Source organism: Pagrus pagrus (genome assembly GCF_965226575.1).
Source record: "Pagrus pagrus genome assembly, chromosome: 19".
NCBI classification, from domain to species: domain Eukaryota; kingdom Metazoa; phylum Chordata; class Actinopteri; order Spariformes; family Sparidae; genus Pagrus; species Pagrus pagrus.
Window position 1 is genome coordinate 10477726 of NC_140203.1, and position 61243 is coordinate 10538968.

At 40.8% G+C, this 61243-nt stretch overlaps 3 protein-coding genes across 8 annotated transcripts in view; 2 read left to right on the forward strand and 1 right to left on the reverse strand.

The window, feature by feature from the left end:
• Positions 1-8706, reverse strand: part of lhx3 (LIM homeobox 3) — a 12322-nt gene extending 3616 nt beyond the window's left edge. The window contains exons 1-4 of one of the 4 annotated variants that reach the window (XM_084383160.1): positions 8404-8706; positions 2889-3060; positions 2563-2765; positions 221-372 (exon numbers count right to left, since the gene is read on the reverse strand). In XM_084383160.1, coding sequence (XP_084239286.1) covers positions 221-372; positions 2563-2765; positions 2889-3060; positions 8404-8473 — 597 coding nt within the window. In that variant the 5' untranslated portion in view covers positions 8474-8706. Of the gene's footprint in view, positions 1-220; positions 373-2562; positions 2766-2888; positions 3061-5370; positions 5594-8403 lie in introns of those variants that run through there. The other 3 variants (XM_084383159.1, XM_084383158.1, XM_084383161.1) reach the window with 3 other exon arrangements.
• A 17358-nt stretch (positions 8707-26064) lies between these two features.
• gpsm1b (G protein signaling modulator 1b) lies at positions 26065-52991 on the forward strand. Of its 2 annotated transcripts, none has more exons than XM_084383218.1 (14): positions 26065-26324; positions 37315-37536; positions 38923-39058; positions 39672-39814; positions 40378-40501; positions 41538-41653; positions 41768-41923; positions 42013-42121; positions 42232-42346; positions 44561-44631; positions 44756-44926; positions 50169-50331; positions 50794-50999; positions 51150-52991. In XM_084383218.1, exons 1-14 carry the CDS (start codon positions 26263-26265, stop codon positions 51348-51350), a joined length of 1995 nt encoding a protein of 664 aa, XP_084239344.1. In that variant the 5' UTR covers positions 26065-26262; the 3' UTR covers positions 51351-52991. The 2 variants fall into 2 exon arrangements, with proteins under 2 accessions (XP_084239344.1, XP_084239345.1); XM_084383219.1 differs by having other exon boundaries at positions 50172-50331.
• An 830-nt stretch (positions 52992-53821) lies between these two features.
• ak1 (adenylate kinase 1) lies at positions 53822-59752 on the forward strand. Of its 2 annotated transcripts, XM_084339715.1 has the most exons (7): positions 53822-53935; positions 57572-57609; positions 58324-58359; positions 58699-58862; positions 59186-59302; positions 59389-59580; positions 59669-59752. In XM_084339715.1, exons 2-7 carry the CDS (start codon positions 57603-57605, stop codon positions 59735-59737), a joined length of 585 nt encoding a protein of 194 aa, XP_084195841.1. In that variant the 5' UTR covers positions 53822-53935; positions 57572-57602; the 3' UTR covers positions 59738-59752. The 2 variants fall into 2 exon arrangements, with proteins under 2 accessions (XP_084195841.1, XP_084195840.1); XM_084339714.1 differs by lacking the exons at positions 53822-53935; positions 57572-57609 and adding an exon at positions 58073-58209.
• The last annotated feature ends 1491 nt before the right edge of the window (positions 59753-61243 follow it).

Consider the following 61243-nt stretch of genomic DNA (forward strand, 5'->3'; position numbering starts at 1 on the left):
CGAGGGGCCCTCTTAGCATTGTTAACGAGCCTGCACTTAAACCGTGCTGACTTTCATGTGGACTTCATTTTACTCCATCTAGCCGTAAATTCCCCCCCAACACACACGCGCGCATGCACTTAGTAGTACAGTAGGCTTGTGCCAGTTCGCCCACAATTGTCCCCTGATAATAATGCAGTCAGGACACTAATGGAATAGCCCTTAATGGATAATAATATACCTGCACAACCCGCATATCCAGGCCCGTCTCCGACGATAGCTGCTCCCGGACGTGACGGGCAGGTTTGGGAGAGTTATTGTAGGCGTTCTTCAGCGTTTCCAGCTGTTTAGCGGTGATGGTTGTTCGTGGTCTTTTTGCAGTCGAGTCTGCTTCTGAAAAAAATGAATGGACAACACACTCTATGAGCCAATGCTGCACCTCAACATTGTTAATTTTTTATGTTTTCAGGCCGGAGATCTCAAGAAGAATGGTTCAATTTTGCAATAATTTAATCAACAAGAAATAAAGTAATTTAGATAATGAACATAGTGATATTCACTATCTAATTGTGGTTGGTATTATACGTCAGTGTACAGTGTTTCAATGCGTTGCTGTCTCTAAGAACATAATACAAAAAATACGTATGATAATTACAATAATCATAAGAGATCTTCCCATATAGAGCCACATAACCTAAAGATTATGGTCTGATATTTAAAAATCTGTGATAGGAACACATATTCAGAGCAACTGATAGCACAAACCAGCCTGCATAATATACAACTTTCTAATTTAACATGGATGGATAAATTCCCCCTCTGCCTATAAACCAAAATCTGGCATCCTGTGCATAATTGCATCATGTCTGCACATCTGTTGGCCAGCACAGCAAAATACAAAAACCATCATCCAAATGGATGCTGCCCAAGTAATTGCGCCCTCTCATTAGTAAAATAAACGTGTGTGTTTTTAGTGAAAACTTGCGTTAACTCGCTGCATAAATCCACACTTGGTGTCGGGCAGTAAATTCAAACAAACAGATGGGGAGATAAAACTTAAGCGTGGCCAGTCTGCCCTATGAGGAACACAGTCTGCTGGGGTTTTGCAGTGAAAGTGAATGTGGCGCCGGTTAATGTAATCATCGTATCTAATGAAATTGTTTTGGGGCATATAAACAGTGTTTTAAATATTTCCTGACAACACATTTGAAAGTGTATTGATTAAATTGATTATTTTAAAGCAATTCAGCTTAAATTGTGTATTATAATAATAATGGTCTAGTTTTAAAATATTTTGTCATTGAGCAAAAACTTACCATTACTATACTGTGGGAAGGTAGGCAGGTCCATGAATTATATGTTTTTGGTGTCGATATGTTGTTTTTCTTAAAATATGGCTAAATTCAACTTTTTACAACCTGTTTGTTAACAACTTAAAATATTTGTGTAATGTCTGTTTAAGAAAATGTCTTCCGATTTGCACGTTCTGCACACTTTGAACATTTATTGCAGATTGTAACATGCGTTTTTCTATTTAGCATGCATTTCCATTGGTTTGACTTGTTTCTTTCTCTCATTATTGGACTTTTATCATGTGTCTGACTTCTCCATCTCCCTTTAAGCCTTCTCTCTCAAAGCAAAACCTTTTTTAAAATTACACTAATGCAAATTTAAGGACAACTAATTAAACTACCTAATATGCATGAATCAAAGTGGTAAGGTGCAGAGAGACTGGGCCGCTGAAGGGATTATTTGACACTTTTGGAAATACGCTTGGCCTGTTTTCCTTCTTGCCGAGAGTTGGATGTAACAAAGCCCAGACACGTTAAACACGTTTTTAACTAAAGATCTTCAGAGGTGCTGGTTGTTTCCATATTTTTCTTGTAAATGGGGTTTTTATCATGTGTCGGTCTTGTGTGTCTCTCCTTTCTCAAAGCGGTTTAAATTGTAAAAATGAAAAAAAAAAATCAACTTTTTCATGAAAATCCTGTTTATGTTTAGACTTAATTTGCTGCTGCCTAAAAAGTGGGAAACTGCTGCTTGTAAAAAAGAATTAAAAAAACATTACAACTGTGTGTCATTTAATTTAATTCCAGATTGCAACACATTTAGATATTTGAACCGGTTCTTGCATGTATAAAAGTATTAAAAATAAGGCCTAATAGATGCTTTTGTCCATGTTATGAATTAAGCGACCACTGCATATGATGCCACAGAGATTCTAACACATGAACATTCATCCTGTCTCTCTCCTCTCCCTCTGTGTCTCTACTCAGGAATAATAATAAGAGTTATTGAGAGCTGATTCCTTCCAACGCCACCAGAGTGCAAGTGTAAGCCTCCCAGGCCTCCGGCTTTACGCAGCTATCCATCGATTGATCCGCGGGCAACGACGCAATTAGCACAGGTGGGTCAACATTTTATGGGTGACCTCATTGTCACGTCAGAACCACAGACAACGCTTACCATCACATAAACCTAGAGATTAAGGTCTGCAAATGACGCAAAAACACTGCATCGTGCCGCAATCATCCAACTAATAACAATCACTTTGATTGGTGTCCAGGTGCACCCCCTCCTCACCTCTCTGCTTGGCGGTCTCGTAGTCGGCCTTGCACACCAGCCTGCTGTCCTCCATCAGGTAGTACTCGTCCCCTGTGGCCAGCTGCCTCTTGCACACGATGCAGGCAAAGCAGTGCAGGTGATAGACGAAGTCCTGCGCTCTCCTCACCACCTGTGTGGGCGGGATGCCCTGCTGACAGGCCGCGCATTTGGTCCCGAATCTCCTTTTTGGAAATTAGACGATTACAATCAATTCATATAAAAAAAACAAAACACGTTTTAATCGCGAGAATTTTAAAGCAGATAAAAACAAGTAAATGAGGCAAAATGTTTCAAAAGCTACTCACTTGAAGAAATCCTCTTTGCAGTAGACGCTGTCGCCCCTGCTGAAGCACTTCTCCGCCAGCTGCGCCTGGCAGTCGCTGCACTTCAGGCACTTGCTGTGCCAGTGGCGGTCCAGCACTTTGAGGATGAAGCGGTCCACGATGTGTTGATTGCAGCCCGCGCACACTGGGATTTCTGCGGGAGGAGACACGATGGGATCACTTCAGTCAGTGTGGTCCATTCACGATACATCGATATAATAGATGGCGTGGGGGGTAAAGACTGTCAGGGACGCGCATGGCAAGTGAACCTGCGTAGTGTGCGTAATATGCGCACAGTTACCATTTAGGACAACACGCTGCTAACTCCAGCTGATGAGACTTTTGTTTATAGGCCTATACTGCTTCTTCTTCTTTTTTTAAACCATGAGCTTGTATTGTGCTTCTGTCTGTAATTTATTCTACAGAATGTCCCGTATTTTATCTGGAGCGGATTCACTTTGTTCCATATTTGTTCCTCTTTCTTTGCATTTTAGTTTACTATTCAATTTATCTTCCATTTATGGATGAATAAAACAGTCTAAAATGCAAAAAAACAAAACAAAAACAAACAACAACAAAAAAATCGTACCCCTTTTCTACGTTTGCCATAATCACTACATCGTCATCACTCTTTTCCTTTCACTTAGAATTAACTCACTATATGAATGTCATTTACACACAATTATTTCAATTCATTCATTATTTTTACCCCGGTGTAGTCAAACAATCGCTAAATCGCTGCTAAATCCACAGATCTTTGATGAAATCGGGAAAGTGAATGAAGCACGAAGGCTTCATATATTATCCGCTTTACAGCAGCAGGCCGGAGCTAAATGCCACTAAAGCAGATAAAAATAAGTACATAGCGTAATATAAACACACAGACAAGCACAAATCAGAATGAAGATGGATGTATGGAAGCGTGCACTTATCCCGTGTTTTCCATGATTTTCAATCATATCCATGCAGCTTAAGATAATTAGTACAGTAAATCCATTCCCAGTTAAATAAAAACATGAGCAGGTTTTCCAAACTCACATTTTCACCATTGAAGAGTGGACGAGTAAATAATTCACATTTTTTAAAAGGTGATGAATTTATAAGCAGATGTTACAGAATTATAAGAATATAATAAATGTGGATATCGGTGCAATAAACAGACAATAAATTACTTTTTCAAACATTCATGATAAAAATGGGCATTCGTCCACTTATTTCTGCTTTTGTATTATACTGATATATACACGGAGGCCATTCTGAGCATAAAAGCAAAAATATTGCAGCAAGATTCTTTAAAAAACATAATTATGGGAGGTATTTCAAATCACTAAACAGGGTATAAATTAAAGCATCAATATGTCATTAATCGAACATTGCTCGGCTGGTTATTGTTTTGTCACATGCAAATATCTTTAAGAGGAAGCAGCCACGTTTACACAATTTCAAGCAGATCCAGCGTGTTACAGCACAAACCCCCATCTGAGGAGGGCCTTCTTTACGCAGCAACGACGTGTTAAGAACAGCAGCTTTATCAGATATTTTGATATTAAAAAAAACAACAACAAAAAAAAAAACACAACACACACACAACAAAGTTAAAAATAAGGACAACCATAATGTCACGAGGGACGTTATCAGGCCTGGTTATTACTAATTGAAGGAGGCTCAACCACTTCATATTCCATCCGTGCAAGGAATCGCGTTGCTATTGTTCTGCTGTGGACAATTCATGCAACATTAACGAAGCGGTTCCTCTGGAGCGCTGCACAAGTGCGCCTGGAGCCGCGGCGAGAACAGGTGTATGCAGCTCATCATTAATTCAGCGCGCTCTGTAAAACTAGAAAGCTGCGGCCCTGCGCTCTCACGACTGTACGAGCAGACGAGGTGTCCGAGCAATTTGCTCACACTGTGGGTGTATTAATAATATGAGTAGATGCATTCAAATCCCAATCCAAAGTCTCCTTTTTTCTAAATCAAACTTTGGAGCTCAGTCCAAATGGAAATTAAAACTGTAGGAGACAGTAGGCATGCAGCCACTTCACAAAAATCCATCTAGAAATCCTTCAGTTTACTGTCCACGCTTGAAACTGTGTTCCTCAACCTGTAAACCCCTCTGAATGGTCATAACAAAAGTGTGACGCCTGATTCACCCTCAGAAACAGTGCGTAAAACATACAATAAAATATATAAAAAATGTGAACGAGCATTCGGGATGAACCAAAGGTTAGAGCCTTGTGCGTAAAAGTTGCATTGTCGAGATTTGGAGCAACCGAAATGGCACTTTGTCCCTCGTGTCAACAGCTGTAAAAACTCCCAGCACAGTCTGGCCGAGTTAAAACGACAGCACATCCGCAGCATCCATCATCCTCACAGTTGTGACAGCCTACATTCACTGTACACAAACAATCTCACGACACAAACACCGCAAAAAAACGAATAAACGATCACTTTGTGTTGCGGTTACCTTTCCGCAGCTCCTCGCTGTGAGACAGCAGAGCGAGAAGCATCTCCGCGTTACTCGCCGCCTCTTTTGGAGACTCACCACTTCCATCCATTGCTCATGATTTACGCTCACATCAACGCAAATCGTGTGTCATCTGTCCCCGTTCATGCGCTAAAAAAGCAGCCAAATGTGCGTATAGGCCCAATGCGGAACACAGGCGTGCGGTGGAGTTTTGGCTGGTAACGCTTCGCTGTGTTGGAGCCTGTGCAGGATTACAGCTGCGCCGTCTCCCGGGCGACAGGGAGATAGATTAACATCACCTACTGAGTGAGCACCTTTACCCGGAAGGAGAAGGAGCAGGAGGCGAGGGGGGGACGAGCCAATGGAGTTTTACTGATGGGTGGTAACGTTAGTCAGAGGAGATGTTCCTGCTACATTACTAACATGAAGAAGAAAACATCCTCTTTCACTTTACTTTATATTGAATGGATTTTATGTGAGAGCCATTTTTGGTTTTGTTTGTTTTTGTTTTGACTGAGTTTCTGCTCAAAATCTACACAAAAAGCTAAGATGAGGTGTACAGTCAAATATTCTGCAACTAATCCTGATAACAGTTTTAATATTTCTCCATCGAGTTAAGGCCAAATATCCTCTCCGCTGTTTTCAGCTAGAATTACCTGAAATGTTAATGATCTCTGCGTGCAAAGCCACAGCGTCAATAAAACACAGAGAAAACAACAGAAAAAAATAGAAGTGGGCAAGAAAAACGAGAACAGTTGACACAGTAATGTTGATGTTTTTTATGTAAATGACCAAAATAGATTCTCGCGAGAATTGGCCATGTCAATCAATTTTTATTTCAGATTCACGTAGTGGCAGGCGTAAAGGAAGAAAAAAAGGCAGGGTGCTCAGGGACACTACAATCTTGTGGCTACTTTTCTTTATTTCTTTTGTAGTTTTGGAGAAGATATTCTAACTCTTTGTTTATTTACAACATTAATGAGGCAATAATTCAAACTCAGAAATATATTTTTTTCCCATAACTGAATAAACAAGCTGTTCTCAGAGGCTAGAAAGGTGGCAGGGTCCGCCAAATATTTAAGTAAAACAGTATGAAGCTGTGTTGTCCTTTAAGGTCAGTTTGTTTATTCAGTTATGAAAACAAATAGAGTTTGTTTATTTAGTTTGTTTAGGCTTAAAAAAAATAAAATAAAATCAGGAACATTGATTTAAATTTCTTCCCCAAAACTACAGAGTGCACCTTTAATTCATATTTTTTTGTGGCAGACAGAACATTGCTTCCTTAGACAAAATAAAAGCAGCACCGGCTCAGCTATTACTTTTTCATAAATAATTAAATAACCGCTGAACAGGTGCGAGCGCTGTCACACTTTGTTGCTATAACTACCAATACCCCGCCACATCCTTATCATTATTATTGGGCAAAAGGGGCATTTCAAATGGATTTAATGCACTTGCTCGTGGAGCCATGTGTGCCATAAGCTTTGCATCAATTGTCAAGTGTTTTTAAACGTCCTTCACACACACAAACACACGCGCGCGCACACTCTTCATCTCGCGTGTTGAGTGCTCAAAGACAAGTGTTTATTTAGGGGAGAGATTGGCTGTTCAATAACATGTTGATCGGGCCAACACCCCAATGAATTTTATTGACACTGATCTTTGGCACAAAAGAGCGCCTGGGGAAATCACGGGTAGTGCCACCGGGCGCGCGGGCCGCTGATGAATCTAAAATCAATGTCCCATTTGCCTGTATTTCTGGAGTATATGAAAGGCCTTTTGGAGAAAGGTGCAGGGGGCTCGTGGGTGCCCCTCTTACTTTTCAGCTTTGTAATAATTTTGATGTCGTATTGATCGCTCACTTTTTTTGAGGGGGGGTTGCGGCCCGACAGTAATGTGACAACAAAGCGATAAAATGACCATCAGAGTAATGGTCAGTGAGTTAGAGAAAAGTCGGGGGGATGATGGGATGAAATTGCGTTTTTGGTTTCATTTTTCTTTTTTTCTTGGTGAAATCAATTAGATTACCTGGTTTGTATGTTCTGCTCTCTCTCTCTCTCTCTCTCTCTCTCTCTCTCTCTCTCTCTCACACACACACACACCTTCCATCCATTCCTGCCACTAAAAAACAAAAACCTTTCTCCCTCTATCCACCAATAATTCAGCTTTGAACCCGACCACTGTTCTCTCCACTCGCGCCCTCAGGTGTCCCACCTGTCGGGGCCGGAATGTGACACCTGTTGAGCATTTTTTTTTTTTTTTTTTGCGTCGTGATGGAGAGCAGCAGCTCCGCGCCTGCTGCCTGTCGCCACCGGCGGCCTCTCTCCCTCTCCCTCCGTGTATCCGCTCCCTCCTGCGCCCTCCATGCGCTCCCGTTACCACCGCAGGCGGCGGTGTGCCATGACAGCACGCGCGTAACATCTGTTGGTGTGATTCTCCCAACAATGAGGGGCTCATTACAGATTCATAACGTCTCCCGCACGCAAACGCACAACGAAGCGCCTCTAAACAGTCAGGAGTCGGTGGATAATAGACGGGGTTTCTGCAACTGTTGCGTCTTTGCGTCGCTCCGCAACGTCTGCGTCCTGTTTGGGCCGCAAATTCTCAACCTTGAAATACATCTGAAGCTGCTATTTGTAAGGAAAAGTTGATTTTTGAGTCTCATTCCCAACTCGTCAAATATTGACGCACTGGGATTGACGGACAGCATCCCCCAAAGCGTCACATTTTGACGAGCTCGGAGACACAAAGCATCATTTTTTGACGAGATGGGAACTTCACCGAAGTCTGTGTCCTTCTACAGAAGCGTGGTTGCTTTCCACGATGAATTAAAACACTTCCCAGGCGCAATTTCACGCTTGTCAGAGTTAAATAAGCCAAAACAGGTCCCGCTGTGCTGATCGGCTGTCTCCTCCGCCATCTCACGTCTAATTATACCTCATTAACGGACCCCAGGACACCAATTAAAACTCAGCACTGCCTTAGAAAAAAAAAGCAAATTCACAGTGACATTATGGTAAATTAGACTCTTACCTTGACCCGAGCTGTACCGGGAGAAATTTCCGGCGTTCTGACAACTTGACCCCGGGTGTTCAAGCAACATTTTTGAAGATGTCCCGACGATCCGAGCAGCGAGGAAAGACGCACGCCTGCGACTTTTCTTTAAAAAAACAAAAAAACAAAACAAAAAAAAAACAGATGCGTAACAAGCTACAGGAGATTTATCCTCTGGAGGGAGACTTGAGCTCTGCTCGACTGCAGCTCGATTCCTGCAAAACCGTCGATCTCTCTTCTCCTGTCGTCAGCCGCCGAAGAGCGGAAACTTTGAATATTCATCAAGTTGCTCTTTGATTCCGAGCTGGAGGTGAGGTGGAGACGGTGTGTGTGTGTGTGAGCGTCAGAGTGTGTGTGAGCGTCAGAGTGTGTGTGAGCCCGGCAGACTTCACTTCAGCTAGAAAAAGTAAAGCGGCTGCCTCTGTCCAGGGTGCTGAAAGGGGAGTTTCTCTAAACAGGCGGCTGGAGGCGTGTGCGCCGCTCCTATATCCCCCCCTCCTCCTCCTCCTCCCGTGGTTATCTTTAAGCGTACACACACACACACACACACACACACACACACACACACACACACACTTGCCCTCCCCTCTTTCCTCCTGATCTGGTGTTGTGGTGCACGTGTCCGTCTTTCAAGGCGCACAATGGGGCAAGTGGGCATTTCTGCGGGGCATTGTTGTCGTGCGTTTTTTCCATCGCTGCGTCTCTCTTTTGTTCAGATAGAAATAGACACAAGTGGAGTGAGCGTCCGGGCCGTTATGTCAGCTCATAGTTTCCTCCAAACACGTCCTCACTGCTGGGCCTAGTTTACAATCAATGACGCGTAAAAGTTTGGAACAGGAAAAGGAGGAAAACTGATTTTTCTGTTGCTAAATTGAGACATATGACCACATATGTAGAAAACATCTGATTAATAGTCATTATTAAAGACATTTTTGCTTGAATTTGACTTTAAAGCAGCTCTTCCTTTATAAAAAAACGTTTCTAATTTATGCTTTCCTGTAAAAATTGTCGAGCCAAGCCGCGCGCCTGCGCAGAGGTGGCCGTGCGGCTGGCTGTTTGGCTGAGTGCCATGCCTCCTGCCTTTGACGCCGCGCCAATTAACCACCACAGCAGCACACAGCTCCTCTGACGTAGTCCTACAGCTTTGATTCAATTTTGGTCTCCCAGCACGCCAGCTCACAAGTGCTGTAAGCCAATTAGACCTACGCTCTTCATTAGTCCACTCAGGGCAATTAGCCTCCCAAACTTGGACAGGAACCCACCAATTTTATCTCTCCTCTCATTCTACTAGTCTCGCTGACTTCACACCCTCTTCTCCCTCCACCCAGGAAGTCACATAATGTCCTTCACATGATGTCATGATTTTAAAAAATAAAGTAAAGTAAATAACCAGAGGATGTTTGTTTTCCTGGAAGAGAAGCGAATACAATTTTTTGTTTTTTCATGGGCCAGTATAATCTCTGGTGTGGATCTTCTGCAGATTAAGGGAGAACTGTTTGTAAATCTGGAAGATGTAGACAGTAACCTAAAGCCAATGCAGCGTCAAAAGGAGCTTAGACTATGAGCACAACAACAGGGCCGCTTTTCCTTTTCCTCTCGTGCACTGCGAGAAGAGTCTCTGCAGATGCATTGTGAAGTCATGAGGAGACTTGTGCATGTTTAAGATCTCTCAAGTAATAATCTATGAAGCATCGTGATCCTCTAATTTATCGTTTTGATACACTATAACAAAATGAATGTGTGTTTTATAAGGAATCTGAGTCAATCCAGAAATAAAAGAGACCTTTTCCTCCACAAACATTTCTAGTGTCCTCGGCTCCCTCCCATGAATATTTACCATAATGAGCCAGCCCCCTCAAACATGCCAAGGCTTTTATCCTGTTTTGTTTGTCCCCTGTGAAACCTAGAGCATCATCACAGGAAATTGGTAAAGTGTTAACACACCTGGGCCCCACTCGAGGAAGCAGCTGCAATCAGCCGCTAATGGTCCTCCATAAAGACTCGGCCTTTTGCACATATTAGAACTTGATTTTTGACCTTGAATATGAGCCGGTTCAACAGGCTCACAAGTGCCCTGCGGATCAGAATAGATGAGACTTCAAAAGAACAAACGGCGCGTTGCATGCGAAACCTCCATTTCCCATCGAGTGAGGGCACTTTACCTGAAAGCAGAATGGAACAGTTTTGTGAATGCAAATCTTTGTTCAGATCTGTTGTGTTTCATGTATAATAGAAAAGCTTAGATTTGTGTTTTTGCTTGATTAGTGATTGAAAGGAAATTAATTGCACAATTTAGATAACTGAATGATTGTTTTAGTCATTTTTCAAGCAGAATGTTAAACGTTTGCTGGTTCCAGCTTCTTGAATGTAAGGATTTGTTGTTTTTATTCTTTATTTATGATAATATATGAAGAGCCTTTGGGGTTTTTCGGCTGTTGGTTGGAGATAAGAAGCAATTTGAAGGTGCCACTTCGGCCTCTGAGCATTTTTCACCATTTTTTGAAATTTTTACAGACTAAACAGTTAATCAATTTAGTGTGAAAGTAGTTGGCAGATTAATCGATAATAAAAACAATCATCAGTTGCAGCCCTGACAGACGATTCCCATCCACCCAAACAACCAACCATCCATTTTTTCTTGCAGGTGTCAACAAAAACAAAACATGCAAGTGATTTGGTCTGAGCCAAGCTATATTCTAAGAGAAAGGAAAAAGAAAAATCCCTTAAAACACAATTTAACTTAATTGCATATTTTTGTCTATAACATTCTATAAATAATACTTAGCCAAATTGTTAAGACAGCCATGTGTAATGTAGTTAAAGAGCACTGTTTGGCCTTTTCCATCTTGTGAAGGGCTCACTGCATCAATGAAATAAAGGCTTGATAAAAAAATAAAAATAAAATGCAAATCTCCTGCTGACAATAATCCTGATGAAGACCTAAAGATGCACAATGTTGTTTTTGAGAAGCAATTTCAATCAGAGGAGAAAAACTGTCGTTGAGTGATTTTCATGCTTAAACAAACTAAATAAACAAACTTTCTTTGTTTTCATGATTGAATAAACTGAATAGACAAACTGACCTTAAAGGACAACTTCATTTCATACTGTTTTACTTTGTTTATATTTGGCGGACCCTGCCACCTTTCTAGCCTCAAACAGCGTTCTGGGAACCTTATTTTCCTCTGAGAACAGCTCCATATGTATGAGTTTGTATTATTACCTTATCAATATTGTAAATATTCAGGATCGATCAGGATGGGAAAAGGCCTCGCCTGAAGTCTACTGCTCGTCTCTCAAGGGAGATTTTACACATGCACACATTGGAGCACATAGTCTTGCTTTGCCATTATACATGCCTGCGTGTGTCCACGAGTGCCTCTGTGTTCTGCGCTGTCCCGCATTGTGTACGTGTTTGCGCATACGTGACGTGTGTGTGTCTAACTGCTTAAGCACAGCTGAGTTGGGTGACTGAGTGTTACCGCGGGGGGTCCATGTGCACCCATGGCACCCCTCTGACACCAGGCTGCCATTGTGCCCCTGTCATGATCAATCATGTCCTCCAAAGACTGGCCTTGTTCGGGAGGGAGGGGACCAATCACACGCCTCATTACCCAGGCTTGGTAACTCCTAAGCGGAGTAGTCCCAGGACACCTCAGCCTGTTGCTGTCTGGAGGGACGGAGGCAGAGGCAGATAGAGATGGAGAAATAGTAAGTGAGAGGATGGGGAAGTTAGCAGGAGAATGACATCTGAATCTGAAAAAACAAACCTTGACGGGGGATATGCAAAAGAATGGAAGAAGGGGGGAAACTTATCCAATTATTAACATTATTCAGATGTTGTATATACATTTTAGGGTCTGAATCAGTCACTAAAAGTGTTAGACTACAACTCTAAGGAAACCAAAATTCAGGAATAAGTTGCTGATCCAAAAAAAAAAAAATTCTAGATTTGTTACCAAACCCAACCACCTCACCATCTACTGTAGATAAAGGCCCACCCTCTGCGTCCCCTGAGCAACCAGCCTCTAGTTTTCAACCATAGCGTAGCAGCTCTCATTGTTTTGAAATGGCTCCATCTGGCAAGGTTTCACTGACCAGACCAGCCATGGCTCGCTCCCCCAGCAGCTGGCTAAACTGCCCAACCGCTTTTCCGCTTGGCCCTCGGAGTAACCGACACTATCTGGTGGCTTTGCCCCTCGCGCGCACGCACACACACGCACGCACGCACACAGTAACACACGAGGCTAACTGTCCCCCGGCCTGCCAGTCCTGGGGTCAGCTGGCCTGAGTCGAGGAAGGGGAGGGAGGTGGGGTGGAAGGGGTGACACCATTTAGCCCTTTGTTATTCACCAAAGAGAGCTGGAGAAATGGTTGAGAAGTGTCTCACGACTACTGTAAGACATCTGAATTGATCGTCTTTGATTTGTATAAAAAGGTAAAAACGGAGCTCATCGTTCAGATCAGATATGCTTCAAGACTCTTCTTAACTCAACAGCTGGCCCTTAAGAGTCAAACACAGGTTGTATTATTTGTGCATGAGGGTCTACTCCAGGCTAAAAAGGCTGCCACCTCTGCCCAGCATCAGCCCCATTGAATATTGATATGCTAATGATGAACAACCCAGGGAACAAAGGCTGACTGCTACCACTGGAAACCAATACAATGGCCCTTCAGTCAGGCCTTGACACTTTTACCACCCAACATGTGTCCCTGGTTTCATGCTCAGACAATAAAGGCCAACAACTGTCCATCCATTTCTATGGGGGGGATGCTGTTACTCAGTTCCGACGCACCGTCTGGGGACACGACTGGTTGCGTTGTGTTTCACCCGTCTTTGTCCAGGGTGGGAAATATCAGCAGTTTAGAGCAATGATAAGCCACCCCAGAGCCATAATGCCTGCTGAGGTCAGAGTTCAAACCTTTCAGGCAGAGCTGAGGCTTGACCCGGCTTGTCATTACAGATGTTGGCCTGCTGTGGGGTCTGTCTGGTTTGCAGGTGGTGTATTTTGGTAAAAAATACTTGATTCTAAGGAGCTTAGCAGTAATGCAAGCGTTACACCTTTGGACTGGTTTAAAGTAAGTTATCAAGTCGTAATCAGCTTTGGAAGGCTTGGTAGGATATTTTTTATTGTGTTGCAGAGTGCCATGTTTTGATCAAAAAGAGGCTTCTGTGTAGCAAAGGACTGGTTTGTGCTGGACCATTTAATGGGATCAAATATATGAAAATTGCAGCATTATTCTGAATTTTTATTGATAGAAGTCCGTGCTAATTACAATTTCTTTGTTGTAGAAGTTTTCATCTTGTTGGTTTCTGCAGTTGTTAAAAAGACCAAGTAACCCAGTTCTCAGCTAACACAAATGTATATTTCCACACATGTTGTCTAACACCTAGGTGATGTTGCCATTGCTATCTTTGAGGACACTTTCTCTAGGAATTTGGGGGCATAGCAACCTGGTGGGAGTTTATATTCTTTAATTAAAAAATAAAGGCAAAATCCACTAAGTTTCCCCCCTCTATAGTCCTGTAAAGTAGTCAAGAAGTCTTTGAAAACAGGCTTTGGGAAAACATTTTTTTTATAACTTTTAAATGAATGAAATAATCACTAATTTAAATAAGACTGTAAGGATCTGATGTCTGCATCTTGACCACATTTTTTATGTTACAAAACCACAAGAATGCTGATTAGTTGATTATTAATATGTTCATAATATGATCTAACAACATCCTAGATGAAGAGTAATTATTCCACATCTTAGCAGGTCTCTCTAATGATGGACATTTTGACTTGTCATAGCTGGAAAAGCACAGTTGTAACTACAATGACACTAAGTAGAGTGCACATCCCCACCAAGGCTCAACAGTCCCCTTTTGTTGAAAGTCCCCTTTCAACCATAGATAGCAGCAACCTAAATACACCTGATTTCTTTCATGCTTTATTCCCTGAAAACATAGTGGTGAAAAAAAGCCCCATCAAGCAATGTTAAGGAAAGTAAGGGAAAAATTCCTGCATCCGTTTCGTTATCCGGATTCGCACCTCAAGTTCACATCCTCCATCCGAGTTCCGTGGAAATCTCTTCAGCAGTTCTTGTGTAATCCTGCTCACAAACCAACCAACAGTTGCAGCCATTATTAATGTAATTCACAACTCGTAATGCAAACTTATAAAGTCTTAGTTGATATTGTGAAGACAACAAGTCAGCAGCAAATACTATCCTAGACTGAGGGATAATAGTGACACATTTTAGGCAGCATGAGAAGGCTCAAAAGCAAAATTTCCCAAAACTAAAAGTTAGACTCAGGGTTTTATTGTGCTTTGCTGTGTAAAATTACAGATAGATTTAGTGGAATGTGTCTTGTCTTGTTTGCAAAAATACATAAATACATTCCAGACAAAACTGACAAAATAATATTACTGTCTTGTCACTTACTGTACGGAACTGAGTCATATCGTAATTTTGTGGACACATACAGATTAAATTATCTATGTCTATACCTTTATAAAACCCGCTAGTATACCAAAAAATACATGAGCCGATGAACGAGACACCACGGCTCAATTTAGAGCCATGTTAGGATCTTTAAGGAGGTCATGTGTGGCAGCCAGTGCTTATAATTGAACTCTAATTGAAATCGCTGTCTCGCCCCTCTCCGTCTCTAATCAACCCTCCCAGACAGAGAGTGAGCTGGACCCCAATCTGGACCAAAACAATGAGATGAGCGAGTGAATTATAGTTCCCTCTCTCCGGCACGAAACAGCCGAAATACAACAAACTATTTCCTTTTTACTTCATTTAAAACCCCTATTATATATTCACCAATACACCTACCCCGTCGCTCTTTTCCCAACTCTTACATCCTCCTTTCAAAGTCTCCACACTCCCTCACTTACATGTGTATCGCTTTCTTTTGCCATCAGCAGGTAGAAAGAGGGACGCTGATTAGCGGCTGCACAAGGCAACAGTGACCTCGGATGATGGATGTGATCATTCTGCTGCAAAATGAATGTATTTATTATTAGTAATTTATTTGCTGATTAATCATACTCCATGTCAGAGCATACAGGACAACCAGGCTGCCATTAGTATCACGGGGTCAGCTGTTTAAAAGCTGGCATTTATCATCGTGTCGCTATTAGATGTCATTATTGCTGAGCTGGTTGGGGTTCGGTAAATTATTTAACAGTTTATTGGGAACACTGTACAAATCACACATCTGACGATGGCGTACCAAAAGATTTTGCTATTTGTTTTATATTTTAGCAACAATACAAAGTTGTATTTGTTGTGAATATATATTTACATGACTTTTAAGGAGTTGCAACATGACACTTTTTCCTCAATTACTCAAACAGAGATGGTGCATTGGGAGTCAGTTCTGAATTGTCTTAGGCTAACAGGCTTATGGATGTTTGTGTACCCGCGGGTGGTGGAGGGCGTGTGTGCCTTTCTTTTCCACCGAAGGGAGGGGTTGGGTTTGTGGAGGAGAGGGGGGGTCTAAACATTACGGATAAGAGGGCGGCCCGGCACACGCCTGCCTGACGGTCGGTAATCCCACAGTCTCAGACTCATGACCCACTTTCTTGGAGGAGCGTGATGGAGCAGCGACCTCTTACCCAGGAGGAGCCTCCAGACGCAGGGTGGAGGGGTGGAGGAACCCCCCTGTAGCCTGTCAAGACAAAGGAAAAGACAGACTCTTGCGAAGACTCCTATAAGAGGTTCAGGAGCCCTAATACCTCAACCTGATGCTCTTATCATCCTATGTGATAAATAATTCATGTGCCACTTTGTTCTCAGTGCAAAATATGTAAGTGGGGAGGTTTGTTTATTCTTAATTGCACCTGTTGAGAGTTCTTTCAGATTCAACAGTATTCCAGCAAACCTTTGTCGAACGAGAATGTCATATTATGCAGACGATGTTCTATTTTACTGCACTATTCAAAATGTAGTGAAACAAGGTGGCACATGCCGACTTCGTAAGCCGTGCCTTCATGTCAGATGGACTCTGATTCCTCTTGGGATGCTTCTTAACACCCGATGCTCATGTGCGATGCAAAGACTCTGCTTTTGTCCCCTTAATCAGAAAACTGTGATACCAACAATATTGAGCTAAGATCCTAGGCATTTCCTAATTAAACCTCTGAATTAAGCGGAGATCATCCACTAATACAAAGGAAATGAAAAGAACAGCTTCTCGTTTATTGTGTCTTATCCCTTGAAAACATACTGACCGACATCATGGCACGCGCCGCAGCCAAATAGGTCAACAAATGCCGCATAGATTTATTAGATCATATCACCACCATGCATCTTATTTTTTTTATTAACCACCACCCGCCCCTCCTCTTCCTTTTTTTTGTTGTCGAAAACATCTCCCCACGCGCACCACAATACACGCCGCTCTTACTTCTCTCTTTATCTTAATCCCTGGCAGACTTTAAGTGTCTGGCATCAGGGCAAAATCCCAAACTGGAGAGGAGCATGTTTGGAGACCTAATCCCCTTACCCATAGACTCGAATTGCCCTCAATTCACCTCTCCCAAAGTAGGCCAAGAACAAGGAGCCACAACAAGAGATGCAAGCGGCTTCACAAGGGGCTCAGCATTATCACGCTGGCAGACAGACAGACAAGAGTGACACACGCATACGCGCAGACAGACAGACAGCATGGACAGATGATGTATAAGCTGATGTACAGTATGGTATGGATGCACATGCGACAAGCTGACACACACAGATGCTCACCTGCACTCCTTAAACAATGCTGAGTACCACTAACACACACACATACACACAAACACACACCCTCTGCTGCAGTATTTATCTTTACTAATTTCCTGTTCATCCACTTTTTAATGTTTGACAGAAAAAGATCAGCTTCACCCCAGTGTGTGTATTCACCGTATCTCCTGATGTGATAGTAACTTTCTTTGATTGTACAGCGGATTAACACACCCTTTTTTCAGTATGGCAGGAGGGGCTGAGAGTAATCTGTGAACACAAATCAATAATTTTCGTCCCCATATGCTGTTTTCAGCAACCGTAAGGTAAGCCGGTGCAGATAATACCTTAGGTCGAAAATCTGTGGTGGAACACGTGACATGCCAACTTTAAATGACTCGGTGGAGGCGAGAAGTTTTATCAACATTGGAAGTCATGTTGCCACATTGACAGGTGTAAAGATAGGTGTCGGTTGCGAACAGCACGAAGATGAAGTAATTCTTGATGTGAACATGTGCATCGTGGTGCCCTTGATGACAGAAATACGGCGTTGAAAGCGATCCCTCCGTTAAAAAGATTGTAGCTGAAATCAAGTGCTGAATTTTACTTAAATCTCCCCTTAAATATAAAGGAACTAGATGGTATTCAGCTTGTGATGCTCAGAACAAAACACTTGAAAAACGCCACGGCAAGGTGAGCTTTCTGTGCGTTGATTTGTTTGTAGTGCAGTGAAGATAATAGTTCCTACTTGAAACTGCTCACATCAAGGTCTGTGGATTATGTTGAGTAACGGGGTCATTCTTTCTGGAAAGAGACATTAGTGTTGAGTTTTTCAAATGAAACTTCAATTGATGATTTGAGCAACCCAAGCCGAGTGCCACCTAGGTCCATTATATTGGAGAGGAGACAGACATCTCTAAGCTCAGCAATTTATATCAAATCGATCTGGATGGATAAATAGCACAACGGGTAAGAGGAAAAATATACTCTTTTGTTTTGGGGGTGAGCTGTCTCTTTGAACTTCAACTTTAATCAGGAAGATTTACTTGCACAGTCACAGTTGCACACTCAGGTGGTGAGAATTATCTTGAAATGTCCAGGGGAAGTGAGAGTTTCGATATTGATAATGTGTTGTAGATATTTCCATGTGTATTGCAGGAGACACATCACATCCCTATCCATATATTTTACACATAAATATATATACATACAGATATGCTTTAGTGGATTAATTAATTATACATTAATGTAAAAAAAAAAAGCCATTTGTTAGTTAATTTTAAAACAGTTTGAGAATAGCAGGAAATTAGTGATTTTTTTTTGGTGGGGGCCGAGGTCGGGGGTGGGGAGGTGCCTCCCCATTGCTGTTGTTGTTGTAGTAGCTACGGCCGTGGGTCAGACAAAGTCAGTATGAGGCTTCAGCACTGAGGCAGACAATTAAGTGTGTATTATCCAAAGTTACAGTCATTTTTTTTAAGTACATCTTTTTGTCCAGCACAGTATTGTCTGGATCACAAAGAGGACATTAAGCAGAACAGAGATACTAAATTATGTCCCTCGTGATCACTTACATTACATTCACATTGGGAACAGCAGTGTAGCGCCAGAAAGATTCGGAAGATCAATGATGGAAAATATTATACAGTAACTTACATGCATGTGAGTATTTATTTTAAGTTTTTACAATTAATGATTCAATTTCATGCTATCATTTCCTCCATGTCTGTGTGCTGTTACTGTACTTTACAATCCTCACTGACACCTCAGCAATTGTCCATCTTGAGTAAACTCATGCCAGAGAGGAATGAACAACACTGCCACCCTTTGGCCGTCTGAAGAAAATCTACTTGTACATGTTGAGTGCACAACATAGTTAAAATACACTGTGTAAAGCTCAATAGAGTGTGTCTGACAAATGCATGTAAAATTTTAAAATAAAAAGAAAGATACCTGTATGCTACATGTAATCTATGAACTGCAATTAATTCTATATTCACAGCAATTAATGCACGAGATATATTTGCTAAAAATAACACTTGCCAGGATGTAAACATGCTAAACATTATAGAAACCTCATTGTCATTGGGGACTGCTGCAAGATAACGGACATTCAATGAGGTTTAAGGACAGAACTGAGAGACTTCAGCTGTAGTTGGACTCTCAGATTTAAAGGCCCATCCATTGGTTTTCCCCTACCCTTCCCTGACCACCCTCACCTCCCTCACCTCCCTTTCTCCCTCCCTTCATCTTCTCTCCGAGCTCCCAGGCTGAGGTTCCAGTGAAGATTAGGTCTGATTTTCCCATTATGCAAATTGTTTTCTCCTTCCCTGCGGCCTCCCCATCATCACTTAGTTTTGTTGAGAGATTGCTTTATCATTAGGGCCAAAAATGCACATTAAATAGGCAGGTTTTAACGTAGCGTATTAGAACGAACCACACAGGCCCGCTGCCCTGCTTTTAGACATGAAAAAAGCCCAGATGTTTGATGGGTAATTGTAAGTGAAACAGCACTGGTAGAGAAAAGATGCTATAGATTCACCGGCTGGTCTGAGGTTAATCTTGATTTTACAGTTCATGGATATCTTTTCCATATTGCAGTATGTTATGACCACAAATATTTGTTCCATTTTCATTTATTTATTTAGTTCTTATCGATGTCATTGTGTGCCAAAAATCATACTGTGTGCTTGGATAAGTGTGATAATTAATATAACCCTGAAATAAACTTGGTACATTTACAGTGTATATACTACTTTATTCAATCCCAAAAACACTCAAAGTTGACTACATGGGTACATGATTTTGAATATATGGAATGCAAAAGAAAAGAAAAGAAATATTAATAACATAATAAAATTGAAAAATAATACAAAGTTAAAAGGTTTACATGCATGTCTTTAGAAAACTGTAAATCCCACTGATTAAATCAGTGAGGGCACAGATTGAAATAATCTTCAGACTGCCTCACATAAGAGGTCAAGTGGTCTTAAACTGGCTTAATCTATACATATATAAGCCCAAGCTTTACATATTTAACAGTCTGCATATTTTACACTTGACACCTACTGTAAGTCAAATGCAATTAATTATTTTCTGCGTGTTGTTTTCTACCCATCTAGAGTAATGTATTCGGAGCTTGGAAATGATGTAGGTGTCGTTTTAACAGCATGCAGCCAAAAATGTGTTACTCCTTCTTCACACCCAGGTTTTAACTTGTATCTCTGTTTACAGCATTCTCTTGCTGTCTTATAGGTGGAAAACTTGTTAACTATTTGTCTGGGGGACTTTTCTGCTATTGTGTGATTTGTGCTCGTTGTCTTAAAGGTGAACAATTCTTACGTTAATTCATTAAAAGGGTTTTGACCTTCACTTCATTCTTTCATACACATAGTGTAGGCCTGTGACAGGCTTCTTTTTCTCTGGACAAAAAAACTTACCAGATGATTCACCAACCCACTAGTTATTGATTTCTCATGAGCCAAAATAACCCAAAGGCTTTCATTTTCTTTTGTAATATAGCGCAACAGAAAACACATAGCACCAGTCACAAGTGGAAGCACAGATTCTGGTGGCTTCTACTTTACTGGTTACCATATTTTTCTGTCTTTAACCTTATCCCTCACTATCATCAGGTTAAGCAGACTTACTCATGCTAGATGTCTATCAGACTGCCTGCTGTCACTACAAAATATGAGGAAATATGAGGACCGGTTTGGATTAAAGCCGTTGAATGAACTTACCCAAGTTTGCTGTTCTAAATAGCTAAAGTCATTCATCAAGTGAATTCTTTTAAAAAGATCATATTGCTTTCTGTCTCTTTTAACAGTGAAAACAGGCAAAATGCATTTTTACATTTCATTATCAGGGTTGGCACCCACAAAAGCTTTACAGAGTCCTGAAGCTCCAGTCTTGACTGATGCTGGTTCAGGTTGGCATCCAAGGATAATTTATTTGTCATTCTATTACATATTCTATAATGAATGAATGATTATATCACGTTGTTTTAAACTTGTTTCTTGATTTTAGTTTACCACTGTTATACCACGCCAGGGATTACAGATGAAAACTAGCCTCTTGGCTCATTCTGGCATATTTACAGCAATGTTTTTTCAATATGAGAAATGAAATGGATAAATAAAATAAAGTTGTAGTCCCTTTATGCTACATAAAACTTTTTTTTTTTTGAGGAGCCTCACAACCTGAGGAAAGAAGCTGCTCCGTAGTCTGGTGGTACAGCAGCAGATACTTCTGTATCTCAGATGGCAACAAGGTGAACAGACTGTTGATGGGGCAGGTGTCGTCTTTTAGGATCCTTTGAGCTCCATGCAGACACCTCACCTCGCCGATATCACTGATGCTCGATAGATGTTCTGGACGTTTTAATTCAAAGAGTATTCAGGCCGTCGTCAACAACAGCAGCATTAAAAACTCTGTACCGGTTGTTTATCCTCCTGGTGTGTTGCTGGTATAACACGTACTTATGCAGTTTGAGCTGTGTTATGCGATGAGAAGCTGGCACAAGCTAATCCCCAGATGCTCAAGATGACCTATGGCTCCTTAATGGTGACAATCACACGATTGCAGCCACAAACAAATTTCTCAAAATCCTGAAAAATTTAAGCCGCCATATGAAAGAGGAACACAGATTAATTTAACCAATCTACTGCCCACACTAATTTCCTGAGTGCAGTGGGTGTTTTTTTTTCAGTGATGAAACTTCATAACACAGCAATTAGTCAGCCCCTCTGGACAGTTGCATATTTTCAGGTGGTCACTCAGAAAAATGTAGAATCTTTATTTGCAATTTTTCATGTTTGTAAAAGGTAGGAAAATGCATTCCTGTTTCCTGGGACAGACGAAAGTAGTTATTGCAAACAGGGCTTCCCCTGTTTCTCTAGGTACTTTACAAAACATATATGACATCATTTCAGGATCAAATAGTGTCACAAATTAAGTCATTAATGAACAATGGTGAAATTTCATTTTTTCCCACATAAATATACAGTAATATCATGAAGGAGTAAGGAAAATGGTGGCCCCTTTAATACATACGTAATGTCTGCAGTTCCAATAACCCTGTGAAAAACAATACAACATTTAGAGTACCTAATAGATGCAGGCAGATGGTTTTGTTATTGTAAAATGCTCTGCCACACAAAAGAGAAACAAATTTGAGTTGCTCAGTTTAAATCTGAAATCAGCTTACCTCAATCTCATTTTGTTGCTCCTTGCTGTCTGTAATGAGCTGCTGCTACTGTCGCCATGCACAAGATCCTACAGATATACGGCTGGAGGATTAAAGCCAAAACACAACAAAACGTAAAGCAAGTGAGCCGGCAAAACAGCAGACTTTAAGAGTATGAAGTACGGTAGCTGTTTTGAGGAGCTTATTATTTCCGATGTACAAGTGGGATTTCATTAAAATGAGTGGTCTCCATTGCAATATTATAATAGCAGACAACAACAAATACAGTATAAACATATAGTACTCTGAGGATTAGTCGCTGCATGGCCATTTGTCCTCTAGGGACATTTTCCTTATTAGTTTGTCTGTGCAGTTCTGAATAATAAAGAAATCTGACATAAGATTAAAAAGACATTAGTTTGATGAATACATATTAAAATGTAAATTTTAAATAGTTTGACAATATTTATATATTTGAATGAAAATTGATAAGTTTTGAATTTACTAATAAATGATAATCTTTTAAGCACATTATTAATTATTCTGTGTTATCCTCCATTTAGTGTGAAGAACTTGATGTCTGGTACATGGATGCATGGCTTTATGCATTAACAGCATTTTCACATATGAATCTCATTATACATTGTTATGTTGCCAGAGGAGCTTTAAGGAATAGTGGAAAGCTATAAGACCTGGTAGACTGCAACCAAAACAACAGGATTGTCAACACTGCGGCACAAAAACCATCTATATATCTAACAAAACTAACTGTAGGGCTGCATGTGTGGTATAGCTCAGTCCAAGTCCAAGTAAAGAATGTGTTATTATCTTAGAAAATATGTAAATTACATGCAAACCTGTTTGTATAAATACAGTCAAATAATTAATGAAATACAGAGGGATTAGTTAAATAAATAAAATATGATCAAGTTACTATTCTGCCATATATATATATATGTATATATATATACCTCCATGTTTATGTGCCTCGGCACTAGTCCACGTACATGTGCAATGCAATGAGGTATTTTCAAACAAATACTGTGACAGGTCGACGATGTGGAGCAGTAATAATAGAATACAATAAATGTAATTACTGAAATATGTCCAGTCATGAATTCAAAAAAGGGGGACCTGTAATTACTGCTGGAATTAAATAAAACAAAACACCAAAAACTCAAATATCCAAAAGGAAAACATGCAATTAAAGCAATATCAAAGACTTGAAAAGATGATAGTGCCTCTCTGTTGACATCATTTCTTCATTAGATTGTTCCAAACCCAAAGAGCCCTGACAAGACTTGCAATGGCATCATTTTGGACCAAGGCATCGGAAATAATTAACAAAAAATTTGGCCTCTGCGAAAGTTAAAATTATAAGAAATGCAAAAACAATATTTGGGCATCAAATGTATTGTTAGGTGTTCATGTAGTTGTGTCCACCCACTGTAGTTTATATGTAGAAGTTACAGCATTCAGAAACAAATTGTCCCTCCAGGCTTGTCATTCAGTAGTGCAATGTTGCCCTCCTATGGTGATCATCAGGTACTGCAGACATCTCTACATTATGTGAAGCTCAGAGTGGATGGGAAATCGGTTTGATATATTTAGATGAAACAAAAATAACATGGCTAAACAGCTTTTATAACACATTGACAGTAAAACTAAAGAATATATGATGGATAGACTTGGCAAGTAACATGTGAGCAACTGACTCCATACGGCAGTGTCTTAAATGAACATCGATATGATTTGATTTGAATGACATAAATAGTCAGAAAGAATGGATAATATTCTTTTAATATTCAAGTAACTAAGAGCTAACTGAGCAACTTTCCAGACACTCCGCTCTAAGTAGCATGTACAGTGTGAAATAACAACAGTAAAGCATCCCACATCTACTTTTGAAGCAGAGGCAGAAGGATGGACCTGTGTTCGTGTTTTCATTATATTGTCGATATGTGCTTATAACAACGAAATAACCTTTAGCTGAGGAAATGGTTCCCAACCTTCGGGTGGGGACCATCTGAGTAGTCACAGAACAAATGTAATTCGCAACAGAAAAATTTCATTTGTTTTCTCGAGATCTCAAGTTATTATCTCGAAATAACAACCTCCGTTTTCCCGAAATAGCGGGATGATTTTCTCGAGATAACAAAATTTTGTTTTCCCGAGATAACGATATAGTTAATTCGAGACTCCATAAGGTCTCCATAATCTCAGGCCTATCATATCACAGACATTATCTCGAGAACTCGAATTAATTATATCGTTATCTTGAGAAAACAAAGTTTCGTTACCTCGTGATCTCGAGAAAATTATCCCGTTATCTCGGGAAAACAGCAGTTGTTATTTTGAGATAATAACTCGAGATCTCGAGAAAACAAATGAAATTAACTCGTTATCACGGGAAAAATATATATATGCATAATAAAATATATGAATGCATGGCCCTTTAGGGCTTCCGTACTTCTCAAACACTACTCACAGTATAAATTACTTTTTAACTGTTGCGCAGCAGGCGTTCAAACAGAGGGGTTTCTATTTCTCCAAAACTTAGTCTAAATGACCCAACTCCTGTGCTGTTCTGCTCAGTGGTCATGGTCACCTCTTTCAATTGCCTAAAAAAACACAGATGAGAGGTTTGGACATGAATATAAATTGTACTCAGCACTTTATTGTGATTTTAAAAGTAACTAAGTAGATTACATGGTGTAACGCATACTTAACGAGACAACGTCACTAACGCGACTGTTGGCCATGTAGTTTTTATATTACGTATACATTTCATTAGTTTTATGACAAACTGCAACTTTCTTTACTTGGAAAATTATCTTTTAAATTGACAGACATCATGTGCATCATGGCACAATTCAAACAAAATCAAAAATGTAATTGTCTCTCTCCATTCACTTCCATACAAAGTCTTGCCATCCTTTCTGTGCACCGGTGCCTCGCTACCAAGCCGCCAGGATGAGCGGCAAACCCTGTAATTACATCGTCACGTGATGCACTGGGGCCCAAAAAGACTTTTTCCCGTAAGCTAACAAGGTGAAAGAAGCGTCTGTGAAACGGTGGATGATTTGTTTTGAGCGTCACATCCCCCGAGAATTGACTTCACAGTCAGAATATTAGCCATTTGGTCCAATAAAATCTGGAAAGTAAAGAAGAGCCAAACGATTCAATTATTTTATCCCAAGTAAGCCTGGCACTTAGCCGGCTCGGTTGGCAGGTGTGTCCAGTGTGCACGCTCTATGGGCCCCTCAACACAGAAGCTGAGCCATTTTGCCTCCAACGCTGTGTCCAGATTTAATATAATTAATATAACGTCCTTGCCCTTTGTTTTTTCCCCCCCTTGCCCCTCAAACAGCCTGAGTCCGCCACTGGGCTTGGTGTGAGTCCAGGTAAAACAAAGTACACTTGTGACCACACCCATCTGTGGAGTGTAAGCAGGCTTGGAAACATTAAACCAGAGGTGACAGTAAAGTGTTGCCTTTCTCTGTAAGTTACTCTATAAAGAGATAAAGAGAGAAACATGTAACATTAAGAAAATAAAAACGCATGGCTGGAGTGAGGATGAAGTGTGTTATAGCTCCACGGTTTGCACATGTTGAACACACTCAGGCAAGCTCCCCCTCGGCCCGTGACGTCACCTAGGGGGAGGGGCCGTGTGTTTTTATGGTTTATTTGCGCAATACCTCACTTCCTCAGCAGCCAGCTGCCATTGCTGTGGTGAAGGAGGGACGAGGGGAGGGTGAGAGAGGAAGACAGTGGGAAGGAGACGAGAGAGAAAACGGGGGGAGTGGGGAGTGACAGAGAAGCGGAACGGCTCAAGAAGAAGGAGAAAAAGGGGTTAGCTGCCTCTGGAGGAAAAGGGGGCCTCGTAGCGGGAGGAAGCGACCGAGGGAGGCAGGCAGATTAGCCGCGGCGCTATGGCTCAGTCGGCTGCTAACGGTGTGGACCAGGATCTGGCCAGCAAGAGGCTGCATTCAAGGTAAGCAGCCAGAAGTGGTGAGGGGGGTACGCACATCTTCAAAACCTAAGCCTGTCCTTGAAAGAGCCGAGAGGGAGCGGCTGACGAGACAGAAATGAGGGGGAATAATAGAGGCTGCCAGCTCAGCTCAGCTCAGCTCAGCTCGGCTCGGGGCTTTTGCTTACTAAGGAGGAGCCAGGCAAGGCAAGGCAAGGCAAGGCAGGCAGGAACTTGACCAGCCAGCTTTCACTGATTTTTAAAGCTCAAGACCCCGCCACAGTCGCAGCCAGAGCCCCGGTTCCAAGCCTCATTCCTGGCTCGGGTCATCGAGCTGCTGTGGCTGGAATGTACAGACTGAGAGGAGCCTCCTGATGATGTGAACACTTGGTGGGGGGAGAATAAACTGTAGTGAAGGAGTGAATCTGTGTGTGTGTGTGTGTGTGTGTGTGTGTGCAGGTTTGACAGCACACATGGCTTTGGTTTGAACGTGCCCACAGGTGGGTGCAGGTGCAGATTCAAGGCGTGTGTGTGTGTGCACCGACAGGATGAAACACATTGTGTGTGGGGTGATAGAGTGTCAGTGTCAAGATGTTGACAGTTCAACCCCCTCATTTCCATACATGGTGTGTGTGTACGTGAAAACCACGTTCCCACTCATTTGCAAATTTTGCCTTGTTTCTGCTTGCATGCCATAAAACAGTTTGAACTGAACATGTATAAAACATACAGTAGATATGAACATAAGTACTTTATTTTTATTGTTTTTCTGACTGGGGCTTCCTTATCAGTATTTTATCGATGAATTGACTACTACTAACTGCAATCATATTCTTTATTTATAAGACCAAGAGTCCAAACCCAAATACATTCAGTTTACTGTCATATCTAACACGTAAAAGCATCAAATTCTCACTTTTGAGACGTTAAAAGCAACAAATGTTGGCAACATTTAGTAACCATCATTAATAAATGGTGAATTTATAGGTAATTACATTTTCGTTAATATTTATTTGACCGTTAACCAAGAATGAAACATCATCATCATAAATAACTATTAGCTGAAGTTTATTAACTATCATTTTAACCAAAAATGCCTCTTATGGTGGGCTAAAACTGAATAATGGTGGACGTATTGAATTGTACTGTTAAGATGTAAAATGGCACTAAGCTCCCAAGTTCTCTTGATTAACTGGATTTTAGCATAACGTGCCACTCTGTCGACATGCTCTGATTCTCAAAAATAATTATGAATTAGTACTCCCACACCTTTCACCTAAAAAATTGGTATAAACAGTGAATTGTATTGTATGGCAGGCCAAATCAAACTCTGTGCCGGGCCAGCTTTGACGGATGCTCTGATTAGTCTATAGGACAGATGTCTGTTGTTTTCCCTCGAGTCATGGTGCATCTTAGACACGACTTACCAGATTTTGGGAGAACTTTTGAGAATGACGAGTCTCTGTTTTATATTTTTACATTTTGAACATTGTTAATCTCTTCAACACCGATTATATCAGGATCCCCCCACATCTTTGTTAATTAGTCAAGTACACTTAATCAGATATACTGCCCATGGATTACGCAAACACTTAAGGAAATGACTGCATAGTAACATTTCCCAAGAAATTGTCTGAGGGCAGCGCTGCAAGTCAAAACAAGGTAATATGGTGTAAGTTAATAGCTTGTTCTTTTCTTTGTGGGGGGACATAAAGAGCTGCAAGGTTGTCATGTCCCTAACAAACAAAAACACATTCACCCACATGTACACACACGCACACACACGTGGCCAGGTCTACCCTTTTGATTACGTTTCCTCTATTTCACAAACAGATAAAGTCAATACATGACCTTTCTGCAATGAGGGTTGGAGATGTGTGTGAGTGTTTGTGTATGCTTTTGTAGTTTATGACGAAACACAGATGAGCCACAAATGGATATTATCTGTGTGGTCTTTTTCAACAAAAAAATCTTAAGATGCTTTTATTTTGTAAGGACTTATGGAGGTTATGGATAGACACACAACCCTGAGAGCTTAAACTTCTACTTACATTGCAGGAGATTACCTCTTTCGTTGTCCTTATTTACACATTCAGTGTTATCAATCAACTGCACAATTGGTTAAATATCAATATCATGATACAGGATGTCACTGCCCTATTAAACTTGCCACAGGCAACAAGGTTAAGAGCAAGTGAATCACACAAAATAAAATAAAGGCTGTTTTACAAGAGAATCAGACAACAGAAGAAAGAAGAAGACAGCTCCGCTCTAACTGCAGGAGACATGCACTGCAAGAGGAAAAAACATTCCTAGAGAGTTTCTCTTAGGTTTCCCTGACAACTAGCCTTTGCACTCTGTAATTATGGCTGGATTACTACTCCGAGCACAGAGTTTCTGTGCTAGGCCAAGAATAATAGGGACAGTAATACAGAGCCCTGACTATGGTGTGAGGATTCATTAATATTTTTGTGAAAAAATTGATTTTAATTAATTTAGATCAGCCAAATGTACTTGTTTCAGATCTCATAATCTGTTTTTTGTTGCATATCTGAACACTAATTACCATTCAAAGTGGATTTTTAAAAATTATTTCTATACCTTTATGGGTATCTCACTGCTAAAGATGTCTGACGATAATCTGGGGTATTTTATTTTGGTATATAGTGAGGTCTATATGGCAGAATTTGTTGAATTGTATTTAGGTTTTAAAAGCTCTATCTATGGATGCAACTAATGATTATTTCCATAATCAATTAACCTGCTGTTTTTTTTTATTGAGTAAGACGTCAGAAAATAGTAAAAATTGACGATTACAATTTTTACAATTTCCAATGATGTGAAGCGAGTACGGCTGCAGCTAATGATAATTCTCATTCTCATTCACTGATTAATCTGATGATTGGATTTGTGAGTGATAGATCAATGGTTTTGTCTGTAAGGTGTCAGACAGTATGGGAAATGCTTGTTCAAGTTGACCACAGCCCATGGTGATCTATTTTGATAACTTATTTTATTCAACCACCAGTCCAAAGCCCAATGATATTCAGTTTTCTATCATATATGACCAAGAATACCACCAAATCCTGACATTTAAGGAGCTTGATCTCCCAAATTTGAGGCATTTTTGGCTCGAAGAATGTCTCAAAAGATTATTCGCTCATCAAAATTAAGTCTCCATCAATTGACAAATGAATGAGTTAATTGTACCAATTCTAGCTGTATCAGATGGAATAGGTTGATCATTCTACTTTATTTGTTATATTAAGAGCACCCCCATGAATATTTCAAGCTGCTTGAAATGCACATGACCTGTTTTAGTGCACGCAGCATAGCCCCAAATCTTGTTTTACATCTTATTGTCTCTCAGAAAGGAAGAGGTACGGTATTGTCTATAACCTGCAGTATGTGAAAATGGGTAAAGCACAACACCATTTATGGACAGACTGTCATAGGTTGTGGTCTTTGACTTTTCTTGCCAGACCATATCCTAGTCCAGCTAATCTAGCCTGCAGTTACAGTACTGCTACTGTGCTCTTGCCTGAACTTACTTACTTAACCCTAGCCTTAAGTTTCTCTCTCTCTTATCTTTTGAAGCGTAACAGTGGCAGCAGAACATGATCCTCACATATTTATATCAACAATGAATGAATTGTGATCCATGATTTGACAATGGTTCATTGTTCACATTATGCTGTTCTCCACCAAAAGAACAAACATGGCACAGTTCAGCTTACACACAACAGCTTAACTTACTCTCCGAAACCTGTCCAGTATGTTACTTGTACTCTGTGCTGCCATGGTAACAGCACTGGGAGACTGTCTCTCTTAGACCACAGGCAGGCTATTATGGGATGAGTGTCTCCCAAACAGACCAATTAGAGTGGTAATCAGAGGAGAGAATGGCCGACTGTACTGCTCAGATCCATTCTTACGCCAACCACAAAGATGGCAAGAATGAAAGTCACTTTGTGAAAATCCTCTCATGGAGAATAATCCTGTTTTTGCCTTTGTGTTGTTGTCTTTTTGTCATAAATGTCTTTTACTCACTCTTGGTCTCTTTTATTTTTAATCCTGCTTTGTCTTTCAGTTAGTCCTCAAGCTAGCTCTCATTCATGACTTTTAGTTTACTGACTTTGATCAAAATGAGGGTTAATGTATGGCACCGTCTAACTTTGTGACTGAACAGCTTAAGTTATTTAAACAATTTGCCAGGCATTCTACAGACTACACCCTCTTTCCACAATCTGTTTTACAACTTAAGGTTTTACAATTTTGTCCTGGTTTCCAGAGGCCCCTAGCCTTACACCATCTGCGCTAGGCTAGGTGGGCACATCCCAAGTCTCTTAAATTGCATCCATGTTTCCCTTACTTGCATCTTTTCCTCGCGTCTTAGTCCCTTCCACTAAGAAGATGCAAGGAAACCATGTAATGATAGAAGTAAATATATGTAATGTCCTTTCCTCTGAAGCGTCATGTGGAGCTCTGTCCGATATCTTCATCAAACATGCCAGATGTAGGGGTGGAGTATTGTACATCATAGTGTTCAACTGGAAGTCTGAAGGCTGCTCTTGTGTATTCTTGAACATGACTTGTCAGAGATTCCTCATCTCTCCTCGGTCCTCAGAGTAGAAACAAGGGTTGCATCTTGACAGTCTGGACTTTGCTGCTCTTGCAGACTCCCAGACTTTGCAGGAGCATTTGTGGGAAGTCCGCGAGTGCTGAGGGCTGTCAAAACCCATCCAGTCCACAAGGGCCCTCAAGTAGAGTTTCTGCAGACTTCCAGACAGTTCAGTTCACTGATGTTCTTGCAAAGCTTGTGCATCCACCTTTGATTGGACCGATGCAAGGTTTCTAGCCTACCTCCTTGAAACCTTGTTGTCAGATGGAAACAGTTCAGTCTCTTCTATTTTATGGTATACTTCCTCCGTTCTGAACTCCTTCCATCAGGCACTGCAAGACATAGTCCTTGAACCATGAAATTTCCTGCCATTGGTTCATATCTGCCTGTTCTTGTCAGACCGATTTCATACAGACCGAGTATGAAAAGCAAAGGACACAAAAGAAAATGACATCTCCTTTCATTCTAGTAGGTCTGTTAGCTTCCCAAGGACATGCTGTAACCTTTGTGTGCAGCATCAGTACTTAAAGTTGAATAATACAATTATAAACATATTTCCTCTGTAATGTTTTGTAACTGCATTGACCTGGTACCTGTCATCATCTGGCTACTGCTATTAGTGCCTGATCCACTTTCCTGTTTGCACTGAAGAGTGGCCTTGACGCCTTCTACAACTTTCTGGGCCCTTCTTTGGCGACTTGTTCATATCTGACAACTGGAATTATCAACTTTTCTGGGCATTTTCCCACTGAGGGATTTCAGAGCTGGAGCGTTTCCCCCACAGCTGCAGACATAGATGTAGCTATTTTAAGTCCCTCTTATTTAATGCCAAAGAGATGACCTTGCACCTTTTTTAAAGGACTCTTATCTACAGTGGTAAACAGTTCCCACGTGTCTTCTGTTATTGCCAGCTTACCTAAAATGTTTTTGCCCTAGGCCTTAGATATGTTGCTCCAACAACAGCAAGATTTACTTGTTATGAGCCATGAAGACAGTTTGGTAACCTCAGATCACCCTTTGAATGAGGGCTAAGACTGTTTAATGTTTATTCTTGTCCTAAAATGAGTCAATTGTTAAAGTTCACTTGCTCTAGTAGTGGTAGTTTTATGACTTTTTTTTTCATTTTTAATGTTTGTGTTTGTTAGGTAAAGGAGAAAAAAAAGTACAAAAGAGACCATCTGGTAGACACTGCCTGTCAGTTACCCCCAAGGTCAAACCACTTTTATTGGATCAAAGAAGGTGGTATGATCTCAGCCTGCTGTATCAGCATCTGTTGTGAGGAGGTCAGCAAATTTGTCTTTTTCCCAGAAGGTCAACAAAGCTAACTGACACAATGATATGTCTAGAAGCAGGCAACATAGTGGCTTCTCCTAGGAGGAATATACTACTACAGTACTAAAATATAATTTTAAGAAAATTAAATACAATTTAACTTTTAATATAAAACTGTTACTCATCAATTCAATATATTAAATTTTAAGATACATTTTCAATGCATGGAAATTTAATGCAATGTAACTTTTATTACAAGACTATTACTCGTTGGTTATTTGTATTTAATTTAAAAATAAAATATCAACGCATCATTTAAGTTGATGTATTTCAATCATAACTTCATTTGTAATGTCATTTTGTCATATAACTATATATGGTTATGCTCAAACTGTATCTCTATGTGCTGACCTGAATATGACCTAATGACACTTGGTACCTTCCACTATCTGATGGTTTTACATTCTGCTATTGGGTTAGACAAAAAAACCACAAGCTACATCTGAAGCTTGTCTTTCACTCCGTTTTCTTTCTGTCTTTTGATGTACGTGACAAACTGAACGTGACATTCTGTTCAACTGAGAATAAATGTAGCAGTCTGAACCTCCCCTGGTGTCAGACCTCAGACACTCACCTTGGGTGCAAGAGCTCCGTCCTTTCAGCTGGAACCTGAGTAATCTGTAAACTTATTCCTTATAAATAACCAGAAAGACAGTATAGGCCCTATGTAGACAGACTGCGCATGGTCAAAAGTGGAACGTGCTAGTGCTTATAGGGCTTGTCCAAGTCCATATTGCTTATTAAATGGTGGATAATCTGTGCACAAAGTGTGGCGCAAGGCGCAAAAGGGAATTAGTCATGGGTTGGTTTGGGGCGGAACAAGCATTAAATCAATCCGAGTGTTGTCTCCCATTCTCTTTACGAGCCAGGTGTTCCAGGACCAGAAGCATATTAAACCCTCTTCGCTGAGGGACAGGAATGTGAGCTTCGGCTCCTGGACCCTCTGCCCCGCCCGTTTCACAATCATCCGTCCCATCAACAACTCTGTTTGACTGCATATGAAAAAATACACTGATATTTCACTGAGGATGAGGAGGAGCACTGCTGTGCGTGCCTCTTTGTGTGCGTGGCTCTCAGTCCATGGATCAGGCAGGATGGGTCATAAAAAGTATCATCCTGATCAATAACTCGTGGGATGAGAGGGGAGAAACACGTCTTCAGTGAGGTAAAATATTAATGACATTACCTGCAGTGATCTTCCTGCAGCGGAAACAATGTGTGTGTCTCTAGATTACCATGCGCATTTGCGCACAAGGAACAGCTGATTTACTTCATTGATTATTTAAAACTCCTGACACACCGACAGGATCGGTTAGTATTTCATGTTAATTAATGTTCTGTGTTCTTCTACACATTGAAAGGTTACACACACACAGTCCAGATTCATGTAGTGAAATACTTTGGCGTGAAGCAGCTGTCCTGATAAATCCTGAGATCCTGTCTAAACATATGTATTTCAGAAGCCAAATGTTTTATTATGTTTCCATTGGAGAGTGACATTACTGCGTGCATGGAAATGATTAAAATACACAGAAAACAGCCTCTCAAATCATAAAATCACAGCGTATGCATGGTGTGAGCCCGCCTGTGTAGGCGCATCTTACAGTTTGAATAATATTTTGACATTAACATTATGTAGAAATTGGCATTTTTTGAGATTTGATAAGTTGTGGTTGCATTCCATATTGCTTTTTCAGCTGAATGACTAAGATATCCTGCATGCTGTCATGGCTTACTGATACCCAAACGGAACAGAACAATTTTTAATGTAATCTGTGTCAATACATGTTTGGCGTTTTCATGGTCTCACACCGTGTCCATATTCAAAGGAGGCATTGCATGAGCAGCACGATGGTGCAGCAGCAGCTTCAGTGCTCTGTTTGTCTACACAGGATGTGTGCTGGCACAGTATTGAGTGTAGGTCATCTGCATTTTGGCAGCATCAAAAATATGCTTGGGGTCATACTTACCTGTTGCTGAACATTGTTGAATGTGAGGTCCGTTATTAAGTGGAAATTATACTGAATTTGCTTTAGAAGTTGTGGATTCACCCAATAAAACGTATTTAATTTGTTGAGTTAAGTGGGGTGAATCGGAAATCATCGGTTTACTCAATGAAGAATCATCAATTTTTTAACAAAGTAACACTATATGTAAATTTAAAGATAGTTGGTTGATTGAGTTTAATCCCCAAGTAGTCAAATACTTTGCCTTTGGGTTGGTGCTAGACCCAAGCCACCAACCTAAGAGCATCAGTATTTCACGACCTGGGGATGAAAAACCGAAATCGACTATACATACAGTATATCGCCAGAAAGTTACACGTTGTTGCTTTAAACTTTTATGGACATCATGTAGTAGTTGCTTTATTATTTGCTTTTTAAGGAGTTGGAATCAAAATACATTTAACTTTAAAAAAAAAAAATTTTAACAAGAATAACATTATTACTAAGACTAACACAAATAACATGTAGGTGAATTAAGAGTTCTTGTCCATGCCTTTGTTTCTTTTCAGGGAAAATAATTGAAAACGTGCACTCACATGACATTTATTGGTCCTTTGCCACGTCTGTACTCACAGCCTTATTTGTCCCGGCTGCTGACCTAATAATGTTTCTGCCAGGGTCAGCAGATAGTTGGATTAGTCTGGGCCAATCAGTGCACTGTTTTGTTTCTACCAAGGAGGTGCAGGTCCTTGGATTAGCAGCTGTCTCTCTCATATCCTTCCTTTCTGGCTTTCATTGGGGCAGCGGTCATTCTTAGAAGTACTGCACTTGTTCTGTCGTCACTGACTGTGCCCCTGCTCTTACCCAGAATGTTCCCTAAATTGCATCCCTCCCTCTTTTAAGTCGTGACTTGTAATGGCAAGGCACAACAATGGATCTGGCTGTCACAGCTGAGGACAGGTTGAAGAGGATCAAAGGAGAGGACACATTTCTGTTGGGGATAGTAAGAGTTGAATGGCATGACCGCAACGGAAATCTCAACTTTCTTGATTCAGTTGGATTAGTGAAACATGCCCTCTGCAGACTTTTAAATCAACATGTTTTTGCAAGGAAATACAGTTGCTTTTTCATGGAATTTTCTAAAATTCCCTCCTGACTGGTTTGAGTAGAGGTTTCACCATTCACTTTTTGGAACAATCTCCAGCAAAGCAGATGTGTTTCTTGGCTGCTCCAGGACTCTCTGTAGAAATTCCAGTTGGATTTTGTCCAGGTTTGCTGCAATATTGCTGACATTGTGGACTCTTTATGGAGTAATTTAATGGACTGAAAGTAGAAATCTCATCTCGATTAGCTGTATCAGCTGATTTCACACAAAGGCTCAGCATTGCATCATTAGTGATAAGTGCGCTGCTTGAATGAACTGCAGTCTCATTGTAAAGAGTTGATAACTTCTCAAATTCATTGACACAGCTAGTCTATCAACCCTTGACCTCATGGCGTCTGAGCCTTGCCCTTTGACTGGAGCTGAGAGAGCGATGTGTAGGCTGGTCCACCACGGACCCCGACCTCAATCGATGCTAAAACCTTTACACTTGGAGCTACAGGTGTTTGTGGACAAAACACGAAACAAGCAAAAACACAGGTACTGTGAGAACAGTTAAAGGACCAGTTCTAGTCATTTCTTTACTAATAAGCAAGATAGGTTTTGCAAACCAAACAACCTTGGTGAGCATATTGGTTCTAAATAAGGACAAGTTCAGAAATGCTAACCAGAAGATCACTAGGTGGGGTAATCAATGTGTGCATGATATTGCTGTGTCAGTGTTGTTCCTAGAACATCATAATTAATTCTGTTCCAGAACGTTCATCATGATTATGTTGTTCTAGGACCATCATTTCAACAAAAAGTGACAAAGTCCACATTCACATATCGATGTGAAGTGTTTCTTTTTAATGCGGCCTGAAACAGATGAATCGCACTGTAAGTTCTCTGTTAAACCTAAAGGTGAAACTACATATGGTACACATCTCTTTTTACTATACTTTTGAATGGTACCAATTGTGAAACAGATTAGATTCAAGGATAATCCTGAGCTTAACTCTACATTCTAGTACCTTATGTGGAATTTAGAGCTGCAACCAAATGGACTGGTCTTTAGTTTATCCTGGATTATACAATGAATCTGGGGTGGGTACTTTCTGGATACAACTCTCTGAAGAGGCATTGTTGTGCCTCTTAAGACCACTCACGCCTGCACACACACAAACACACACACACTCTTTCGGCTTGATTCATCAATATTCTGATACATGAGTCTTTTATCTCTTGAAAGTCCTCTTATATAACCCCAGGTGTCTGATTTATTTTGCACAAACACTTCAAAAATAATAGATCTATGTGTATGTGACAGTTACTTATTAAATTATTAAAATATGTTCCAACTTTTATCTTAAACTTCAATTAGATGTCCCCTTAATGACAAGGAAGTTGTCAATCAATGCCAAATTAATATTCCTTTTACATTCACTGAGTCAGCGTCACTGATCCAGTAGTTTCCATGGTAACCAGTGCATTGTAGAAGTGGTCTGAAGACTCCTCTTGACTTATCTTTTGATTGTTATTTCTGGAACATGTTGCCTCTAGTATGCTTTAGAAATGACCAGCATTACTGATTTGCTGTTTTGCCTCATGTTCACAGGGACTATGAACAATATCAGCAAATGAATATATTTTCAAATAAAGCTTTGCTATACACAAAATGCAAGCTTGACCATAATCTCATATGCTTCATGGTTTAATAGTTTTGAAGTCAACCAATAAATCAAGATAACTGAATGCCTTTTATAAACCAGAATCTGAAAACAACACGCTGATGCAGTAATGAGCAAAAAGTGCAACACCTTTTCAAGGTGCTCATCTTAGCGCTGTAGACTCAGTTGCTAGGGCAACGGTCCACAGATATGGCCGCAGACCTAGTTGTCATGGCAATATTGGGGATTTGTTCCTCACCATGATAAGATGTAATAAGCGTTCACATCACTCTGCATTGTTCTCCGTATGATAGCGCTCATATATTAATACTGCTATGTGTAAACTTGGGTGTGCCCCATTCAGGATGGAGGCCTCCTGCCTGGAGTTGGCCTTGGAAGGAGAGCGGCTGTGCAAAGCTGGAGACTTCAAAGGCGGAACAGCGTTTTTTGAGGCAGCCGTGCAGGTCGGCACAGAAGACTTAAAGACCCTCAGTGCCATCTACAGCCAGCTGGGCAATGCCTATTTCTACCTCAAGGAGTATGGCAAAGCCCTGGAATACCACAAACATGACCTTACTTTGGCCAGGTGAGCATTGTACCATTTAAAAGTAAACGTTATCCATTAGAGCTTGTTTTTTTGCTGCTGACAGGTTCAGATTGTTATTGTAGGTTTGGGACAACATTACTGAAAGGATCTCTGTAGAGATAGGCTTTTTTGTTTAACCAGAAACAGACGCTACACCCCTGTTTCCAAATCCACTAGACTCCTTTTACAGAAACAGTCATTTTACAATAGTGAAAAACAATACTCAGGAGAAACGAAATAAAACTCACCGAGACGTTCTTGGTTCGTGTTCCTAATGTTCCAACAACCACCAACTCAAGTTTGGTGAAATAAACCCTTGATTCATTGCGTTAGATGTGAAAATATTCTGGCTCTACAAGTTGTGTTTTTTTCCTGCTGCTTCTCTGATGTCCTGTGTCTGGTTAAACTATAAAAGGGTCTAACTAACAAAAATGCCTATATATAGAGATCCTTTATGTCATATAATGTTTAAAAAAGTGATTTACACACCAGAATATGTAAACATAGGGCCCACGTTCTTCATACTAAGGAAACTAAAGATTCTAATGATTTTTGTGTTGTTTAAAAAACAGACTTTATATCGATAATCACAAAGCGTGAAATCATCTGGCTTAATTGAGGATAGTCTGCATAGCTGGAAAAAAAATATTCACTCTATTGTTTTCACTCAAGTGTTTGATACATCAATGACTGTAAGAGATGAAACAATGTAATTTACAACAAATGAAAAGACAGAAATTCTGCTCTGGTCAAACTTAATTACAGTTCGTTTTATTTTGATAATGGTTTATAATTTGGTTAATGCAGAAAGCTTTGAAGCTGGATGATAGTTATTCATTGCAGTACAGTCAGCTCATTTATACAGTAAGGGCTCTGTATAGGAGGAATGATATGCTGATGATTTTGCTATTCAGTTTAAAGACGGGCCCAGACAGGAAGGACTCCAGCTACCATCCAGATTTAATTGACTTTATCAGATGCATAAAGAGCATCAAGGATTTCATTATGCAGACGCTGAGTTAGACAATGGAAATTCCAAGAAAAGTGAGGGGACTTTCATATAGTACCACTCCACCACCACCAGCTGGATATTTAGCTTATATGAGTAATCCAGTCCCCTGCAGTGAGTGCAGCTGGCACTTCAGCAGGAAACAGATCAAAGCCCCGGGGGGGCTTACCTTGTTACATTAGTCTCACCAGGGCCACTGGGACCTGCTCCTAGAAAGTAAGCATCCAATTAAAAATTTACTACACAGCATCTCCCAATTAAATCATGTTAGAGTAGCTTAATGGCTGTCGCTTAACTAAACAACGTCAACATGGAAAAACTATAGTCTGTGCTTCCACCGCTGAACATTAAAAATGTGTTTTTTGTTGCTTTCTCAGAACAATAGGAGACAGAATTGGAGAAGGAAAAGCCAGTGGAAACCTGGGTAATACATTAAAAGTGTTGGGACGGTTTGATGAGGCTGTTGTGTGCTGTCAAAGACATCTGGATATTTCTCAAGAGCAGGGTGACAAGGTAAAAAACATGTTGATTTATAGCATCTCCTTAAACGTTAGAAAGCTACAATACATTCTGAAGTTTTCTGCACATATTCTGTATTTGCTCCATAGACTATAATGTTTGAGTCATTTATATACTGTATGTTTCATGGTTCCCACGGGGGCTTTAAATTCTTGAAAGTCAGTGAATTTGGGGAGAAAAAAAATCAAAACAAGTCGACATGACTCATTGAGAGTGCTTGAATTTACAGTATATACTTTGTGTGAGGAAAGTAGTTTGAAATGTTTGCATCCGTAAAGCCTGCCAGTTTTCATCATAAACATTGTCAGTGTTGTTGAATTTGAGGGAGTTGAGGCTTGGGAAGTCTTTAAAAAGTTCTTGAATCTTATGCTCAATAATATATGGGAATCCGTTGTGCATCATGTAAGATGTTGCACAAATTAAATGTATTGTTATCAAAACAGATACTTGAGCATATTTCTGTAGGCATGTGTGGGTGCCAAAATGCACCCATAAACAAAATCAATAAAATAAAAATAAATAGATCTCTGCAGAAAGATCTTACTGTATCCCTTTTCCCTTTTAGTGTAACCCATCTTTTTCGTTTCTCTCTGTTGTCTGGTTGTAGGTTGGAGAGGCCAGAGCACTGTATAACATAGGGAACGTGTTTCATGCGAAGGGAAAACAGCAGTTATGGGGCTGCACCCAGGAACCAGGGGACCTGCCTCCTGATGTCAGAGACACACTGCAAAGGGCTACCGGCTTTTATGAGTACGTATTGTTGACGAACATATACAACAGGGAAACATAATCTCAGTCAGAACTTATTGTTAAACCGCTCTTTTTTGGTGTTACAATTGACTTAAGGCAGAAAACTCTGCAATGATGATACATTCAGATTGTTTTGCTTTTCCAAATCTACAAACAGGAGTTTAATTTAAATTGGCATGTTTCACTGATCAGAGCTTTGATTTGCTTCTGGCAGTTATTATCCTTTTTGTCAACTCTTGAATACATCTTGAAATCCACTTGGCACACCTGGATTTGTTTTTATGTGTTGTTTTTACTGGTAGGTTTGCTCAAGTTTAATTCACTTGGATGGAGAGCATCTGTGGAAAAATAACAAACTGTTGTTTGGCTGCACCGTTCATTCACAATTCTTACCAAAAAGCAGTCTAGACTTGATTTGGCTCATCAAAACTGACTTCCCTCAGATTTTTCTCAGTCGTACAGATTATAACATTTACTAGAATTTCAGATCAACTGATTTATTAGCCAAACAAACTTTATAATTCATATACTGCAGTGAAATTGGTATGTTCTTGTCTCTGCAGGATGAACTTGTGTTTGGTCAAAGAACTAGGTGACCGAGCTGCTCAGGGGAGGGCCTATGGGAACCTGGGCAACACCCACTATCTGCTGGGAAACTTTGTCGAAGCAATCAAGTTTCACCGTCAGGTGAGAAACTCATATATACCTACATCATATACCAGCACTAGCGCTTAGATAAGAGTTATCAGCATTGTTGTTGTGGCTTGAACAGATCTGTGACATTCTGCCTGAACTGTGCTTCTAACACAAGGTGACTCACCATGTTAGCTGCATCGTGACTTGGTGGCTTGCTGTGATATTGCACTGGAATGCAGTGGATGGGAGTAGAGCTATGGGAGTATACTTTAATCTCCCCTTGTTTAGGTCAGGTCTCACAAATAATGAACATAAATCTAAACACATCCTCCTGTTTTATGTACAGTATGTTTGGTTTGCCTCGTCCAAACCATTAACATGCACATTAAAACATGCTGTGTGGTCACGCTGTGTGTTATTATCTTGTTCAGCCTCTCGTCATGTGCATCCCAGAAGCAAACAAGTGGTTACCACAAAATGCATGACTTGAGCTTTTAGCTTATAGCTTATAGCGGCCTTAAGGCTACACTGCCCTTTATTTCAGTGAAGAAACAGTCTGATTTAACACAAACAGCAGAGCAGCAGATATCACCTGGGTGAGTTGTTCAGAGAATTCCCGATCCACCATTACACAGTGTGCAGAGATTGATGGTGTCTTGTAGAAAAAAATGGGGGAAATTGGTTTCTTGGTGAATCACTGGCAAGCATGGATTCAGGCTCCCCATGTTTCCTGTCACTTTCCATTGTCAACCACTTGTCTCCTTGCGGGAGCAGCCGGTCTCTCCTCTCCTTCCCATTACAAATCTATCAGTGTGCCATGTAGGGGCGCACGCTGCTTTTAAAGGTAATCAGAGGAGCTGATTCGATGCACCGCTGCTGCAGCAGCACACCTTTTCACAGAATCGTGTGTCCAACAGAGCTTGCGACTTGAACTGGTGTAGTTGCCTCTGCTTGTACATGACTCCAAAAGAAAATAATAGGGCAAAGTAAAGGAGAATTTAACATTTGAGACCATTTAGCTGCTAAAATTAAGGGGCAGATTGTGTTTATTTGGTTTGACCTGACCTTTCTGTTCTGTCTTTCACAGCGATTATCCATAGCCAAAGAATTTGGGGACAAAGCAGCAGAACGACGAGCCTACAGTAACCTTGGCAATGCCCTGATATTCTTGGGCCAGTTCAACACGGCCACAGAGTACTACAGGTGAGGAAAGTGTGGAGTCTGACATCTAGTGGACGGAAAGTGAAGTGAACCAATTTCTGCGCCACATCCTCAATGTTTCCTTCTCTCATTTTACCCGTGTTTCTTTTCCTAAAGGAAAACTTTGCAACTCTCCCGGCAGCTGAGGGACCAAGTGATGGAGGCTCAGGCCTGTTATAGCCTTGGGAACACCTACACTCTTTTGCAGCAGTATGAGAGAGCCATCGACTACCACCTGAAACACCTGTATATAGCCCAGGAGCTTACTGATAGGTAGACTGAGCCTGAGCAATATCTAATGCAAACATGCATGAGCAAAGGAGTAGTTTTTAACATCTGTCTGAATGTTCATGTTTCCTTAGAGTTGGTGAGGGCCGTGCCTGCTGGAGTTTGGGAAATGCATACGTGTCTTTGGCGAACCACAAACAAGCTCTCCACTATGCCCGAAAGCACCTGGACATCTCAAAAGAAGTGAGACATTTTCCATTAAAAAATCTTTCTTTGGTAAGTTACTGTCTCTTGCATGCAACGCAACTTCACCTGTTTGTGTCTTTGTCGTTGCCTCTTCATTTCTTCCTCAGATTGGAGACAGAAATGGGGAACTGACGGCCAGAATGAATGTGGAGCAGCTGATGGAGGCTCTGGGGGTGAATGAGAGTGACCTGTCACCCTCCAGTTCAGAGTTTGAGATGCAAGGTGACACAAAAAGAACTTATTACGCTTTCATAAGAGATATAATGTGTTCATTGGTGAGCTAATAGGAGCTGGTAATTCTGTTTTTTTGACATTTTGATTAACACAGAAAACAAACTCTGATTTTCCAGGGGAGAGTACTTATGTCACCCAGTCATCCACCTCAATCTTTATAATACATCTCCTAAAGGTTTTCTGCGAGAAAGCTTTCTATAAAAAAGTATTCTGGTATATATTGAAAACCAACTGGCAGAATAACAAGCACTAACTAATCACAGTGCAGTAAGGCTGAACTAGGCAAAGCCGTCTATGGAAAAAAAAATAATGCAGTCTGGTAGGCAGACATCCCAAAGTGCCAAGTAAGTGGTTTCCCCTTGTTTCCAGTCGTTATGCTAAGCTAAGCTAGCTGGCTGCTGGCTTCATATTTAACAGACAGACATGAGGAGGTATTGATCCCCTCATCTGACTATTGGCAAAAAAGCAAGTAAATGTATTTCCCAAAATGTTGAACTATTACTTTAAACAAAAGTATGCATTCAAATTCACAGAGTGGGAGAGTCGAAGTAAGAGAGCCATTCATTTACTGTCTGTTTGTCAGATAGCCTCTATTGAATGTTGGCAATGCAATAACACTGGAAGCCTCTCCTATTACTGTATCATTAAAACCTTACAGTGCTACTGTGCCCGCCAATTATAGCTGTTCAGATAATATGATAATGTGAGGTGTGTGAACAGAGTTTTGCTCTCTGTCCTTCAGTGTTGCTGAAGAGCTGTTATTGCATATTGTGAAGAGCTTTCAACAGAAGAGCTTTGATAGTAAAGTGGCTATTAATTAAATCTATTAGTCAGGTCTACTGGCTATTCAGCTGGGAAATATACAGTCTGCTAAACCATTGTACAAGTTCAATATCCTTTATAAAGTAAAAATTAAGTTAGACTTTAATCTGGTGTCTATTGTACATTCTGTAATGGCATTCATGTTGGCATCTCTTATGATTTACTCTCCTGTAGATTCCACATATCTAAGAATGTCTAAATTGTTATACAACCGTAGGTTTGCGTTGACAAACACACAAACAAAAGAATGCTGTGGTGCCTTCACTGACAGTGGAACGAAATAGCAACTCAGTGAACCGAAGACTTCAGTTCGGTTCACTTGAGGCCACTGTTGTCGTCTCCACCATGCACTCATATAACCCGGTTTCTTTGTCCTTGTGTAAAGAAGTTACTCCGTTTCCTTGAGTCCTGGCGAGGGAAAGGGTGCGGCAGATGAAAAAGTCCAACTCTGTGTGTGTGTGTGTGTGCTTGTATTTGTATGTGAATGTAAAACAGAGACCTGTCTGTCTGCAGTCTGCACTCTGCAAACTGCGGTTAGGGGCAGCTGTCTCAGAGCTGTACTTGCCCTCTCATCTCACAGAAAGCCTGTAACTCTGTGAAACTGTTTGCATCAAGAGTTTTTAAAAGTAGAAACTTGTTCGAAGGGTTTGGTATTCACAAATCATTTATCAATCACCTTTTAAACTACAGTTATTAGTGTAGAGAAGAAGAAAAAAACTACCAGACTCTATGTGTTTGAATAGTTTGTAGATTCTACTCTTTCAACTTCAATGTTTGATATAAATAACACGTGGGCTTGAGTAAGCTAACTAAAATACTTCATATGTACACACGGTGGCTATTTGAATGTAAAAGTAGCTTCAGGTGAGACAAACATCACAGACCGACTGTCTGTGTTGTGTCTGAACTGAGGCTAAATGTGACAGAAAGCAAAGGGAGTGAACATATTTAGGGAAAGATGAAGATTTTTGTCCTTAACCCCAGTCTGAGGAAGATGGCTTGTCTGGTTTCGACAACATCCTCAAACCATAAGTTACAGTTTTTACTTTAGAGCTTAGGAGTATTTGAAACGTTTTAAATGAAGCACTGTACAGTCAGCCTGGCTTAAGTGTGATGTTTGCGTTCACGAACCCTCCTCTGGGCAGAAACTCACACCCATGTCCTACATTTCCCTCTCTGCTGCAAAGTTGGTAAACAGACTCTTATTCAGATTGTTTGCTCGGTTGTCTGCCTACACCACATATCCACAACGGGTATCATGGGACCGATGCTGACATGACAGGCAGCTGGAGGGAAAAGAAAAGAACACCTTGCACGCTTGATTTGAGAGATTGTACACACATAGTAATGTTTATTGACTTGCTTATTTTTTTTCCATAGGTGCAAGACCTAAATTCACCAAGAGAAACAGCATGGACAGTGTTGAGCTGTGGAAGTACTCTTCAGATAAGGTAATTTCTCTTTCTCGCATGTCAGTACGACACACCAGAGAGAAATGTGCCTGTAAAAGTCATTCACACATCTCTCCCCAAAGAGTTATCAATCCCACTCTAACAGTGTGTTCTTTTACTGCAGAATGGTGAGAACCAAGAATTGGAAAGTATACCCAGGAGATCCAAGAGTCAGCAATCACAGCCGGGCAAAAGAAAAGGCTACCCTGACAGCCAGTCATCAGATGAGAGGCCGTGGTTGGACTCTCCTGTAGACACCGATGACATCACTGTGCAAGTCCCGCCTCCAGTGCCAGTGAGTAGCTGTCACCTTATTTTCTTATTAGCTTCCTGCTCTGACCCAGTTATGTTCCTCGTGTGGTGCCAGTTATGAGCTTAACTCTGGACAGAGCCAGACACGCTGTTTCCCCACTGTGTCCAGTCTTTATGCTAAGATAAGCTAACTAGCTGGTGGTAGCTTCATTTTTACCTTACAGATATGAGAGTGGTATCAATCTTTTTATCTGTTTCTCAGCAGGAAAGTTTTCCTTGAACTATTCCTTTAAAGATTCTTGGAAACATCATTTTTTAGCTGAAGCCTTAATATTTGTTCATTTATTTACCTGTTCTGAAATTCTTTAGTGTAACATCCGTTTTACAAACTGCATGTCTGTTTACTTCCGGTGTCATCCCTACAGTAACCCTACCTACGCCTCCACCTTTAGTGATGATGGTGCTTTTTACTTGACTTTACCTTTACCGAGCGTTGTACATCTTGTATTTCCTGTTTGTTGTTGTATATGGTATTTCTGATAATTTTGATAGTCACCTCAGTGTCACTCCGCTTAGCTACTGTTACATTGCTATGGCTCCTATTTACACTCAGTGCTCGGAAGAGCAAAAGTGACTGATGTACACTGTCGTGCGGAAGTGAGCAGTAAACAAAAAAACAAGCGGTAAATACTGTGAACAGATATGTAAAGCTAACTTAAGGATGAAAAAGCACTGTGATCACTGAGGCGTGGAGGATGCGTCACACTACATTGTGCAAGTAATGAACGGAAACTGTGATTATGAAATATTAGTTTTGCACTCTAACACCACACGTTACTGCATTACTGTCATAACACATTGTCTGGTTTTCAGTGAAGTATGTATCAAAAGAAGTAAGATACTTACTTATTGCTGTATTTGATAAAAAGCAGGAGGATACAGAATTTAATTTGGATTTTCTTCTCTTAGATTTTTGCTGACAGCAGAAAAAAAGTCTTCTGACGCTCTAAATTTTAGAAAATCCTTCAGAGTGCTAAGCAGCCCACCAAAATATGTAATATCAGCCCCTAGTTCACACTGGCCGTAAATCTAAGATATACCCACCTTTTAACTGAATCACTGAGAGCCCACCTGAGAAAAGACGGGTGTAATTCCTCTCAGAGAAAGCATCAAGGGGCCCTGAACTGCTGACTGCTGAATTCACTTAACTACTTTCCATTATTGTCTTTTCACCCCCCCATGTCTTAAATGTCTTCAGGGCTTCTGCTTTAAAGAGAAAATGAGATAAATTAGAGAGATTAAAATGGGAACATTTTCCCTTAATTTCCCACGAGGTGATATAGTATGATGTAAGAAGTCAGATACAGTGTAAAAGGTGCCTTCTCATTAAATACCAACAGTGCTCCATTTGCCGTGAACTAGATTTTTAATCCGTTTTGCAGCTGTTGTATCCCTAAAATCCTGTGTTCCCACAGCACCCAATCATGCTGTGTTTCTGTGACAATGCTAATTGTTGTAATAAGCAAGCTGACATGTTAGAAAAAAGTGAAAATTACTGGGCTACGTGATGATAGTTCATCACAAGGGCCTGGAAATAGCACAGAGAGCTTAATGTTGGTAATTCTCATGACATTGAGGCGTACCCTTTGTCAAGTCTGCCATTATTTTAAAGACACTTGTGTGTCTGTGAACTTCCTCAAAGCTAGAACTCTTAAAGAAAGATGTCCTGTGATGTCATGCCATCACATTATTAGATGAGTTATCAGAATGAGGTTCACATTCAAGCATTGTTATTTCTCGTGACCCAGATGAAATCAACAACCTACACACATCTTATTAGTCAACAGCAACATCAATGCAATGCAAAAAGAAAAAATCAATCTGCTTTAGGTTAGTTCTTTGATTTTATAGATTGGTGCATGTACATGAGTATCGACTGAACTGTCCTGGGACTGTAATGGCATACAGCATATAGTTGATGAAACGTCATCAAACAACAACAGTTACAAGCAGATTTTTATCATCATTGAGTTTTAGGTTTAATTTTTTTATTTTTATTTCCCCCTTGCTCTTCATCTGTAATTAAGCCCTCATATGTAAAACATGAAGTTAGAAAGCACGATGTTGATATAATCCAGGAAGAACTGCTTTTGTCTTTTATCCTCCTCCATTCACAAACTCACTCCCCTCTCTCTCTCTCTCTCTTCCACACACACACAACTTAATTTCCCCACCTCTCACTCTCTCGTCTCCCTCTTTTCTTTCCCTCTCATCATCATCATGTGCTCCTCTCTCTCTTGTTCTGTCCCTTTGGCCTACTTGATTAATTGGACAATAGAGAGAGGGAAGTGAGGAGATCCGCTCAGAGTACACGAGGCCAAGGACAGAGGACAGAAACCGCTTTAAGTCACGGCTGATAATCGTAGTAAATTACAGTCACACGGACGTTTTTTTTCTTAATGTGCATTTTAGAAAAAAATTGAGTGCTGACATGGGGAGTTCTTGTCATTTGAACGTAGTTGATCTCTGCTGCCTGCCACTGTTGGCATGCAATTTACTCATAACTTTGCCCTTGCACCCATCTTTCCAACCCCCGTTCTCCTCTCCCCCTTCTCTGTCCCCCCTCCCAGCCCTCCCTCTCCTGCTGATAATGTGACCTTGATCACAGAACTGCTACCCTCCCCACAGGGTCAACCCCCCCTGCTTCCCATAATGAGTTGTTTTCCCACAGTGGGTGAGCAGGACAAAAATGGCCTGCAGGAGAGCCGCAGAGAGAGAGAGAGGGAGTGAGACAGAAAGAGAGGGAGACTGAGAGGAGGAGGAAGAGGGAGTGGATGGTCGAGATTCAAAGACGGCTGGAATGGTGGGATACAAGAGGAGAGGAAATTAGAGGGAGGGAGTGCAGCAGGGCCGAGAGAGTGATGTAAAGCGATGGGTGAAAGGAGGGGAGGAGGAGGTGTGAGCCAGGCGTGTGGACAGAGCGAGAGAGCTCAGAGAGACATGAGAGAGAAAGTGGAATAGATAGTGGACAAAGAAGAAGTGCTGCTGGTAAGATGTTTTATTTATGTTTCACAGTTTGAATGAGAGCAGACTGCAGACAACGCCAAAGGTTATTAACTTTGTTTTTCCTTTAGATTTTTGACACTTCTTTGTGTTTTCACTGCATGTATGAATGTATTACTGAGTCTCTCAGGGAGTCAATCAGGTGTAAGTTGAGAATTGTTTATGATCTCTCGTAAAAAGTTGTGTTTTGTCTGAAGCGCAGTTTGATTTTCAAAAAACAAAAGTTGCGATAGTGAAGATTCCCAGCGTAGAGCTGAGTGAAATCAGGGGTCCGCTCACGCTGACCTACTTCACATCTCGCTGTAAGGCTAAGTGATTTATACTCCATCCACTAGTTGGAGTTGAAGGTGTGGTATCGTAGTTTGGCTCGGTTGGAATACTTTTTATTTCGTGAGTGTTGATTGGCCCATTGTTATTGGGGGTCGTTTGTTAGTATAGTCAAAAAGAATGTATTATGGGATACTATCAGACTGTTTTCCCATCTGTGATGCTTACTTTTACCTCGTCTCACATTTACTTTCTTTGGGAGAGGTTGATGTTTAGGCATCGAAGATTGCTTTTACAATGTAGTTATTGTTGTTCTTTTTTAGTGTGAGACGTCTCGCCGTCAAAATGAGTCCTAATCCATCGTTAGTTTAGTAAAGGAATGTATAGATCAGTTTAGTTGTATAATTACTGCTTAAATTTCTGCAAGTGATTTTTTAAAATTATATTTATCACATGTATGTCTTGTATATTATGGTAACTATTGAATCAATTAGTGAATTAATGTCTCTAGGAAGCTTGGAGTTCACAGGGTTAAACAATCTGCCCCTTTCCCTGTAATTTCCACATTGGAAACTTTTATTTTATTTTTAGATTGTATTGGTTTTGGCCGCAGCCCATATTATGGAGGTTTTAACTCCCTGCTTCAAAAGACAAAACTCTTGATTTTCCCAGTTTTAAAGCTCAAATCAAAAGGTGATCAAGATCCAGTTCCAGGAGGCAGTTTTAATTATTCATCTGGTTTAGTGAGTAAAAGTCACAGCAGTTCATGTTCCAGATATGAGGGGGTTCCAGCTTTTACTCTGCAGAATTATTCAGATATCTTTTCCTAAACCTTCTTGGACCAGAGCCCAGACATTTCTAAGTAGAGCCTGTGAAATCTGTTGGATAAGTCAGAGGAAATACAGTTATGTCTGTTGCACTTTACAGATGAAAGCCTGTTTGTTATGATACTGTTTTTGCTTTTATCTGATAGTTGATTCACTCGACATTCATTACATTGCAGTTTGATTGTCAGAATAATTTGGCATCACTGGTCAAACACCTGCTTTGCTCGCTCAGTGTAATTTAGCTAAAACATTTATCAAGCAGTAATTATTCATTTCACTTGCAAAGCTTAAACACTGGACTGTGACTCCGGGAGAGGGAGCATCGTTCAGTATGACGTGAGAGAGCACCTTTTGTTGTTCTCAAAACAAACAGATCTGTCAGAGGACATAAACAGCGCTCAGTCAATCAGTGATTGAAAAATTGATTGGCTAATCATTGATCGGAGCTATACGCTCATTTCCAGCTCTGCCAACTGAGTTTAAAACCGAGGACCACTCATGTGTAACAATCCACCGCTCAAACCAGCAAAACATTTTTTTAAAAGTACTTCTCAGTAAATGAACTAAACTATAAATGAACCTAAAATATAACAAAAACAGCACAAAGAGGCACGTTACATTTCCCTCTGATTTTACAGGGTACCACCATGCGGGCCATTTAACTTCAATACAAATGGGTAGTTTATTTTTACATGACCTTTCATGATATTGTAGCACCTTCAGTATTTAGGCCAAGGTAATCTCCACAGGATGACCATCCCTTGTGACTTAATCAGATTAGTCCATGGTGAATATTCTCGTCCCACTCATACTGGCATCAAGTTTAATTCTGCGCGTCATATTTCTTGGATCAAGGAAAAGTTCAACTTAATCAGGTAGCCAGGTAAAAAGGTGAACTACATCATTTTCTTGAAACACTTCAGTTGTTCAGAAAGCTTTGATCGTAAACAGGGCAGAATTCCCCCTACAATATTCATATTATTAATAGAGAACATTTGATTATCTAAAGATGGAACGAAATCTTGATTCAATTTCTAAAAAATGAATGAAATAAATTGAAGAGAAAAGTGGTTCCATCTTTGTCTATTTGTGCTGAAAAAAAGTGTTTCTGCTGACATTTTCTCTCAGAAGCTGGGTCGTGACCCCTCCGATGAAGACTGCTTCTTCGACCTCCTCAGCAAGTTCCAGAGCAGCCGCATGGATGACCAGCGCTGCCATCTTGATGAGCCACAGAACGGAGACAACGGAGAAGGTGCTGCCAACTCCGTGCCATCCCTGAACGAGATGATAGGTTGGTTGAGAAAAACCATTCACATACCTGTTTAGTCCTTTGTCGGCTGGTTTAAAGGGGCAGTTTGTAAGATATGGCCAGAAGTCGGCATTCTACCCAGCCAGCCCCGATCCTTCTCCTGTGTCCTAATACCAGTTTTTACTGCGAGAGGAGGTAGTCTGATTGCCCTCCGTAGTTCAGCTTGGAGATGCAAAGACAGCGAGTTTGCTACTAAGTCTAATAAGTTAACAAAATAAATACTCACACAATCCGTCTGGTATCCGTCCATCTCGGAGGCTGTGTTCAACCCCAGTCTGGTATCCAGCAGTCTTTACTGGCGTCAGTTTGGTTGAGCTGAGCTTTGATCACTGCGAAGAGTCCGTCGAATTCTGGCCATTTTTTACAAATTGCTCCTTCGAAAACCACTTAACATGAGAACGTCAGACTCATGTGGACTGATTGGGCTCTTCTCTCTTCTCCTAGATCCTGCAATTACCACTTCCCCCCAAACTGAGGAGCTGTTTGATTTGATTGCCAGCTCTCAGAGCCGCCGTCTTGATGACCAGCGGGTTAATGTTGGTAACCTTCCAGGCCTGAGAATCACCCATAACAATCTGGGACACCTGGTGGGTGAGGGAGATCATCAAGAACCGAGCGATGACTTCTTCAACATGCTTATCAAGTGCCAGGTAAAGCCACATTTTACATATGACAAGAACTCTCAGATTCTGAGTTATACGTCTGATAGACTTTGGGGATTGTTGTATAGGGAATACAGCAAATATCAAACATGGATTCAGTGTTGTTTTGTCTAACTTCATGTATCTTTCTGATTGTAGTCCTCCAGGATTGATGATCAGCGGTGCTCCCCACCAGAGGCAGGCCCCCACGCCCCCACAGTGCCTGACGAAGACTTCTTCAGCCTGATCCAGAGGGTGCAGGCCAAGCGTATGGACGAGCAGCGTGTCCAGCTGCCCTCGGACGACCAGGACGACCCTGAATCCCCTGATCCAGAGCCGCCTGGTGGGTTCTCCAGCTAGGACTTGGTGGAGAATGGCGCACAACTTCATGTCAAAGAAAACAAAAGTGAAAGAAGTGAAAGTAGCGTGCGAGCCAACATTTAAAGACAGCACTGAGGGGTGAACTAACAAGATTTTTAATAACAAGACAAATTTCATGTGCAATAGGTGGTGCCCTGTCAAATGTTGCTCGATGTATTATGTTCTAAATGTGTGTAAATATAGCAGGAAAACAAGCAGAATTGATGCTCGGTGGTGAGGGAGAAGAAGAAAATAAGTTTTGGGTAACAGGATGACGACAAACAAGAGTTATGTACTCAATCTAATGCCTTAATCAGCATTTTTTAGACTCAAGATTGTATTTCCTGGTGTCAGATGTGTTTTGTAGAAGCGCAAAACGTGTAACATGGACGACCTACAGCACGAGTCGTGGACATCACAAAGATTTAATGATAAAAACAGAGTTGAAATGACAGATTTGCACTGAAATCTGAACCAGTTTTATAAAAACACGAATGATGATGTCTAAACCAGCTGTCTTCAGGTCGGTTATGATCAACGCTGCCGTTATCGTTAAATTTTTGTAGTTCTCACCGCTCATAGAAAAATGATGTTATTTGTGCAGTAACAGTATTTGGGATGTCCATCCAGTGTTAAACAAACTGCTTTGGTCAGTTTCAACTTTCCACTGATTCATTTTTTCTGACTCAGACAAAATAATATGAATAATTTAAATTGACAAATGTGCATTCATGCATTTATAAAAATGCATCTCTATGCAGTAACCGTGGTTCCTGCGCAAATAGCTGCTTCTTTTATAGGTCGAAGATTAGCGTGGGGTGATTATTCAAGCTCCAATTAGTGTTTCTGCTTAGCTTTAGAAGTAATGCTGTCCGCTGCCCATAATGTTCTCAACATCTGATAACAGACTACTGCTTACTGCCATTATTATTATTATTATTTTGTCTTAACATAGAAATAGAAGCCGATGGATGAGATGGATGTGTCATGTTTTGAGGAGTCTAATCTAAGATGTGCTGCCTCCCTGTGGTCAAAACTTTGTATTACCGCTGTGAAATACAGAGTGCAGTCTTGTTCCCACTCTTGAATATTTGTAGGTTTGTAGACTCTGAGAACTTCCTTCTCAAAGGGAAAGTGTTGCCAACTTTAAGCATAAGTGGGGAGATTTTTGCTAATCATTTCAGTTAGTGTGTGATCAAAATCAGGTAGAGCCCACTGTACATTTTGATCCATTTGATGCTATGAAAGCTCCAAGTTTGAAACATTTTGCTGTACAGAGCATCTGTTTAATGGTACTGTACAAAAACTATTTGACCTTACCTATGGGCTTGCTAGTGCATACCTCATTTTTGTACCTCAAAGCTTCTGAACCTTCGGGATATTCTGAACCAGGATGGATCATGTACCAAGTTCATAGCAGTTCTGTTTGATTCATCTCTCTTTGATAAAAACAACACATTTGGGAGTTAAAGTTAATACTGTCTTTTTCTGTTTTTTGTGAATTAACATTTTTAGAAAGTACCTGGTACGCTTCTATTTGTCTCTGCCATAATTTGTACATATAAATATATTTTGTATTTATGTTCCATTTGAGGACATGAATATGTCCCCTCATGCTTTTAATAAAATGTTTCAGATGTTTTCTTTGGGCTCTATTTTTTATTTCACTTTCGGTTTAATGTAACATTTGTGAAGTTTGCACGCACCAATTCCTCTTTCTCAGCTGTGGAAAGTTACATGAATAACACTGACCTCTATAGCACGGAAAGGTCGTCACATTCAGTAAACTGGAAAATGAGTACTAGACCCACTGAGAGCCAAACAATCGATGGATTGGATTTCCCAAGCTCTAATCTTTGGTGGAACAAAGCACAAAGGGCTGACCAAACCTGTTGGTTAACTTCCAGTTTGGTTTGCATAACAAAGATTCAGTACAAATATTTATTCAAAACACACGCAGATATTTATTCAACTTATTCAACACTTTCCAGGTACACCTCTCAATTCTCTCACAGGAATGATAGTAAAGTGTTCAATTCAAGTTTTAACACTTGTAATACTATGATTATGAACCTACAGCAATGCCATGAGATGATACGATATGATAAACTTTATTTCTATAGTAGCTTTTTAAAGGTGCTTCAGAGGATACAAAAAATACAATATTGGTTGAGAAATAAAACAAAATAAAAATGATTTCAGAGAGCAATAATATAAGAATATTACCACCTTCTAATATTCAAAAAACACGTTTTTTTAATTAAGTTTGCAACAAAGTCATCTGAGCTAATGACTCAACAGTCGAGCATTCTGCCCTCGCCCTCCCCTCGGCTCCCTCTGCCTCTAATTTCACCCTTGCCTCCTCTTGTCCATCATCCTTCTCTCCCTCCCTCTCCTTGTCGGCTCTTCCTCCCTCTTACCCACAATGCAACGCGGGCTGAGCAGGCTCAGCTGAGCTATAAAAAGGCATGGCATGGGGGAGGGAGGGCTGCCGTGCAGTAGGAACTGTGCAGACACACACACACGGGGATCCAGGGAAGGCAGCCCCCTTGCATTGGGATCTAGAGCCACAGCGCGAAAGAGAGGTCAGTACAGAGGACAAAGGCTCCATAGAGGAAATGACAGGGACTGGGGCTGACTTTGTCAGAGGGGACTGACGAATAAAGAGATGTCAGAGAGAAAGAGTGTTGGCAGGAGCAGTGGGCAGGGCTGTTTGATGGGATGGAAGGGTGAGAGTAACAGAGAGTGTAATGTGGAGCTGTCACTTTGGTTAGTCACACTGTTGAAAATGGTTGACACTGTCAGAAGATCAGGCATTTCTGCATAGTGCGGAGGCATGCAGCTCCTATGTGTCACCCAATAGATGTCATAACTGTTTTGCTAAAAAACATGTACTGCCATTCTTATTTCTTCCTCCGTGCATTTGCTCTGACATTTCATTGCAGGTGGTTTGTCTTCACACTGATGACATGTTCACAGTATTCTCCACCTACACCCCTTCAAGGCCATTTTCATACAAGCTTCTCTAGCCTTTTAATACCCTTGCCATGCTTCCAGCCCCAGTAATGGTCATTAACATCTGATTAGGGGCCGAGTACTATTGATTCCCGTGAGTAGATGCTGCACATTGAAGTGAGCTTAAAGCTTTCAATTTGGAACACAAACACGTCCATATCAGCCACGGATAACGCCGAATTTATCTCGCTCCATCCTTTCACAAACATCATGGAATATCTCCCACTGCACTGACGTCAAAGGGTCCCCTGTTCTCCCTTAAAGGGACAGTACGCTCAATTAATTTGCAGTGCACCTTGGTTACCAGCGGCACACAGGGAGAATGCTCTAACAGATCATGTGCCCGGTACTTTGTTTTCACTCCTGTTGCTTCGAGGGGCACTCGGTGTACCCATGTGCTTTTTGAGAATGGCTGACATGCTATCCCTTAACAGCTGCAGACCGACTGAGTCTTTTTTTAGATGTTAAAAAAGAGTAATAAGACATGAGGGCTGGACAGGCAAGGTGGACTCTGGTGGGGGGTCGTGGAGAGTCTAGTCCCTCCATATTTCAATTCATGGATAGAATTACAATGAATCAAATGTCAAAATGTGTCCCCATGTATCAGGTTCTTGTACTCGCACACTCAGCTTTTACAGTGCACTCAGTCACATGGGACTGCATTATTTATGTTGTTGAGATTCATCCATTTTAAAGGGGAAACAATCCAATCTTAGTGCAACATTCACAGGGCTTTGTCCACACATGAAGTTCAAACATCTTGCCACATTTCCAGCACTGATACAGCCTCTGTTGGGAAATGTAACAGCCTAATCACACTGTAGTGAAGCCATGTAATGTTCTACTTCGCAGCAGGTTTATGTTCCATAACTCCATGCAGTATTGAATCGATTCCCAAGTCGAACCAGGACACGTCTGACATGCCAAAGAAGCAGGGGACCCAGACTGTCGATGACACCATAATAGGCCAGATAGGAATTCCCAAACTGGCTCTGTGCTGACTCAGATGCCAGCCTCCAAGTGACATTTACAAAGAGCACAGGGTTAATGTCCACTGACATAAAACTGGACACCTGAGAAGCAGCACCACCAGTACTGAGGGGTTTCGCATGTGAGAACCAGAGAACAAGCTAGTAGCATATGCAGCCTCGGTATGCACTGAACCAGGAAACATGTGTTAGCCCTAGAAATATAAAAATCTGTCATCTGGACCATGCATGAACATGGTGTGATTCTATATTTTTTCTCTTTACGCCTAAGTGAAACTACTCCTATAACCTTTCTAATGCCCTACATTCCTTAATGTTTATTTAACAATCTGGTATTATAGAGTTTGAATAGGAGGCCTGTGCCAGTGAGCAAACAGCCAAGTTGGCACAAGGTCAAATTCAAGTCTTGTTAAATTGAATCTAATGTCACGGCCCTGTTTGGATCTCTTGTCACCTCGGGCTTAGAAAAAAAGACAATCAAATAAATGTCATATTTATCCATTTTATTTTTTGTTGTTAGTGGAAATCAAAATTCCAAGATTACACTTAAAGGTGCACGATATAGTTTTGGGGAATACATTTTAATCAGAAGAGAATGATTTTTTTATGGCCAAACAAACTAAATAATCAAACTCTATTCATTTCATGACTGAATAAACTGACATTAAATGACAACACAATTTCAAACTGCTTTACTTTGTTTATATTTGGCGGACCCTGCCACCTTTCTAGCTTCAAACACTGTTCTGGGGACTTTATTTTACTCAGAGAACAGCTTGTTTATTCAGTTGCGGAAAAAATAAATATTTCTGAGCTTGTATTATTACCTCTGAGTTTGAATTTCTTCCCCAAAACTATGCAGTGCCCTTTTAAAATATTCAATACTGGTCCTATAAAAACATCTGTAATTATAATGTTCCTGTTTCTCTGGTGACCATGACAAACTTGGACCTCACCAGGTAACCTAAGACATCAGCCCTTTGCCGTTTGTCAAAAATCTGGCTCCACAAAACTCATACCAGCAGCCTCTCAGGTTACTTAACTACCGTAGTGCGAATGTGTGCGTGTGTGATGTAAGCAACTGGGTGACAAGCAAATATGTAGAGTAGGCCTAACTGTATAGGAGGGTGAACATCACTGTTACATAGTAGTTAGTATAATCAGTATACAGTCCACACACTGTGCATTCTGACTCCAAATGCATTGCAAAAATCAGTATAATGATAACAAATATAGTTTAAATACATGCAAAATAGAGAGCAGAAGTTCAGCCGATCTTCAAATTCAGCCTTAAGAGAACTTCTCTACAGTCAAAGCAGATGTTAAACTATTTTCCATTTCATCTTATGTATTTATATCCCCAGAAATACAATGGTGCTGAGGTACAAACGTACACTAAGAGCAGACACAGCTAAAATCATCGCAGTAATCCAGGAGGTAGCAATAAAGCAAGTTTACATGGCCGAAACACGGTAAAATGAACAATGTTAAAAGGTAGAGCTGAAGGAATTGAACACCTGCAGAGCAGAGCCGGGTTATTTAAAGTCAGAACACACCCATTTTCACATGACACGGGCAGGCAGCTACTTGTAGATATCTATTTACACATGCCGGCACCACTGACTCTCTCAAGCTCCTTCCTCATTCTTCTGACTTTAACTCGGCTACAACAGAAGTGTAAACAGGAAACCATACCGGGGTTGTTTTCTTCAGATACACTCAGTACAAGGAACACACGACTAAAAGTCATTTCCTGTCCGAGGACTCTAACTGTTGTGGTCTTTTTCTAAAATGGCTGCATTAAATACGGTTTCACTGTCTACTGCAAGAACTGGATTGCTATTAAAGGGTGCAACCACAGACTGTTGAATATGATCCTAACATTTTATGAGGGATGACACATACTACAAAAGCTATGTAGTGTTGCTATGCTACATTCAAGTGTGGCTTCACTATAAAGTCACTATTGATCAAAACATTTAAAAATGTGTTCTTTAATATTTACATGACAATAACACTACCAGAGATTGTAATACCAGTTGCTCCTTCTAAAGATGTTTCTTCAAAGAGCGGTGGGTTGATATTAAAATTAACCCTTGTATTGTTACACATATTATCCACTTTTCAATAGAGTCTAACCCAGTAGACTTCTATTAGACTTTCTGTCTTGGTCAAAATACCTGCTGTAGTGAACTTTTTTCCTTTTCTGTCTTTCAGTTGAAGGAAAACCCTCATCTAACCCAACACAATGGCAGGTAAATAATATGTCACACACGAATGATGATGGTTATGATGATTATTGATGTGGGAAATGTTCATTTACACTCTTATTATTAATCTTGTGGAGGCAAAAAAACAACCAGGAGCAGACTTGTGTTTTCTCAGACTCTACCGCCCTCTTTTGGTTGTTTTTGAGTTTTACATTTAACAATGCTTATAAACAAGATACTGCCCTTAGGTATGATGTTCCATTGTTTACAGACTAATAGGTTGCTATGACGTTGCATTTAATTACCAACGCAACATTTGTATTATAATACAATTATCTCATTAAAAAGTTGCACCCATTACCACACAGCATAGATATCAAGTGAAGATCTTGTATTTTATTTGTATTTTTTGCTCTCTCGTTAGGTTATTAACTCAGACTTTAGCTGTATTTACCTGTGAACAGTTATGCCCGGCTATATAACATTATTGGATGACAACGGTTGCCATGGCAACACTGTTTGAGTAATTGCACAAATAAGTCAAAGCACTAAGCTGTCCAGGCGACACTGTGCCCTGCAACTGAAAAATGGAAAATACCTGTAGCTCTGCCAAATGCCTTTCCTCTACATGTGACTGTCGAGATGGTTTGTTACAAACATATTTTACTCGTGAATTTTACTTTTTTGTTTATTTAATTAGAAGAATGCTTTGCTTTGTCACCTCTATGGACTTGTAACCTCTCTTGTTTCTCATTTCAGACAAAATTAAAGATGCTAAGATCATCTTTGTCGTGGGTGAGTACACTTTCGTCAAATTTGTCTCATTTTGCACCACAAAATCCATGTAAATAAGTACATTTACTTAAGTACTGTACATAGGTACAACTTGAGGTACTTTCCCTTTACTCGAGTACTTCCATTTTCTGTTATTTTATACTTCCACTCCCCTACATTTTGGAGGCAAATGTTGCACTTACTCCACTATGTTTACTTAATAACTTTAGTTACCAGTTACTTATCAGATAGCATGCTGCATCAGAGCCAAAGCAGCTTTTTTTTAAAACAAAACAAAACAAAGCAAACACTAACAGCCATTCCCTCACATGCGTTTTGTCTGTCTTTTTTTCTGTTCAGGTGGGCCCGGCTCTGGAAAGGGCACCCAGTGTGAGAAGGTAGTCGCAAAGTATGGCTACACCCACCTGTCATCCGGGGACCTCCTCCGTGCTGAGGTGGCCTCTGGCTCTGAGAGGGGCAAGCAGCTCCAGGCCATCATGCAGAAGGGAGAGCTTGTGCCCCTGGTAAGAGACTGGGACCTGTAATTCTAAAAAGTATTGTTTTTAATCATTTGCAACTAACCCTAACCCAATACTCAACTAAATATGTGCTTAGATATGAAGGAAATAACATAGTTTTGGATGATGTAGCTTGTGGTTCTGTTTTGCATTGAACTGCATTATTCAGAGAGGTGTTTTTGTCATCAAGCTTACCCTCATTGATATAAAACATGGAATCCATAACAGGAACACCTGTCAGTATAACAAACTGTCAACCAGGTGCATTTTCAACCAGAAGTGCCATATCATTGTCAAGGTTGATCATAATGTCTTGGGTCTGCCTCCAGGACACAGTCTTAGACATGATTAAGGACGCCATGATCGCCAAGGCTGATGTGTCCAAGGGCTACCTTATTGATGGCTACCCCCGTGAGGTGAAGCAGGGCGAGGAGTTCGAGAAGAAGGTAGGGCAGAGCGTGAGATGTTGCCCTATAACTCAGCAGCAGCAATGAAACAACCTTTTACGAGCTAAAACTGTCTCGATCCCCAGATTGGCAAACCCTGCCTGCTGCTGTACGTCGACGCAAAATCAGAGACCATGGTCAAGAGGCTTTTGAAGCGTGGCGAGACCAGCGGCCGTTCTGATGACAACGAGGAGACCATCAAGAAGCGTCTGGACTTGTATTACAAAGCAACCGAGCCAGTCATCGCCTTTTATGAGGGCCGCGGCATTGTCAGGAAGGTGCGTATGACGGCTGTGATGGAGAAAATCAAATATATGTACTGTAATATGTACTGTACATAACTTGTGGTCATCTTGCTTTCCCCAGGTTGACTCTGAGCTGCCAGTGGATGAGGTCTTCGGCCAAGTCTCCAAAGCTATTGATGCACTGAAGTAAAACAACGTAACTAGATGAGCTGTGTCTGGTTGTTGTTTTATTTATTTATTTTTTTTTTCATTTTCTCAGAATCATTTTCATAAGGACAAAACATGAACAACAACACATATAACACCCTTCCCACTCATTTTGGTTTAAAATACTGAGGCCATTTGGGTTCAAAGATGCCTTAACTCTACTCCTACTCCAGCAATATTAATCCACAGTTTGAAGCTCGCACAACAACGAATCTGCTCAAAGCAGCATCTCGAAATCCATCTGTTTCTTTGTACAAGCTCCCATTCTGTGCTTGACATGTGTGTATATGCATCCAAGTGACATCCCAGATGGTACTGTCAACCATCTCTGAACCTTTAAGGCACCACGCTCACTCTGGGGCAAACCTGCACTTTACATACTCTTTTTTTTTTCCGCCCCCCTTTAACTCTGTCATATCGAGTCCAGAGTTCATGGGTTGTGCCATTGAACAATGGCAGAGATCACTCACTGTGGACAGAATTTTTAACCTGCTTTTCTCCACAATCATTCACTTCATACATTTACGACTATATTTAAAGCACAGAAATGTTCTATTTTTTTTTCATAAAGGTTTACATATGTAACATGGCTGTCTTTAAAGTGGTATATGTGACAAAAAGAAAATTAAAGTATAAGGGAAACGTGATTTTTACTTTACTCGGCAGGACATTAAAGGGGCTCTGTGGAGCTTCTGTGTTGTGCTGGAAGCTGGTCGTTAGTCTACGCTAGCAGCCTCCATTTCCAAACTGACGTTAGCTACTGTTACTCTGTATCAGTGAGCGGAGAGGGGGCACCGAGATGAGGCACTCGAGAAGGTTCATTTTTCACATTACATTACAGTCCGCTCACATATGGCCAATAAAAAAGTGATTCATACATATAAATTGTTACATGGGGCCCCTTTAAGGAACAGTTTCTCGTTAACAATGGCGGCCCAGCAGGTGTTAGAAGGGAAGGAGGGGGAGAGGACAAACAAAAGCAATGACGAGAGACTAATGAATCAAATCAAACAGGGTTAAAACATTCACAAGAATTCAGAAGTAGGCTCTTAATAGCAGTGATTGAGATCAATGTATCTGGTTTTAGTGGGGTTTTTTTCCTCAGGAAGTTTGAGGGGCAGGGGCGATAAAAATAAAAAGGGCACCAGCTGCACACGGAGGGGGCACCAGTGCGCAGAAAGTCGTGATACATTTTTAATGAAATAGTTACAATAGTTGATAAAGTGCCCTCTAAAGTGCCCTCTGGAGTACCGTTCCGGCAGACCAAACGTGGTGAAGTGCCCTCGAGAGGGCACGAGGGCAAAATGTGGTGAAGTGCTCTGTTTTTTCTGCTGGAAGGGCACCCTAGACAGCACTTTGTCTTGTTTTATCTGCCAAAGGGACATCCGAGAAGGCACTTTGGCTGCGTTTTTTTTTTTTTTTTTTTTGGATTGGTTAGTGGGATTATACCGCCACCAGTGCAGAGCAGACTGGAATGACAACAGACCAC

What these genes read in the sequence shown, in the direction of transcription:
- gpsm1b (XM_084383218.1), top strand. Translation starts at nt 26,263, where the DNA reads ATGGCTCAGTCGGCTGCTAACGGTGTGGACCAGGATCTGGCCAGCAAG. An exon ending in ACGGCCACAGAGTACTACAG is followed by an intron (nt 41,654 to 41,767) that starts GTGAGGAAAGTG and finishes CTTTTCCTAAAG; the next exon opens with GAAAACTTTGCAACTCTCCC. An exon ending in GCCCAGGAGCTTACTGATAG is followed by an intron (nt 41,924 to 42,012) that starts GTAGACTGAGCC and finishes ATGTTTCCTTAG; the next exon opens with AGTTGGTGAGGGCCGTGCCT.
- ak1 (XM_084339714.1), top strand. Translation starts at nt 58,152, where the DNA reads ATGGAAAATACCTGTAGCTCTGCCAAATGCCTTTCCTCTACATGTGAC. An exon ending in TACATGTGACTGTCGAGATG is followed by an intron (nt 58,210 to 58,323) that starts GTTTGTTACAAA and finishes TTCTCATTTCAG; the next exon opens with ACAAAATTAAAGATGCTAAG. An exon ending in GCGAGGAGTTCGAGAAGAAG is followed by an intron (nt 59,303 to 59,388) that starts GTAGGGCAGAGC and finishes CTCGATCCCCAG; the next exon opens with ATTGGCAAACCCTGCCTGCT.